Source organism: Lissotriton helveticus, chromosome 2_1, assembly GCF_964261635.1.
Source record: "Lissotriton helveticus chromosome 2_1, aLisHel1.1, whole genome shotgun sequence".
NCBI classification, from domain to species: Eukaryota; Metazoa; Chordata; class Amphibia; order Caudata; family Salamandridae; genus Lissotriton; species Lissotriton helveticus.
This window is the reverse complement of record NC_136059.1, coordinates 1313190715-1313262803: the sequence shown is the minus strand read 5'-3', so window position 1 is coordinate 1313262803 and position 72089 is coordinate 1313190715. Positions and strand designations below refer to the sequence as shown.

The following is a 72089-nucleotide window of genomic DNA, read 5'->3' as shown; positions in this document are numbered from 1 at the left end:
GAGAAATATAACAACATATCTTCATCTGACAATAATAAGTGTGACTCGGGCACGATTCAATCATGGGACTACTTTGAACAGGGAACTCTGATAGAATTTCCATTGTTGACACCTCAGGATATGTTATTCCTACTAAAATCTGCAAAATCTGGCTCTCCTACTGATTTAATCCCTGCCAAATTTGCTAAGGAATTAGCCGCTGAATTGGCAAAACCTCTTAGCTCCATTTTTAATCAGTCTATCAAAGAAGGTAAACTTCCCAAAGCATGGAAGGCTGCTCAAATTATGCCTATTCGAAAAAACACCAAATTACCCTCAGACACTATAACTAACTATCGTCCGATCTCTCTGTTGCCTTTATATAGCAAGTTACTCGAGAAGCAGGTTAACATCCATCTTTCTGCCTATCTGGAGGCCAACAACTGCCTGGACTATTCCCAGTCCGGTTTCCGCCCTAGATATAGTACTGAACTTGCTTTGGTTAAAGTGACGGATAATATTCGAATGCTAGCGGATGCAGGTCAGATAGTAATTCTTGTGCTGCTTGACCTATCCGCTGCATTCAATACTATTTCTCACCAAATATTGTTGGAAAGATTACACGTTATAGGTGTCCAAGACATGGCCTTGAATTGGGTACAAGACTTCCTGACAGATAGGACTCAAACAGTGAACTTAGGCCCTTTTAAATCTAAGACCAGACAGGTTACGAAGGGAGTCCCTCAGGGCTCCTGTCTTAGCCCGTCCTTATTCAATGTGTATGTTGCCCCTTTAGCAGCTCTCCTCAGGAAAATTGGGTTCTGCCCAATTTCCTATGCGGACGACACGCAATTGATGCTCACATACAATAAAAACACCCTTAACAGCCAGAATAATTTCATGGAAGGCATGAAAACAATCACCTCCTGGATGAAGACCAATTTCCTACAACTAAACGCAGGAAAAACGGAAATCATGCTTTTCAGGGAGGCTGTTACTGGGTGGTCTCCTAGTTGGTGGCCAGAAGAATTGGGCATTGCTCCCATTCCAAAGACAGTTGTTAAAAATCTTGGTGTCTTAATAAATAATGACCTTAACCTAGAAGACCACGTAGCAAATACTAAAAAATCTTGTTTTTATGCACTGAGCCTGCTTCGTAAGATCTTTCACTTTCTCCCAACCAGTACTCGCAAAACACCAATCCATGCTTTAGTTCCTAGTCGCCTGGATTATGGTAACGCTCTGCTGATTTCGGCTAGGGAATCTGACTTACAAAGTTTGCAGGTAGTGCAAAATACTGTGGCACGTCTGATGACCAGTGCCCCTAGGCTTTCTCCTTCTCTTCCTTTATTGCACAACTTACATTGGCTTCTGATTCGGAAGAGAATTCATTTTAAAGTGTGTTGCCTTCTGTTTAAAGGCCTCAATCAGTTTGCTCCTAGCTATTTGTCGGAAAACCTGATCAAATATACTCCTTCTAGGACACTTCGTTCTGAGGGCAAAGGCCTACTTGTGGTGCTTCGAATTAAACTAGCTAGACTAGGAGGAAAATCTTTTTCACATATAGCCCCCTTGCTATGGAATCATTTACCCTTGGACCTCCGCCTGAATGACAATTACTTTACATTTAGAAAGAAGCTTAAGACCCATCTCTTTTAACTTCTTCCTCCTCCCTATGTTGTACCGCTTTTGTCCTTAGCGCGGAGATGCCCCATTTGGGGAGATTCAGGCGCTTTATAAATGCGATAAATAAATAAATAAAAGATGTAAACCGTAATCAAAAATTGTTCGCAAATGTTGGCTGTGACATTTCCACATCTTGACACTATTGAGACTTGTATGTTTTAGGTCCCTGAAATTAAAAGGCTGTTGTAGTTTTCGGGTTCAGGTATAGACACAAGTAATGAATACTATTGAAGGTATTCCACTGCTAATAAGCGTTGAGTAGCATAGTGTACATGTGCCAGAGGAAGGGCTCCCGGGATCATGCTGACAAGGGCTCCCCTCAAGCACTGGTACTCCTAGATCTATCTGCCGCCTTTGACACGGTCGACCACGCTATTTTGGTCGACCGTGTCAAACTTGCTGGCATCCATGGTGATGCCGCTAGCTGGCTCACCTCATTTCTAAATGATAGGTCGCAGGCGGTTCGCCAAGGGCTCTTCCTTGCTCCCCCTCGTAAAATCACATGTGGAATTCCTCACGGCTCGGCACTTTCCCCTCACCTTTTTAATATTTACATCTCCCCCCTGATTCAATTCTTGAAAGAAAGAAAGGTGACAGTCTTCAATTATGCGGACGACCTACAGCTGGTTATTAAGATAGATGGTTCCCACAGCTCTGTTGTGGATTTTCAGGCAACAATGTTACATATACAACAGTGGATGGACCATAATCACCTTAAATTAAAGACTGAGCTCGTTCTGACCGGGGACAGCCATAAGTTCTGGGGCCCACAATATTGGCCCACAGAGCTGGGTCCTTCACCTTCCACTTCCCCTTTTACTCGGCCAAAACACTGGGAGTCTCCCTCAATAACGAACTCACACTGAACTCTCAGGTGGGCTCAGTGATCTCCAAGTGCTTTTTCCAGCTGCGTAAGATCAGAAAGATTGACCGCTTCTTTACCCATGATGCCCTGATCCAGATTTTAATTGCCACAGTTCTGTCACATTTGGATTATGCCAACTCGGTATATCTGGGAATGCCACTCTACCTGTTCAAACGGCTGCTGCTGGTTCACAACCAGGCAGCACGGTTGGTCCTTCGACAACCAAGATGGCAACCAGGTACGCCCGTGTTAAGGAAACTACATTGGCTCCCTATTTCTCAGCGCTGTGCCTTCAAAACAGGCTGTCTTGTGTTCAAAACCTTGCATGGTAAAAGTCCCACATTTATCAACAGCCTGATACACAGACACACTCCCATACGAAACCTTCGTTCAGCCCATCTTTCACTGCTCACTATTCCAACCTTTAAGCGAGTACGTCAAGGAGGCTGCAGATTTGCAGTCCTCGCTCCTAAGCTCTGGAACTCCTTCCTCTTGGAAATCCGGTCCAGTACTGACATTATGCAATTTAGAAAACTTCTCAAGACCTGGTTGTTTCTGCGAGTGTACGAATAATTATTCTGGTAGCTAACTAAGCCTGTCAGCGCCATGAAGCCACCCGGTGTAAGTGCGCTCTATGAATACTCATTAACATTAACAAGGGCTGCAGGCTTAGTGCTTTATTTCTTTATTCGTTAAGATATCTTGTAAAGCACCAGTTGGTCACCTTACCGCCCACAGTGCGCTGGTTGGGAGTCTGAACTTTGGACCTGTTGATCACACTGATGGTAGGGAGGGGCGTCAGTAATTTAAGTCCTTAGATCAGTGGTTATGTTTGATCTTGAGCTTTATTGTTTTGGTTCTGGTCCTTCCTTGTAGGAGGGACCTAAGGACATCTTAGGTGTGTCCTGCGGCCTTACATGGTTCCCACCTTTGAAAAAGGGGGGGAGGAGCTACACTCAACCACCTGGGTAGGAATGTGCTGTTCATGAAGGGGAGCAGGAGCAGGTGATGCATCAAGGCATGTCACCATGTGTTTGGTCAATTTATTCCAAAAATTGTGACACACCATTTTAACCATTTTTTAATGGTCTGGCTTGACAGCGCTGCTGTCGCCAATTATGTGAGAATCACGAGGAGAGGGGCTTTGGCTCCGCCCACATGTTGGGAGCCTGGAGTACATGTTTTGATTGGGTAGAAATTGTGTGCTTCCACAAAAAAAGTGCTTGTCCTCAGCTGTGATTATTTTGTTTACCTAGCTGTCTGAGCTTGGCCCTTCAGGGGCACACATTTGGCATTGCAAGACTATAAAAGTTACTTAGATAACAATATTTTGGGGCATTTTCTCTGGCAGCAGCACAAATGGAAGGAGGGCAGTCATTATTGTAGGTGGATTTTTAGATCTGGTTTGAAAGTGCGTTCTTAAGCCTGACCTATTGGCATTGCCAATGCTTGCTAAATTATTCACCTCCCAAGACCACCACCCGAATCTCCCTGGGCCTACCCTCACACACCAAAGTTTGTGGTCTTAAGCTCTCCCCACTTACAAATGCCAGCTGCTACTACCAGTGGGCCCCAGCACATCTAGAATGGCTTGTGCATGGGGAGCGGGGCCAAGCACTTTGATACAGGCTTCTTTACGGACCGGCTCGAACTGGTTTGCTAATAATGGCCCTCTCCATCTGTGGTGCGGCAGAGCTGAAACTGTTTCTATAGCCTGCCCAATGGCAGCCTTTGTGGTTAGGCACGTTGACTCAAGCAGCCGCTTCCGTCACTACTTTTACTCGAGGCTTTCTTTACCACACCAGCTCCTATGGGAGAGGTATGGGTAACGTAGAACATCCTAAACATCCAGAGTGGTAAACAAGTTTGGTGAACTGTTCACTGGACAGTTTTCTTCTCCAGAGTAATAGTGATATTTCCGGAAATGACCAGGTAGTGTAGCATGACCAAACCACACACCAGTGATACCTTACAGTAATATTTTCACAAGCCTTTATCTTTAAGACATTAAGAACTGACAGCGTTTCCTGTTGTATTTGCCAATTTATATAATGGCAAAAATGGCTGTCAGTATTCTTAACAACAACTCAGGCATTTAAGTTATTTATTTATTTCAAATATGGCTGGTCCACAACTTGTGTGTGTAGATTTTTAATTAACTTTGCGATTTAGCAAGCAGTAGGTTGTGATATTTTGTGGGAGGTATATATTTATTATTATTACTTATTTTAGAGTTTCTTAGAGCGCAAACCAGACCCGTGAGGGTATCAGAGCGCTTTACAGGGTTGGCAGGTGGTACAAACAGTCTTAGGACGGGTGTATAAAATTGGGATAGGAACAAGTAGATGCATTATACAAGGAATTAAATAATAGGCAGTAACATATCCTGGGTACAGGTGGGATAAAAACAGGTAGATACATTATATGAGAGAGCAGCTGTCTCAATTCCAGGGTGGGATGCCCAGAAGCGACAGGGAGGTATCATCCGGAAGTGCTATGGATAATGGCAAATAGAAGGAGAAACAAAATCGATCCGGTGATTTCAATGCAAGCGGTAAGCGAGTAATTTGCCCCTAAGGAAAGATTTGGCCTGCTTTATAAAATGTGCCAAAGATGGAAGTCTTCTGATGGTGGGTGGGAGTGGGTTCCATATTCAAGGGACGGCCCCAGAGAAGGCCCGATTGTAAAAAAAAAAAATCCCCGTAGGCGTGCTGGTTGGTGCAAAAGGTCTCGAACGGATCGTGAGTTTCTGGATCCACCGGATATCACAAGTTTCTGGGCGAGAAAAGCTGGGGTCTTTGAGTATAGCCAGCTTAAGTTGGATTCTGGCCTCAAGAGGAAGCCAGTTTAGGCAGGCTTGCAATGGGGCCCAAAGAGTTCTTATGTAGACCTGCGAGAGTAGAGCACCCATATTCTAGTCTGGAGAGGACTAGTGCCTGGGTTGCCATTTTTAGGTTGGTAGTGTCAAGGAAAGGTTTCAGGTGTCTTAGGTAGCTCAGGTGAAGTCTGGCAGTTTGGGCCATGGAATTGATATGGCCATGCATATTCAAATTGCAGACTAGGGTTATTCCCACGGATTTAGCAGAGTCCACACTGGTCGGAGGGCAATTTAACGCTGTGATAGCCTTGATCCATTCCTGAAAGTCTGAATTGGTTTTACGTGGGGAGATGAGAAGATATTCAGGTTTTTTTTGCGTTAAGTTTGAGCTGGTTAGAGATGAGCCAATGCACAGTCAGCTTCAAGGCCTCATTCCGGGAGTGAATGTCCTCAGGGAAGAGATAATAATTTAGATCTGTGTGTCGTCGGCATACATGTGATAGGGGATGTTGGCGGTGCGTAGCACCTCTGGGAGCGGTTCCAGGTAAAGATTGAAGAGGGTAGGGGACAAGGTTGATCCTTGGGGGACTCCAACCGTGATCAAAGACGGAGTGGATACGTTGCCGTTGATAAGGATTCTCTGTGAGTGATTCTGAAGTAAGGACCTAAACCATTTAAGAACGGTGCCATCCAATCCCATCCGGAGTTGGAGGCGGTCCAGGAGGGTTTTGTGGTTGACCGTATCCAACACTGAGGATAGGTCTAGGAGGATTAGGAGACAGGTTTTGCCTTGGGCAAGGGCTTGGAAGGCATCATCCACAATGTGAATGAGGGTGGTTTCCGAGCTGTGTCCAGGTCTGAACCCGGATTCGAAGTCATCAAGTAGATGGAAGTTGATACTGTGTTGGCTCAACTGCTGTTGCACACATTTCTCCAGCACTTTCGCTAGGAGTGGGATATTCGATATCGGTTTATAGTTGTCAGGGGAAGCAGGATCCAGCCTGGGTTTCTTTAAGATGGGGACGACTTGTCCGGCTTTGAGAGTGTCAGATACCAATCTCTGTTGTAGGGATGTACTAATTATTGCAGTCCAAGAAGGGATGATTGCCTGAGAGACAGCGGCTAGGCAGTTAGAAGGGAGAGGATCGTTGTAGTTATTGTTCGGGTTTAAGGAAGATAGAATTTTCGAGACAGAGTGTTCGTCAAAGACTTTACAGTAGGATCAGTGCGCTAGGTTTTTGGGTGAAATGTGGGAGGGGAATGTGGAGAGTAGAGGTAAAGCAGACAGTTTGGGAGTGTGTTGCGGAATGGAGTTCATTTCCTAGTTCAGTGATTTTGTCACAGAAGGAGTAAAAATTCTTCGCAAGAAATTAGAGATTATGGGGTTTCTTTGGAGGTTTTAGCCAGCTTGTTATATTGATGTTTGACCAGGTTGAATAGCTTGCGAGGTCTGTTCTTGGCGTTCTCCAGTTCTGTTCTGAAGAATTCTTTTTTTGCATTGAGGATATTCCTATTGTTGCCGTTTCTGGACTGACGGAGCAGTTTTAGATGGGCTGCTGACGGGTTCTGTTTCCAGTTACCTTCTGACTGCCAATATATACCAATAGAACACCGCATGTGTGAAGAGATTGAGATATATCAATACAAACATGCAAGTGCGGCAATGCTGTACTGTTACACGCACACAGTACGTGAAACCTGAAGTATATACCCTAATTGCCCAAACTTCAAGATGCTGCTGGTTACTATAAGAGCAGGAAAATCGGGATAAAAGAAGCTATGTGCAAGATAGACTTAGTATTTCTTTTACAGGCAGCATTCCTCATGACTAACATCAGAAGTACTAAGAAGGGGAACGGGAGAGGCAAGGTGGGCAACAAATCTTATGACACGGGCCGGATACACTTACTTTTTGACACATGTAAACTACACACTTGATTCAAAGAATCAGGATTAATGCAATTTACGATCATACGGTGGATTTTCAAAATTGGGAAATATCAAGTGTTGTAGAATGATCACATTTGTAAGCCTAGGTTTAGGGGTGGAAAAGGGGCATATATTAAGGAGTGGGGCACTATGTTGCAGCAGATAAAGACCCAAACATAACTGTATATCCGTATAACTATTTCAGTTTGCTTGCTAACCTAAATATGTGTTCATGTGAAAGACTAAGTGCCACTCTAGGATCAGAGGGAACCCACGTTTTTTGTGCCAGGCAAGGAATTTCTCTCCAAGGAAAAAGTATCTGCTAAAGGCAGGCATTAATAGTTAAGCCAATCATTTTGTAAATGTAATTTAATATATAAAAGGTCTAAACTATCAAAGCTGATAACGTTTGAAACTTGTTGTATGTACTGTACAATTGACCTTAATAAGTAAAGTACCCTAACACTACCATAAATGATATAAGACTGCAATCATAAGAGCAGCTCACAGTCTAGGAATCACAACATCTAATTGACTGCCGTGAATCTGACGGTGAATTTAGAATTTTTGATGATACGGGCATTACTGGACTACACCGAAGCTAAAATTTGAAGACTGCTGGAAAATGGCCTACATTTTTTTAACGTAAAAGGAATAGTTCTCTACTGCTATTTTGTGGAATGGGAATAAACAACAGCACCACACGCTTAAAGGGAAACCATCAGCATGATTGTTGCCGGGAAAAAAATAAAAGTTAAAGCTTTCTAAAACAACAATTCGGTAAGCAGGAAAAAACAAGCCAAGCCACGAAAGTTAAAGTGATCGGACGGAAAGTGACCGGACTGAGGCAGAGTGGAAAGAAATATAAAGACCCGTGGCGGAGAAGACAGAAGGCGGCTGCGCACGTAAGCTTCAGACCAGCAAAAGCCTCTCATAGGTAGCACTTTTATTTTTACCCTTAACTAAAAGTCGAGCAAGCAGCGCATACGCTGCTCTAGGCTCGACCTAACAAGGGATAGCAGTAATAAGCATGCTGCAACGAGGCTGTGGAGCAGGGATGGGGGTAAGTGGAGAGCAGAGAGTCATACTTAAGTAAAAGGGCAGAACATGGGGGCCGCTGCAGAATACCTCAAAACCGCCAGACAACTATGTGCCTTCAAATACAAGTCAGAGGTGCAGGTGAGCAAACTGACATACTGGGAGAGCGGGGTGTGATGTAGTGAAGTTCTACCTCAGAATGTTAATGCGATATTGGAATGTGATCATTCAAAGTGGGATGGCAGCAGATGGACGAGGTGAAATAAACAGCCTCCTGGCATCTTGGTCAACCTACCTTATGTGTGGACACCTGCATCTTTACATTTGGCGACGAGGATGGGATACTGGTGTCCCCTTTCACCTCAACATAGAATTCTTCTGTCCGGGTGCTGAATTGTACAGTGTATTGGCGTTCAGCATAGCAGGTTTCATCTGGATTTTTCACTTACGGTCTCAGGAATTTTAGTGACCGTTTAGAGACGTAATTACCCAGATTAAGCGGTAAGGTCAAGCTCATCCTTTCAGCACGCATTGAAGAGGCATGGCAGTTGGTGAAACTCATTTTCTCTTGCACTTTACTGAGGCAGCTAAGGAAGCACAGATAGATGAAATGGTGATGACCTTTGCTAACTATTTTACTACTTAGGACTTCGCCTCCGCCTATCATCAGGTGTCATTGGACAAGTCCTCCCAAGAACAAACAGCTTTTATAACTCCAATGGGGGTTTTTACGTATATAGTTTGGTTTGTGTCAGCGGCTTCAGTTTTTCATAGATTCACAAATGTTTTGAGAGGTATCCAAGGGGTTTGATGTTATAAGAAAAAAATTTTAATTTATGGAATCAACACCACAAGGAACCGAATCGGTCTATGAGCCAATCTCTTCTGACCTAACGGACATGACAGCACTATGTCAGTGGGTGCTACAGTCACGGTTTAGCAAATTAAAAGGTGCAAGAAAAGGGAAACACAAGAGCAGTGAACTAAGAACACAAAATGTGGAACTACTTCAAAAAACTGATCAACAAGATCCAGATCATCTCATCGTGGATAACCATCAAACAGACCAGGTAATCAGTCATATCATTTGGCCGTCCAACTTGTGAATTGGCGGGTCCTTTGATTATCGAGACCACATGCCACACCGTAAATTGTTGATACTGGATCTAGTCCACAGTTAACTGTGAACCACCAACTGATAGCCAATTATTGATGGTAGAGAATAATTGTGAAAACACAGTGCAACTAACCAGAGAGGGCGTGGGCGATGGAATAGAGCATATTCGCATGGGAATCAACCCCCTAGCCATTTCCAACAATGGTGGCCACCTACACCCTGGGGATACCCACCGCAACAATGCGTATCCACCACCACCAGGTCATTTACAAGGTTTTCCAAATACATTTAACACCCGACCTTTTTTAGGGTTTGGTACACGCAGGACAAGGGGCAAACGACAGACCTCACAACAACAAAGGGTCCAGTGGGAAGACCAAACAGGCCCCCAACTCAGGGACTCGGAGTCAGACTGCTAAAAATCTCCAGAAAGCAGGGACATCGGTGAATCCACCCTCATAGTGAATCTCTCCACGAAGGTGTTAAGCCCAATGGAGGAACAAGTATTGAACAAGGGTCTTGGATTCGTTATGACAAACAATGGAGACCCATTTACGCTTCAATGCGAACTGAGTCAATTGTATAGGAAATTGAAGTCCATTACTTCTTCAAGAATAAATCTGAAGATCAAGAGTGCATGCCCGAAGTCAAGACGGGTTTGAAGGTAAAATCCAAATTTCTACCACCTACACATACTGTTCCACCACAGGTTCTAGCTTTTGAAAAAGCGGTAGGAGATGAAGTTTCCAAACTCTGGGACAAACAAGATAAGACTTTTAAGAACACATCAGGACTCGAGCAGAAGGCACTGAAAAGTTTGTCTGATAACCAGTCAATAACAATAAAGCCTGCCGAGAAGGGCGGTTCTATTGTTATTCTAAACACCACAGATTACAGATCAGAATGTTTACGACAATTGAGTGACAGACATGCATATCTGCCTCTGCAGGAGGATCCAACTGAGGGGCTAACGCAACGGATCAGATGTCTGGTAGAAGAAGCATCGGCGGAAGGATGGATTACTCATACTGAGAGGTTATTTTTAACAACAGAATTCCCCGTTATGCCCTATTTCTATATCCTTCCTAAGGTGCATAAGCCACAGAGACCGCCTCCAGGGAGACCAATCATTTCTGGCATAGGGTCGGTCCTGGAACCACTCTCTACCTTTGTGGATTTTTTTCTCGGGCCAATAGTGCAAAAGATGCCCACCTATCTCCAGGACACAAAGGATGTGCTGAGAGAACTCCCTGAGATTGACTATGACCCAGAAAGAGACCTGCAGGTCTGTTTCGATGTGGAGTCCTTATACACTTCCATCCCCCAGGATGAGACACTTGAAGAGGTTACATCCATCCTGGGGGAGAACATCTGTGATACCATAACACCGCCTTTATCATGGCTTTGGCAAACCTGGCCATGAAAGATAATTATTTCCATTTTGAGGACACCATATATCTTCAGACCTCTGGAACGAGCATGGGCAGCGTTTTTGCGCCGAGCCTAGCCAACTTGTACGTGCACCAGTTTGAGCAACAGCATGTGCTCACGCCTACCAACCCATTTTTTGCATCGATAAAATGGTGGAAGCGCTATATCGATGATGTGTTGGTAGTGTGGAGAGGGAGTCTAGAATCGGTCAGTGAGTTCCATCTCTGGTTAAACAACAGGAACCAATTCCTCAAATTTACATTTGAGGCCCATAGAGAGACTGGCTTTTCTGGACCTCTCGATCTTTGTGACACCCACAGGCTCGCAGAGCGAGTTACATAGGAAGCCGATGGCAAGAAATTCGTTGCTCCTATATGACAGCCATCATCCCAAATCCTTACGGGACAATCTACCTTACGGACAGTTCCTCTGAGTACGGAGGAACTGTTCCAGGATGGAGGACTTTAACACCCATGCCAGAAATTTGACTTCACAATTGGTTGAGAGACATTATCCGCGTTCACTTATCAAGCGGTCTTGTAAGCGAGCGAATAATAACCGAGAAGCGCTCCTAGAACCGCCAGTTCCAAGAAGTTCTACTGATAGACTAACGTTTGTGAGCACCTTCAATACAAGAAGCAATAGTCTTCAGAAAATAATCAGGAAACATTGGCGTATCCTTAATCACAGTAACGACAAGATCGCATTGCCCTTATTCGCTTTCAAGAGAGCGAATAGCATTCGAGATCGCCTAGTGCATACTCGCCCCAAAGAAAAACCGAGGAGAATTTTGGGTACTCTGTGGGACTTACCACCTGCTATTGGGCACCACCCTTGTGGTAACTGCTCAGTCTGCCCGCAAACGAAACATTCTACTGAAATCAATATAGGCACAGATAGGCCATGGTCACAAATCCACTTCACCAATTGCAACAGTGATAATCTGATCTATCTGTTAACCTGCCCATGCTCAACCAAATACGTGGGAGTGACTACTCGCAAGGTGCGAACACACATGTTGGAGCATAAGAGTTCTTTCCGTTGCAAGAAATCCATGACGCGATTGACCAGACATTTTTTGGAGACACGTCACGGGGAAGCTGAGTTTGAGTGGATGGTATTAGATAAGCCATTCATACCTTCCCATGTGAGCAATGTCTCAAGATACCTGTTCCTTAGGGAACAAAAATGGATTTATAAACTCTGTACAGATACAGTCGGACTAAACGATGACATACTGCCCTGTAGATGCGAACGTTTTACACTACTAGAGTTAGCCCATGAAAACCGTATCCCTTGGAGTGGTCTCATATCACTATAGCTTTGCAATCTGGAGTGAGCCTGTCTTATAAAATACTTTGGTGGGGTTTTCACAGCACCTAGTTTGGCATACCAGTGGCTGTTTCTGGCCATACGATATGATTTGTCAGTCCAGGAACATTGATAATAATGACGCCTTCCCAAGTGCGGTATATATTTACATGCAAATGCTGCAATGGGTTTGGCCCACTTTAACACTTTAAACACACTATACTATTAATGCATCTAATCACTGCCTTTTTTGGAGTAGAAGGGCGCAAGTGTACACATGCTCCTAGAATGAGATTTCTGTTTTTGTGCAGGTTTGTCATTTACTACAATAGACAGGGACGATGGGAAGTTGGGACTACAAATATGGCCGCTGTGAGGTCATTTTGTAGTCCCAATAAATGGCAGAATGTCCGCTTGTCTCCCCTTTTTTTGTGTAAACTGATAGGGGATATATATTTTTACAATGTTTAGGACTAAACAGAATTAGCACCCCTCTATTAGCACTCCTATATCAATCTGAGGAAGGGTATTCATAACAACAAGGAAGGGACTGATATCGCGAGCCGGAACTACAAAAATGGCCGATATGTCATTCTGTAGTCCAAATAAAAAATAAAGGGTATAATGTCCGTTTCGTTCCCTGTTAACTCATCAGGGTTAGTCATTACACAATTAGCACGTAATAGGAATAGTACCCCTCTGTTAACATTCCTCTATCCACCTGCGTGAGTGGATTTATAATAATGAGGAAGGGACTGACATCACGAGCCGGCGGAACTACAAAAATGGCCGCTGTGATGTCATTTTGTAGTCCCACATAGTGATTTCCCCCACGTTTTGCCGGTTTTGCACTGAAAGCGAGCGTTGCCAGTTCCAAGGGCAGAGAGCTATGAAATATGAAGGAATAGGCTCTCGTTAATAATAGTGACAAATTACATTGCAGGTACTATCCATTAATCCCTAAAAAAAAACGGGGCTGATAAAAACGATAAAGCGAAGAAAAAGTAGCCCCCATTTGAAGAAACAATACTTAAAACGCCCAGTTCCTCCAGGTCGGTGCCTCCTCCAAGCCTCAGGAGTGTTTGGTGGCACCGACGGAGAGGTAGGTCGAAGAGAATAGGTTTCTTAACAAGTAGTAGTAGCTAGTCTCTATTTTGAATTACTAAGAAAGCTTGGTTGGGAGTATGAGTGGACTGATGTTTGCACAGACCTTTGATTAACTATACATAAGAATGACAACACCTTAGGGTTCTTGACATGGATAGACATTATTGTTTGTCTCTGAATGAGTATACTCAATAGTTTTAAGATGGATGATGTGCGTTTTAGATAAAAGATAGGCATCTGTTGGTGCTAGTCGAATGGGTTTTTGCCAGAGACTGAGGAGTGCTCTATCACGGAGTTTATTGGTGGACAAGGATGACTAATATAACAGGGAGTAAGGATAGATATCTTTGGACTCTACCAAAGAGGTGGATATTTGATGTCTCCCCCTGTTTGCATCTACTTGTTCCACAGAGCGGGCCTCGTATACCTGAGCACGGTCCAGGTGAGGTCCGGTCCCCTGTCATTCTGGGTGAGGAAATTTATTGATTAGACATAAGATATTATGGAAGCACAGGTGTTTGGGGCCACCATTTTAATACACTGTATTAACAGGAGAATTATTTTCCCAACAGATTGTTATTGACATCCGCTGACATGGAGGATTAGTACAAAAATGTTGGTACAGGTTGTATTGTCTTTCAACCTTTATTATTTGCAACTTTCTCACAACTTTATTTGGTGCACTATTTAGTACACACATAGCTTAACAGTAGCAACAAGTAAAAACAGTGGCCCTGATGAAAGCCTAGGGACGTTTTGCCCGGTAGGCAGAAACATGTTGGCCCATATCGCGACAGATATTTGGTTCATACTGTCGTTTGCGCTGCTCCCGTTTTTTAATTAGGGGATGTGCCTTGTTTCTTATTAAAATAGTTTGTTTGAGACATATCACCCTATTTTAAATCACCACCATTGGTTAGTTGCACTGTGTTTTCACTATTTTTCTCTACCATCAATAATTGGCTATCAGTTGGTGGTTCACAGTTAACTGTGGACTAGATCCAATATCAACAATTTACTGTGTGGCATGTGGTCTCGATAATCAAAGGACCCGCCAATTCACAAGTTGGACGGCCAAATGATATGACTGATTACCTGGTCTGTTTGATGGTTATCCACGATGAGATGATCTGGATCTTGTTGATCAGTTTTTTTTAAGTAGTTCCACATTTTGTGTTCTTAGTTCACTGCTCTTGTGTTTTCCTTTTCTTGCTCCTTGTAATTTGCTAAACGGTGACTGTAGCACCCACTGACATAGTGCTATCAATGTCAGTTAGGCCAGAAGATATTGGCTCATAGACCGATTCGGTTCCTTGTGTTGTTCATATTGTGTAGCTGGGGATATGAACCAAGATCAGGTCTTAAAACTCTGTATCCCTATGACCCTACTTTCTCGGTTTGTTTTGTTAATTTATGGAATGACATAAGAGCATGATGACAGGTTTGAGAAGGTGTTGGAGAGATTGTAGACAGCAGGTTTAACTTTGCAGTGAGACAAGTGCAGGATTGATGAGAAATAGGTTAATTATTTAGGACATCATACATCAGGTAGTGACATTAAACCGAAAAGGGATTTGATCAAACCTATAATTCAAATGAAAGAACCTTGTTCAAAGGAGTCGACATCTTTTCTAGGGATGGCTGAATTTTAGAGCAAAATTGTGAAACATTTTGCAGATAAGACAGGTCATCTTAGAGGCCGGTCATGTAAGAAAGTGGAATTTGTTTGGGGATGAAGTGTGTAAGGAAGAGTTTGCTCCGGTGAAACAATCTGGCAAATGCTCCTGACTTGCATGCATTTATTCCAGGTGACGATATCTTTATAGCCAAAGATGCGAGCAATAGGGTTTTAGGAGCTCTTCTGGTTCAGCGGATAGGTGGTTCGGAGCAGCTTATTGGTTGTGCATCAAAGTGTCTGAGAGGTGCAGAGTGGAATTACTCCGCTATCCAAATAGAGGCATTGGCCATATTTTCGGCGTTTAATAAATTCAGGAATTATGTATGGTGAACCACTTTGGAGTCCGATCTGTTCACAAACCCTTAAAGGAAATATTTGAGAGGAAAGGGTTGGTTGAACTTAATATCTTCAAGAATAAGAAGGTGGCTCATTTCAGTTCAGGCGTTTGATTTCACTCTAGAATATATTCCTGGGGTAAAGAACTTTACAGCAGATTGCCTCTCGCGTTTAGTCAATCCTGTGAATACTCAGGTACTTCAAATGACATGCATGAATGGTTTGTGAAAGTGTGTGAGGTCACACTTGGTGCCATAAATGAAGAAGAGTTGAGGGCAGAGTTAGAAAAAGATATGTATTTGCTCAAAATAATTGGGTTAATATTCTCAGGTATAGTAGATAAGTTAGAGAAACCATGGTCTATTTTGAAAGGGGAGTTGGCAGTTAGCAGTGGTGTGTTGACAAGGTGTACAAGGTTAGTTCCTCCTGTGAGTTTAAGAAACATTATCCAAATGCCAGATTAAGGACACACTGGCATCTCTAAAACAAGAAAGCGCATTCGCCAGGAATTTTAATGGCCAGGTCTAGATCTTATGGTGGAATCATGCTGTGAGGTTGCATACCACGCTCTACGAGTGATAAGGTACACAAGATTATACAGGCACCAATAATTTGCAGGAAGTTACCCAAATGTCCATGGTAGGAAGTGGCTATCGATATTGTTGGCCCACTTCCTGGTGAACATCACACACCATATTAGATTCTCCTTTTGGATTTGTACTCCAGGTGGGTGGATATGTGTTGTGTACGGGACGATGCTTCTAATAGTGTGATCAAATTCTTAGATGAGGTGTTCCAAAGAGAAAGCTATACATGTTACATGTTGCTGGACAACAGTCCGCGGTTTTGTTCACAGAAGATGGAGCAATATTTGGAGAATTGTGGCATTTGTCATACAAAGAGTACTCCGTCACCCAGAGACTAATGGAGCTATTGAAAGATTGAATAAAACCTTGAAGGAGGGGATACAATTGGTGAGGGTGAACAGTTGGAACTAGAGGAAGTAGGTACAGGACAGAACAGCATACAGGTTGTCAGCTCATGCCACCACTGGTAAAACTCCCTGAGAGTTGTTTAAACGGAGATCTCCTAACACAAAGTTTTGTCCTGGGTGGAGATTTCGTGTTTAAGGGTTGAAATATAATGGTACTGGTCAGTGGAGGGAAAAATAACGTAATCAACAGGAAAGGAAGAAACATTTTGATGCTCATAGGTGCGTTAAGGATGTAACCTTTCGCGTAGGAGAGGAGGTGAAGATTAAAACACCTGTAGGATGTCAGGATTGGTCCAAATTTACTAAGGAAAAACAAATTGTGAACATGCTCAGGAATGCTGTAAAAACAGATGGCAGAATTTGGTATTGCAGTAGTGTGGTACACGCTCAAAATGTAAACATTGCAGTGGAGGAAGTTAGCTTGTCTGTCATGATACTATGGAATTCGGGACGAAAAGAAGGTGCCACGAGAAGTAAGGTCTCACAAACTGCCTAGGTATCTCTCTGACTACATTAGGAGTTAAATGTAGCATTTTGGTTTTTTTTCTTCTAATTGGGTGTTATCTTACTATTTTTATTGTACAAAGGGGCGTATTAAGGGTATTTCATACAAATGTTAAAATATAGAAAGGGAGAAGTGTGATGTTGTTAGGTTCTAACTCGGAGGGTTAGTGATCATTCAAGGCGGGATTGGCATTGGATTGTGGCAGAAGAGGGATAAGGTGAAATAAACAGCCTCCCGGCATCTTGATGAATCTACCTTACGTGTGGACAATTGCATCTTTACAAGGGCTAAAAGGAGAAAACCTGGAGAGGCTGGCAATGCAGCTGGAGACTGCCAGAAAAAGACTGCAATCCCAAACCCAGCAGATATCCGACAAACCAATAGATCCCAAAGGTATCACAGGTCCTGAAAAGCAGCAGTCACCGACTCCAGAGATCTGCTAGCTTTGCTTGTGGGCGGACACAAACAGTATATCTGGCAGAGGAGGGCGTTTGAGTCAACTGGAGGTGAAGTTATGAGCAGGGTCTTAACTGATTTGCACATCACTGGTTCCAAAATAAGGTGGCATGCTGTGCAAAATAACGGATTGGGATGTGGCCCCGAGTAATTACCAGTGGGTGCAATAAATTACAGTATTCCAGGCACGACTTTTTGATGCCCCAAGCGTGAGGGCTATACCTAGACATGGGTCCGTGATCAGTGGAACAGAGCTATAATTGGCTGATGAGCCCTAATAAGGACAACACCGGTCCCAAGTTGCTTGTGTTCCTTTACAGGGAGAAGGTCACCTGTCCTTACAATTCGGACTGTTCCCATTGGAGTAGGAGCAAGACTAATTTGCATACGGCTGGGTCCAAACTGAGGTGCCATGGTGAGTGAAAAAATGATAGCTTGGGATACAGCCCGAGTGATTATCAGTAGCTGAGGTTAATTTAAGCATTCTGTCACTTTGTTTTTGATGCCCTTTTACATGCATAGCAGAGTTATCAAAGACCCCATCCTCTAGGTCAGCCACAGGGATATATTTACTTAGCAAAATATCACTTTGACAGCTTAGTACGGCATTAAGTTTAGTACAACATAAAGTTATCAGTCAGTACTAGTTAAGAATCAACTGTTAATAACTCTCAATTCTACTCTTCGCACCTATGTTAACTTGTCACACCTATTGCTCTTATCTGTCACTCCCAAAAAGGAGCCTATGGCATACCTAGCTACAAAAGGTTTAAAAGGCAGTAGCTTACGGAGTCGAGAAGGCGCAGTGTGCGGCGTGGGGGGGTGACCTGACCTCTGGTCACCCCCCACGCCTCCTCCTGGTTGCCCGTGACTGCCCCACTGCTGCTGCTGCCGAGGGTTCGCCGCTGGTGTTCCCCTGGTACCCGTTACGTTGGTACTGTATTGTTGCTCTGTTTTTTTCCCATACCTGGCTGTTTATTTTGTTTTACTGTTCCTCCGATTGCCGTTCCTTTGCGCCCTAGCCCTCTGTGCCCCCCCACTCCCCGCCACTGCTCCCCTGCGGCCCCACCCCCTCTTTCCTTCTATACCCCGTGCCCTCACCCATTGGCCGCCCCGCTCCCGTCTCCCAGCTGCTCCTCCCTCCCACTTCGCCTCTTATGGAGGGCGCAGCGGACGCGCCAGCAGCGCGCCAACGGCAAGCCCGTCTGAGCCCGGACCGCGCCCAGCGCCAGAACCTCTGGACCCCACGCAACACCAGACTGCACTACGACTCCAGCACCCTCCACGCACTCAACACCGGACGAGACCACCCCTGCTACCAAGCCACCCCGAAGGGCACCCATGGGCCCTTCGCCTGCCGGAACTGCAGATACGCCAGCATCTGGCCCGCCAAACCATCAACCAGAGAACCCAACCACCTCAGATGCATCCTCCTCAACACCCGCTCCGCTCGCAAGCACGCCATCGAACTCTGGGACGTCCTAGAATCTACCGCCCCCGACGTCGCCTTCCGGTCGGAGACCTGGCTGAACGCCACCTCAGCACCAGACATCGCCATAGCCATCCCGCAGGGCTACAAGATCTCCCGCAGAGACCGCACCAACAGAATCGCCATCATCCACAAGGACACCCTCAGAGTCTCAACCAACACCAACAACACCCTCACCACCGCCAAGCACATGCACTTCCAGATCCACACCGACCCCAACACCACCCTCAGAGGGACTCTCGTCTACAGACCACCCAGACCACGACCACAGTTCTGCGACACCATCGCCGACCTAGTCAGCACCCACACCCTCGCCTCCACAGACTACATCCTCCTCGGGGACCTGAACTTCCACCTCGAGAACAACGACACCAACTCCACCGCCCTAATCAACAACCTTGCCAACCTTGGACTTAAACAACTCGCAACTACACCCACCCACGCCGCTGGACACACACTGGATCCCATCTTCTCCACAAGCTCCCACGTCTCCTTCAACCACACCACCGAACCCCACTGGACCGACCACAGATGCGTCCACTTCACCTTCAGGAAACCCACCACACACCACCGCACCCAACAGCTACCACGCCGCTGCTGGGGCAAGGTCACCAAGGACCAACTGACTACCACCCTCACCCTGAGACCAGCCGCCGACCCCACCGACCCAGACACCGCCGCAACCAACCTCAAACAATGGATCAACGACTGCGCCAAGACCCTCGCAAGACCTCCACTACTAACCACACCAACATGAAAGCCGCCTGGTTCACTGAAGACCTCCGGACATCCAAGCGCACCGGTCGGAAGCTGGAGAAGAAATGGCTCCACGACCGAACACCAAACAACCACACAGCCCACAAAAGCGCCACCCGCAGACACCACCAACTCATCAGGACCGCCAAAAGGACCACCTTCAAGGACCGGTTAGACAACAACGCACACAACACCAAAGAACTCTTCAGCATCGTGAAAGAACTCTCCAACCCCAGCTCCAACACCAACGACATCCCACCATCACAAGACCTGTGCGACTCCCTGGCCACCCTCTTCCATCGCAAGATCGCCGACATCCACGACAGCTTCAACTCCGACACCCCCACCACCGATTCCACCACCCCTGCGATCACCACCAGCACATGCCGCCTGGACTCACGTCAGCGACGAAGACACCATCAAAACCATGAACTCCATCCACTCCGGATCCCCATCCGACCCCCGCCCTCACCACGTCTTCAACAAAGCCAGCACAACCATCGCACCCCACCTCCGGAAAACTATCAACAGCTCCTTCGAGACAGCGACCTTCCCGGTTAGCTGGAAGCACGCCAAGATCAACGCCCTTCTAAACCCAAGGCGGACCCCAAGAACTTCCGGCCCATCTCCCTGCACCCGGCAAAAGTGACAGAGAAGATTGTCAACTAACAGCTGACCCGTTACCTCGAAGACAACAACTTCCTGGACCCATCCCAATCTGGCTTCCGTAGCAACCACAGCACCGAGACGGCCCTCATCGCCGCCACCGATGACATCAGGATCCTGATGGACAAAGGAGAAACAGCCGCCCTCATCCTACTGGACCTATCAGCTGCCTTCGACACGGTTTGCCACCGCACCCTATCAGTGCGCCTCCATGACGCCGGAATTCAAGAGAAGGCCCTGGCCTGGACCACATCCTTCCTCTCCGGCAGAACCCAGAGCGTCCGCCTCCCTCCCTTCCGCTCAAGAACCACAGAGATCATCTGCGGCGTCCCACAGGGATCCTCCCTCAGCCCGACGCTGTTCAATATCTACATGGCTCCACTCGCCCACGTCGCACGACAACACAGCCTCAACATCATCTCCTACGCCGACGACACCCAGCTGATCATATCACTCACCGAAGACCCCAACACCGCCAAAGCCAACCTCCACAGAGGAATGAAGGCCGTCGCCGACTGGATGAAGGACAGCAGACTGAAGCTGAATTCAGACAAAACGGAGGTCCTCATCCTCGGACCCACCCCATCAGCCTGGGACAACTCCTGGTGGCCCACATCGCTAGGCACACCCACGGAACCCACCGACCACGCACGCAACCTGGGCTTCATCTTCGACTCCTCCCTCTCCATGACCAAGCAAGTCAATGCCGTCTCCGCGTCCTGCTTCAACACCCTCCGAATGCTCCGCAGGATTTTCAAGTGGATCCCCCCCGACACGAGAAAAACCGTCAGCCAGGCCCTCGTCACCAACAGACTCGACTACGGAAACGCCCTCTACTCAGGAACAACAGCCAAGCTCCTGAGACGACTACAACGAACCCAGAACGCCTCAGCACGACTGATCCTCGACGTCCCCCGGCGCAGCCACATCGCACCCCACCTGAGAGGCCTGTACTGGCTCCCAGTCAACAAGAGGATCACCTTCAAACTCCTCATCCACGCACACAAGGCGCTACACAACACCGGACCATCATACCTCAACAACCGTCTCAGCTTCCACACCCCGACCCGCAACTTCCGCTCTGCCACCCTCGCCCTCGCCACAGTTCCTCGTATCCGGAAAAGCACCGCCGGCGGCAGATCCTTCTCCTACCTCGCTGCCAAGACCTGGAACGATCTCCCTGCCAGCCTACGACAGACCCAGGACCTGCTGACCTTCAGAAGACTTCTCAAGACCTGGCTCGTCGATCAGTAGCAGCCCCCCCCCCCCGCGCCTTGAGACCCTCACGGGTATGTAGTGTGCTTTATAAATGATCGATTGATTGATGCTGTCAAATATGGCTTATGTGGAGTATTGGAGAAACCTGTACATTGCGGACTGTTGTACTTTTTAAACCTTGGATTAATAAAGAATGAACGTTTTTATTTTTATTTTAAACCTCTTTGGTGACCAGTGGAGAAATTTCATAGACTCCAGACTTCGTGCAGTGAAAGTCGAAATCACCCGAATGGTTGGTATGTGCGAAATCCGCTTAACTTGTTCATTTATTCAAATGACTGCGCAGAGACAACAAAACGTCAGCAATTTCATGGGCTAAATAAAGAAACAGTGGCTTTATTTCGCAGGATTAGGTCGGAAGGGACTGGATTTGGGTTCATCAAATAAAGGCGTGGGGAGCAGGAGACACCAAATGTAAGTGCGTGAATAAGACAGCACTCGCAAAGAAGATCACATGGCTATCTAGAAGGGGAAAAAAAAAAAAGTTTGGAAGATAATGATACCACACTCGGCGAATACTGGAGGCTAGTTCTGTTCATGTGTCCTCCCGGACCACCCTCGTTACACCACACACCAACATGGACAGTGAGTGGTAGCTGTATCGATTACCGCTTTACTTTCTGGCCCAAGCCCCATCAGATGGTCCTTGGTAGCAGGAGACTTCGGTTAGATTTATTTCCAAGGCTCGAGGAACTGCCAAAGGATACTTCAAAAGATTTTTGCTGGGGCATTTTGAGATGGCATGAAAGACAGATTTTAAAACGTCTGATTGTGATGTAGACGGTTGGTGTAAAGGGCTTTATTTTAGGTACTGCTTAGTATTGTTACAGATGTTTTATTTTGAAGGCATCCTCTTTCCTGAAGGTTACCAAGTTTACTTCGTGCAAATAAAGGCCTTTAAAGTAATTTTAAAAATTCTACTTCCTGCAAATCATTTTTCCACTCTACAACATAGCAAAAAGGCCCAACAGACAAGTTTTAAAAACTTATTTATTTTCCTTCAAATGATTTCCAGGCAATAAATAAAAACATTGCAGTCTAAAATTATCAGTATGTACAGAATTCAGAAACGCAATTTCACTTTGAAATATGGCGCTATTTACAGAGCTTAATAACCAGAAGTATTGTATTGCACTCTGGATTTTAGCAACAACCCTGCTCATTTCTCCTTGGGAGGTTGGACTCCTCCGTTCTCAAACATGGCAACCTGAGAGTCCGACTAACACTCCTAGCTACATTCAGACGGGAGATGCACATTCAAGTTTAATTTTACAATTCAGGCTCCTTTTCAAGGAGGGGGATGTGAGAAGACAAGAGCCACAAGCTGAACCCCCAGCTGTCCAGTCTTGAGATGAATTACCAAGACAGACACTGGTGCAAACATTTAAAAAAAACACAGAAGGATGACCTTTGGACATATACAACCACATTCTCAGTAATAAATAAAGTGCTCCACTAAAAACAAACTTAAGTGACATTCGGAATGAACAAAGGACACACAAAAGATCAGGATTAAAATAAATATGCCCATTCACAACAGTAGCGTGTATGCCACATCCCTGGGACCCAGCCACATCAGACAAAAGTGGTACCTCTCAAGGCGTCTTTAAGTGCCAACACTTCACTCTGGGGCGACTGGCAGCTAGGAGGTGGGTGCATTTGCTGCTCCGTATTAAATATTTGTGCTATTTTAGATGTTCCATATTCCGTGCCATCCATCAAAACCATATGGACTGCAATATGAAGCAACACACTGCCTTTCGTTTGTGCCGTCAAGAAGCGCTTTTCAAAGAGGTGTGGTTCAGAGAGTGAAACAGGACTAAGATTTTATTGTGAGTGCAACTTTATATGATTATAGCAAGGAAAGGTCTAGTGTACGGCTAATGTACAGTTAAGACTGCAGTTCGTGTGGCTGGTGTGGCTGCAAGCAGGAATTCGGAAAGCACCCGTATGTTAGTCAGCAGTTTTCGCACACACCTGCAAACACAATCTCCATCAATTCTTTACAAAGGTAGCAGAGATCTGCAGCTGTTAGAACGGACCATGTTCCGCTTAAGACGGACAAAGGACCCAGGCGCTCAGCACTAAATGCATGGGGAAGAGTTTGGCTCACTGCGGAACCAACCAACACCCCCTGCCCCCCGTGTCAGACGGGGAGACTTTTAGCGAAGGGGTTGTTTTAATTCACATTCTAGATGTTAATGTATACCAACATCAGAACAAAAAATGTGCACGAGCCACTCTACACCATCCCCCCAAACGTCTGTCTCCTCCTTGTCTTTTACCTTAAGTGGCACTTTTCTTTGGAATGAAATCTACTGACACCCTGTACAAAACGAGCTTAATAAATAGCAGACATTAAACTGGTCCACCGGCTTTCCATGATCTCCCCCTGCCATACTGCATGATGCTCCTTTGCAGATCTAGAGGTTACAAACGGGTGTTAGAGGCACGGCAGTCTCAACAAAACAAGCTCCCGCACAACACCGGTCCACTGGCCGAGCACAGTAAACACCCAACAGAGGACATCTCAAAACACCAGTGGAACGCAAAAGCTAGATAAATAAAAATATTCCTTCATTCGAAGATACGGCGTTGGCGGGCAGCAGCAAGATCAAAGAAACACCTTAAAGAAGTGCCGAACGGCTTGCACCATCATAAAATAGCATTCAATGTATTTGGCAATCCTTACAAATCTTAGCGATTGATCACTTTATCAACTAAACACCTAGGACGCGCTGGTTTGGAGAGCTTACGACTGAGGCGCTTGTAATTCAGTGCTCTGCATCGTCCCAAAGGCTGCTCAGAACTGTGCTAGACTACCATACAGACTTGTGCTGAAGGATGCCGGGTATTAAAACAGAACTAAGGCACAAGTTCTATTGAAAATAAATCAACATTTCTAAATTGCATAAATAAAAAAAATACCTTAAAATAAAATGCCTTCTCAAAATCATTTAGTTATACACCAGGTTAGCTCAAATGTTCCAACCCTACAATTCTCCATTTACACACAATACACAAATGTGCCAACCTATCAAGAGGTAAGGGAGGAGGGATTCAGACCACCCAACGATATCTGCAGCTATGACTTGTATGGAGACCTTCTGGCTGTGGATTAGAATGGCAGGAAGAAGTGACAAGGGCCATGGAAACCTAGGTTTGCTCCACTGCTATGGGCCTGTCGATGGCTACCGTGAGTGCGCACAACTGTGGAGGTTGTATCTAGCAGTGGGTGACCCACTTGCCTGGTTCCTCGGTTCAGAGGGGTTCCAACATTTAGAGCCATAACTGCTTTGGGTTGAGTTATGGCCCAAACACACTGACCTAACCAGTAGTAAATATCCAGTTAAACCAACACTACAATGAGTTTGGAGATCATTCCTGAACATCTACCCTGACCCGACTCAATGTCTTTCTAAAGTGGATCACGGGAGACTTGTACATCATTTCATGCCATATAAACCTGCACCTCCATTAACACAGCTTACACCAACCAACAGCTATTGCCAGTGAAAGCTGCAGACTAGCGTTCACGCTACAAGACCAAAGTCCAGTTGCAGATGATACGCAACAGTACTCAGCAAGCCAATGTGTACAATGCAAGGGTTATGGAGTTAAATACTGAAACCTTTTTCCACATACACAGATAATTGAAAAGACACATTTGTTTCCCTTCTACTCACTAAGCCACCAACACTCCTGATCTCTTGCTACAGCCTCCCATACCACCACCACTCACAAGGTTCATGGTTATCATGCATTACAAATCAAGCCAACGGGAACACCCTTCTGAGCACAGGGTGAGCCAGCCACCGCAAAGACTACAGAGGCAAAACAAAACCCTACTTCCTAAAGGTCTGGGAAAGGACCAGGGATAGCTTAACTAGACTGATTTGTTTGTACATTTTAAACACACTTAAAATATTTCAAGTCATACAATAAAGAATAAATTAACTTTGTGTCGATCGTACACCCCACAAATTGTTTTGCTGTTAAATGGTGTTTTTGCAGGACTACTGCAAATGCTAAGAAGTTGGACCCATTTCAAAGATGAAAGATGTACCATGATCTAAACGATGCATTTGCTGAACAAAAAAAATGCATAAAAATGGTGAACATTTTAAGTGTTACTTTTATCCAGCAAGTACTGCTGTCTAAGGGCAGAGTAGTTGGTCCCAAGTGCAATGATGGAATCCTCAAAGTGCTGTGTTCGAAATACACAAGTACTATATACCTGTCCACAACCAAAACTGGTGACAAAGCATGAGTAGTGGACTTGTGACATGAATCCTGCATTGTGAGCAGATTGGTCTCTAACAAAAATACATATAAACACTTGATTGCAATGTCTCCGACCTACGAAAAGTCATGCATCTCAGGAGAACCGCCAGTTACAAGTCTCTGGCACTACAAGAACTGGGTGACGTGCAGCTGTGCAGGAGTTAATGCAGTCAAGCATGCGTGGGAATGCAGGAGCAGTCACCTAGAAAGATGTGCGTTCTCTTCCTCACCCACCCGTTATTGCTGGCATTGACTTGAGACAATCCACTTTTGAGGCCTATTACAAAAAACCCATGAACCCATGCTCCACCCTACCCTGTTGCTTGTGTACTTCGGTTGAGCGTGTATATTTAATATAACAAGCAGAGTTATCAACGTGGGCGCTCCTGAAACACATACTTTTCCCAACTGTTCAAGTATGATCTCCGACAACGGTCAGGAAAGAAATTCCTAAGACAGATACATAGAATGGACATCTACATCAGTCCAGACAGGTAATGGTCCCGATGGGGTGCTCAACAGAAGAGGCAAGAATAAAAATTAAAAAAAGTTTTTACAGCTGCAAAGACAAAAATCCAGCCAGTCATTATTGCTTGTTTCAGGAGTGGATCTGCTTTGTAGGCTTTAGTTTTTTTTCAAGTTTTTTTTTTTATTGCCTTTTCCTTCGGTTTTGCCCATCCAGAGGTGGCTAACCATGCTTTCATCTGGCAACATAGTCTTTACTACTTCCTGCCCAAGTGCCAAGCATGTCATTGTGGTGTGAACACCATCTTGAAAAAGTTTGCTTGTTAACAGCTGGGAGACGTGGTGATTGGACTGTGTAGATAGCTGAGGCTGGAAGGAGTACCCACAGACACCGGGAAGCTGAAGACGAAGGGTGAGGTTGGCGAGGAGGGCGGCTTGCCACGTTCCAGCATGGTTGCAGAGGGGCTGGCGGCCTCCACAGCGCAGGAAGTAGCTAGGACCTGAGACTCAAATTGTAGCAGCTGGCCCATGAAGCTGAAGTTTGGGGAGATGATGCTCCGACGCTGTTTGACAAACTCAAAGGCCTCCTCCAGCTTGACACGTTTTTTCATCATCAGATAGGCTAAGCATATGGTGGCCGAACGGGAGATGCCAGCCTGGCAGTGAACAAGCACTCGACCCTGGCAGCCCTTCACAGAATCTAGCAGAAAAAAATAGACCAAATATGTATGACATATCAGCATTAACAGGCAACAAGAATGTGACAAATTTAATAAAATTAAAAAAAAAAAAAAAAGAAGAGGGTGGGGGGGGGGGGGGGGGGGGGGGATTAAGGTCTTCACCTTGACCAAATTGCTTTCTAATGAATATTGACTTCCGCAAAACACTCTTTGAACTCTTTCATCGGCATCAGAGTGGATCTTGAGTCCAACACTCCCCGATGACTCATTAAATAGAATGAGTAGTATAGTTATTGTCCGCTTATTCAATGGAGTTCAATCCGATGGATGGCATCAAATATAGACTCCAATGCATTTGAAAGGCCGTTCTAGGGAAACCTTTACTGAACACTTCGTTCTGCTTGGAAGTATTTGAACACAGAAATCAGTGTCCCTTTGTTTTGTCGGCACATACAAGAGGTTACTGGTTTGAAAACACAATCTGGTTGTCATTTAATTTTATCACTTCCTAAAAATTTCAAAAGTTAATGCCAACAAAGTAAATTATTTCAAATAAAGTACAGAACTATGATACAATTTCTTAAAAACAACTTAGCCCTCTGCTTATGGGAATTGGCAGATATTAAAAAATGAAAACTAAAAAAAGGTGCTAAAATCTTCCATCAGTTAATGTGTAAGGTTGGAAGGCCGTGTTTTCGGTAACCTTTCAGTCTGGAACTTTAACAGCACATGCAAAAAGCTTTGCGGTACAAACTCAACCAGGAAAGTAACAGATTCTAACACGATTTTGGTCCGCAGCTTGTTTTCCAGTACTGGCATATGCTGCAAGCTAAGCACGCAATCACACTAGGTCTTTATTAGAGCTATGAACTTCACATGCAGAGGTTATGGGACCATGGTCTAGCGAGGTGTGGGTTCAGCCTCGAATGGGTCTTATCTTCTGGTTACGAATCCTCCTGGTGGACATCAACCAGCTTAGAGTCCATGATATTCACTAACTGTCTTTATGCATCAGCACACCTCCATCACAGTCTCAATACACCACCAACACATTCCCCCCTTTCCTCCAACCAACCATCAATGCAGGTAGCTACAACTTTGTAGGAACATAAACTTACCAATATACTCTATGGCTTCCATGAACCAAGAGCTGATGTCAGTCTTGTGGTTGTCCTCCACTGGAATGCTTTTGTACTGAAAGTGCCCTTCAAAGTGATTTGGACAGTCTGAAGAGACATTCAACAAGGCTGTAATCCCCAAGGCGTCGAGCATATCCCTTCGAGCAGCATGATGGGCACTGCCAAGGTACAGAAAAGGAAGGATTTCAACCGGACCGCCCTATAACCAAAGAAAGTAGACATGATCAGCAGGACAACAAAAGAGAAAAGCATCATCACTGCAATTTTACCTAAACTGTTTAATCGAAACGTTGAAGATCAAGGTTTCCCAAAGTCAGTCCTAGGGGACTGGATCCATGACGAATTTCAGCATGTCCCCATTTAGATAAATGTAGCGGTCTTAAAAATCCGGCATGGGTCCGGCCCTCCAGCACAGACTTTGGAGAACCCTGTTCAAGATGAATAGCAATTGCCATTCAGTAGAAACCAATTTACCCAGTTTGTGTTGACCCCATTCAATACCTCCTTCCTTTTCCTAATCATTATCCTCCCTTGCAACTTTCTCGCCTCAACTTTTTCACTTTAAAGCTATATTCCCCAACCGACTCACTAAGGGGTTCACACTTTCTCTTCCTATAAAGGAGTTAAGTAATTTGATGAGTTTCTCAACCAAATTTTATTGCTATTACTTTGACATTCCAATAAATGGGTTCTCTATTAGAATTACCAGAAAGTTTCTATTGCTTAAATGATCTATAACCTTCATCCCAACTCTGCTTATGGTCTTTTAGAAACACTATACACAATGTGCATCGATATTTACTGCACAGCCTGGTGACTAAGGCGGTACCCACTTAGAGTGCCTTACTTTCTATGAGCTTTAGATGTCACACCACATCAAAATGAAGTCATGGTGAAGTTTAAGTTCCGCCAGTACAATTCATTCTAGCCGTGGCCTCCTGCAGTGTCCTACTGCTTTGAACATTTTTGCAAGGACTGATTTAGGCTTCCAGTTCAGCCATGGTAGCAATAGCCTTTCACAGTTTGTTGATCCTGGACAGGCTGAAGCTGTTGCCATCACACTGCATCTGCCTGTTGTGAGAAGCAGGAATGAGGCAATATTTTTTTGGTCTTGGTTTTGACAAGAGCAGCTGTCCAACAGACCTATTGCTTACAATATATCAGACTGGGCATTGGGGCCGGCCCATTCAACCACAGACTTTCAGACAGCCTCTTTCTGCCATTGGCTTGATACTATGTTAGTCATGTCTTGGCACAGACCCAAAGAGCATTCACTTTTGACCAAAAGCTATTGGCTGTTCGGGCGTATGCACCCACAGCCATTCAAGTGCTTAAAGTGAATTGTGTGAAGGGACTGCTTTACAACTATCGCACTCCATTTCAAATACAGACAAACACAAAACTGTCAAAAATAGCCTCCAATACAGTCTGGCTTACAGGTCTTGCCCTGCTTTTACACGCTTATACTGCATGAACTGGCACATTACAAACAGAGCTACTGGCTTTGCCAATGTTTGTTGTAACATGCTACTGGCAACTGTATAGCACACAGCTTGAGGGCCACATATTTGCTCCAGTGAAGTAGTTTTTGAATACATTTGAAATTGATAGTCTGTACAGAGCATCAAGGGCCACATAACGATTGCAGCGCGGGAGGCTACAGAGACAGGGTGCATGAGGAAGTGAGCATAAGGCTGGACTACATTTGAGCACAACATCTATAGATTACATCATTACAGTGAAGGTATGAAGTGCACCTAGTGGAAAAGTGATCAGCTGTAAGACTTGACTGGATGACAGACGTGTGGAATGAAGTCCCCTTGTGTCAAGCCAGTGCACGGAGGCCTATGAAACCCAGGAGCAATTGAAGAATCCCTGCAGTCAGTGGGCCCTGTTCTTTGGACGTCAGGAAAAGATGCTCTTTCAAGCTCCATGAACTACCAGGCACATGCACAGTAAGTAAACTTTGTAATTACCTTGTATAGTACTTTATTCCCTTTTAAGTCTAATAGTACACACACAAAACTATCACAATATACTTTGGGATACAGCCACAGCCTGGACAGCTCTACCTGATCATGAAGAGGTGTGCCACAGGAACTGCAGCCAATCTCCACAGGCTCGGGGATGTCTGGAGAAGGAATGCCGCTGGGGGTTTTCGTTTTTGCACAGAACTCTGGATATTCAGAATGGAACCTCTCGTACCCACCTGAAATACAAGCAAGATCGAAAGTGAATTAATTGGGTTCAGTCTTCAATCTTGTTCATCAGTTGTCAGAGTTCAGCAATTAGGGGAGCATCCTTGGCACCCACACTTCCATTGCAATTCACGTACAATAACTCCATTCAAAGCGCATTAAACGAGGTGCACAAGAAGCTCTCCTGCAGCTGATGCTGCAGTAAGGCGGACACTGGACATTATAGAGAGCAGGTGGCCCTCACTAAAGTCAGACATCTTACTGTTAGTAGGATTTGGAGACCAATGTATATGCAACAAATGACAGAACAGATATCTATGAGGACATTTTCTGCCTTACAACCATACAACAGGAAGCACCCAGTAGAGTAGACTCGTAACCAGGAGCTTACTGGCACAGACCCTAGCTGCGAGGGTCAACCAGCCTCACTCTGTGGTTTGTGAGACAAACTGCATGAAGCATTGACAAACTTCCTCGCCACCTCCCTGAACAGCAGCATGCCATCCGACATCGCCACAACATGGCCATAAAGACCTATTCTGCAGCTCCCCCATCATGCTGCAAGTCACGAGGCCTCCCAACACAGCTCTAGCAGATGACTTCCACTAGCCTTAAGGCCACAAATGCTGAAGAGACGTGAAGCTGTAAAGGGGTGTTGCGTGGTTTCTTAGCGGCAGGATCGAAGCTGCAGAGCCCCTGCATGCAATCATGCACCCTATGACTGACGTGCGATCGAAGCTGCAGAGCCCCTGCATGCAATCATGCACCCTATGACTGACGTGCTGTATATGCAACTATGAAGCGCGCACTACTAATTTCCGCGCCTAACATCTCAGCAAACAGGTAAAACGAGGCCTGATGTGGGAGACTGTGGGACTTCGAAAGATAATCATGCACCTATGGGAATAGAACGGTCAGTGTGAATGAACCCTCTTGCTTAAGACACTTAAACTAACCAACAGAGCAGAATCGCTGCTTGCTCAAGCCGAATTGTGGGCTCTTACCGGTGCCGGATTCATGCCTGACCTTTTCACAGCTACTAGATCTCTGTAGTGGATGCGAGAACTGTAGAGCCAGGCTAGGACCCCATACTTGTAGACTGTAGGACCCTGTGGGTGAACAGCCTTTACAGTTTGCCGTTTTTCATTATGTAATATTAATTAAGTACTTCTCTTTTTTATAAAGTGCTGGGCAAGACAGTGAATAAAAGCCTGTTTGACTGTTCATTCTTTGTCTCTACACCACCTCTCTGTGGCCTTGGACTACTCGCACTCTACCCTGAGAGAAGTGATGGAGGGGGTATTTGGCCCAGTTTGCAAAGCCAAGGACAGACCCCATGATACCAGAGGTAAGCAACCCTAATCACCACGGCTGTAGCTCTTGCCTACTCTACTCAATCCCCCAACCCCAACCGGGATCCAAAAAACACTAAGAGAACTGGTTGTGTTGGTAGGTCAAGCAGCCTCGGAGCATATGTTTTTCAAATGGATCATATATTGTGCCAGCCTGTCAATGGTCAGGAACTCCTGTCCGTACCATAAAGCCTGCTGCTTCCCATTCCACCAGTACAGATTAGAAATGTTCTTTCTACTTGAAATATTCTTTCCCCTCATGATCCTCTCCTCCACTAATCCAACTCCAGTTGTACACCATATATTTCAGAATACAACCAATGCCCTTGGTTGACCTGTCCTAATCTCCAGACTACCGTGTTCAAGAGCTTCATGAGGGTCTCCTGCTGGAGTTGGTGGTTTCTGTGCCAGTGAGCAGAGTTCAGATGTTCTATCTCAGCTGTTCAGAAGCCAAGACCTCACAGTGAGCCTCAGTAGCTACTGGGAAGTGCTTAGAATCTAGAGTAGCTTCAATAACTACAAAAGTATTCCTGTAAACCGCTGTTAGTCATCCTAGATGGCTAACACGAATTATCAACATAATCTTTGGTGACAGGAATTGGTGCCATTCCTTGATATCAAAACTCAAGGAGGGGCTATCAAAATCCCAGAGGCCCGGAGTGTTTGGCAGAGTAATAAGGAGCTCAGAGTGGCCTGGCCACCGAATGCTGAACGTCTACCACTGATTTCCCCCCTAGCCAGCATGAGTTGCAGAGCAAGACGTGTTCTGATAGATGGTATGAAAGGTGCAGAGCAGGAGGAAACTCGAATGAAAGCATAATAAAAGGGCTGATCAGTTACATCAGTCAAGTACCAATGTTCCTCACATTTCCCGAACCTCAGCTTTCCCAGTCTGAGAAGCAGACAAACTAGACTAAGGAAAAAAAGCTAATCTGCAAGGAGGTGTTATTTAGCAGCACATGCTACATGTGCGTGTGGCGTGCTGGTTAACAGAATTTTACTTTGATCCGTCAGTGACACTTTGAGGCACCGAAACCAATGGCCCAAATAATAAAGACTGTCACCAAATGTAGAAGAAGAGGGTTTTCAAATCCTAAAGTTTTCCAAGACATTTAGGCCATCCGTTTCTCACAGCACCCCATTCGGAGTCCCTTCACAGGAACCTATGCCTCCCACAGCTCCCATTCATTTTCATTCCCGCCAAATTATACGGTTTAAAATATGCCCCCAATTTGAAAGTCACCCGCCAATGAGCTCCCTAACAGTTTAACTACAGTGCCAAGCTACCTCTTTCCAAGAAATCCTCGTCCAAAATAGTCTCCATGATGCTCATTCAATGGCAAACTGGGCAAGGAACATTACTTTCAGTAGCAGCAATGGGCTTTCTAGCTAGCACCAGGGAGCATCTCACTTATGTTCATGGCTCCAGACCAGCCGTCTCTTTTGGCCAGAAACCCCAAGTTGGTTCGTAAGAGGGGAGCTGGTAAAGGTTTTCAAGTTCAAACACCTCTTTTTGCTCCGCTCTGGTAGGCAAAAAATGCTAATCATCATCTTGCAAGTGTAAATCTTAATTAGGACACTAGATTGTGGACAGCTATATTAAGACAACAGAATTCCCCAAGCCAATAATGGCTGGTACAGGCTTTCTGCTCCAACATTCCAATGTCTTTCGGTTTCTCCATTTTTAATTCAGAACATTCTACCCTAAGTGAGTGGACAGTCTCTTAGCTCTTTTGCTCAGGTTGAAGATTTTAACTAGCGGTATGACCATACAGTTTACTGCAGGAGTAAAAAGTAATCAAAAAAAGAAGTACAAATGTATGAAAATCGTAATATGAATGAGTTATGATACAATGAAAATAATCAGAGTAGGAGAGACAGTATGAAGAATGTACCTTATTAACATAGCGTTTTTGATATATATGTATATGAAGGGGAGAAGAAAAACAAAAGAAAAGTCCAGCACTATTACAGAAATAATCAAATTTAACTCCAATAATTACACAGTGAATAAACAAATAATGCTAAGGTAACAGTACATTTCTTAATATCTACAGCATAAGGAACCTAAGACTAAGACTCGTGGTGGTTGAAAAACAGAAGTACTATCCTAGATCTGAGTTGAACGGGGAGATAAATTAGTAAGTGGAGACCAGAAGGCCTCTTCTCGGAGAAGTTGGTGAGAGGGCGTGACAAAAGCTCTGTCCAATCTGTGGTGATGACAGAAGGTTCCACCAGGCAGAAAAGGGGACCTTGGAGGAATCTTTCCAATAGGAAGTAATCACCTGAACTGTCCAAGTTTACGGGCACCAAACCAAACTGGGGAAGTACTTCCTAAAAATATAGAGTTGATCTTAAACGGAAAACTAATTAAACATATAGAAGAAATTGTTTCACATTTTTTTTACCAAAAAGAGGTTATATGTGGACATTAAAAAAAGGGAGTGTAAATATGTACCAGGAGTAGTTGAACAGGTCCAACAGGCACATGAGGAATCCTGGGTGTATTTAGATAGAGGATGGGGTTAGGTACAGCCGGGTGTAAAAGTAATATAGAGTCCAAGTAGTGCTTGCATTACAGGACGTATGATGTGAACGTGCCCAGATGAAGTTTCAGGTGTGTATAGAGAAAGTTTGTTGTAAATTCGTTGACCATAACAGTTCAGCCTTACTCTTAGATCGATTGGGAAGAGAATAATGTAGATATTTGTAGATGCGAGATGCCTGATGGCTGATGGAAAAGGAAGTGCGCAGTGGCTATAATCACGAGTCCAGTGGAGGGGGAAGAGGGTCAGGAAAGAAGGGAGTACTGCTGAGTCAGGATCAATAACAAAGAATCATTTACAAAGAGAGGAGGTGGGCAGTCCATATTTAGATTGAAGCTCATTGGAGGAGAGTGGGAGTGTTCCACGGAATAAGTGCTTGACTTGAATTATCCCCTTGGCACAATCCTTACAGAAAATTATACAATTAGCAAGTTTAATGGACCTGTTATGGTCCCAAATTCTAAGAGAAAGGATTAGCCCATCACATGGTGATTCCACAGAGTTGCACACCAAGACCAAGCTGACTCTTCTAGATCAGTTTAGATAAAATCAAGCCTTTTACACTGGCTTGAAGTTTATCATTCATCTTTAATGCAAAATATGTACCCAATCCCAGCATCGCGCTCTGCAAGCCATCTATAATAAACTTCTTTAATTCAGACACATGAATCTGCCTTAAATAGACTTTCTTGCTGACGTGTGTCTCCTGTCTAAATAGCTGGCCTTTGCATCTGGAACCCTAGGATTTACCACCAGACTGAACTAGATGCCATTAAAGGCCATTATTTACTTGGTTTCAATTTGTATAGAAATGTAACCGTGAAATAGTAAAAACAAAAACATTTAAGCTAAACATAGAAAATCATCTTCAATAGGGGGTTGTACACAACAAGCCAAACTATGAAATTACCACTCCATCTGATGAACAGCTAAAAGCCCAGACCTTGAAACCCAACGAATCAGGGAGGTTCTCCTTGAAGATTAGGTAAAGATCAATTTCCAAGCGTTAAGAATGCATTTCGGTGTCACGCCAGGTACCTGGAGACCATGGCACAGACTAAATATAGGAGATGTTTGACCATTTCTGCAGAGCCTTTTGGAATGCCAGGGTTCAACAATCTTGATATTCTCTCAGAGAATGGTGTGGGATAGACAGTCCGATACATTCAGCTGAGGAAATCCATGATGACCATTGTTTAATTAGTGTTCACTGTAGAAACGAGAAAAGACTTACTCCAGCTAAGTTTGATTCCGTACTAATAATATTCTACCTACCCGTACAGCTGTTACGTTACATTTCAATGCTGAGAAAAGCATGAGAGACAACGAATACTCCAAGGGCATCACATGAGATCACAAAAGCTTTCCCTACTTTATATAGCATAAGCACAATCAGGGCTTAGTATTCAGTGTGTTTGACACAGCATGTTCTCGGCCGCAGCTCACTGGTGTAATATCAAACATGAGCACGTAGGCCTTTATACCTGAATTTACATGTGGAATTTTTCAGCTTGCCTGCTGATCCACCTTCTAGGTCTTAGCAATATCATACATGTCTTAATTCCTAAAGTATGCTTCTCATCGCTCTTCAGGACACCCGGGGCAGGTTTTATGCAGAAACAGTGATAGCCATGGATTAAGCAACTAACCACTGCAATTTAAAGTTGTACTGAAACATTAAACAATTGAGCACCATTTACAAAGGTCAGGGGAAACGAAGGGATGCAGTCATACAGACTACACCCATTTTACCTTGTAGAACCAGTAGACAGACATTCTCCCAGCTTTGTGCGTGTGTTTTTATGCATCAGCTGCTCCCATTAATCTATCATGTCCCAATAATGCAGATGGTAAATCTCGCACGTTAAAAGGATTAGCACGATGGATTACTGTCAAGCAGCATCTAAACCTCTCCTGGGGGTGGAGCAACATGAAGAAAAAAAAAATTCATGCAGAGCACCTGTCATGGACTAATGTCACAGGTCACCTCTCCATAAACACTTTACTCTGCGAGAATGATGAAATAAGAGGTGGACTTCACTTGTCTATTGAGCCACTCACCTCTGTGTTATAAAGTACTTTGTCAACATAAGAGATCGATATATATATATATATATATATATATATATATATATATATATATATATATATATATATAGCATTGCTCCCTTTGCTAAGGCAGCAGGAATATGCGTGGGAGTCAGGAACTGTGCAACTCGACTCATCGGCCCATCAGTCTATAGAACAGCGCAACTAGTGATGGGAATCATCCTGCGCCTGTGTCCTTCCTGGGGGAACCCTACGGCTTTCCTGAAGTCAAATTTCCCCCAGACATCCTGGCTATTGCTTCCCCAGAGGAGTTGCTATCAACGCTAGCTCTGGATGTGTTAAACGGATAATTTATTCTGCCTACTACAGCCCATTTGGCCCAAGAAGAAGACTCCCAAGATCTACAATTCTTGCCGAGACTCTAAAGTCTCAGCAGCCATATTGAAGTCTGAGGCTATTTAACCCATGCCCCATCAGGTTCTCAAAGCTTCACGTTGAGAAGCGGAGGGAGAGCTGTTTTTATTGATCTCACCACCACCCGGGAAGCTAAAGAAGCTTCTAGAGTACTCATCAAAAGATAAGTACTGTGGGAGCTTGCTTAATTTGGTGTGACGCACTACAGGAATAGAGACTCCTTAACCACATATTTGGCGGCCTATATCAGACTCTGAACTATGAAGCGGACTCTGCTTCTAAGTGAGGCTACCCTGAAGCACCCCTCTTCTCAATAACTAATTTGTTTCATTGTAGTATCAGTACAGTAAACCAACACATTTATAATAAAAAGCCTGCATGCGCGATTCTGAGATTTGTTTCCAATTACCGTCATTTGCTAATTATAAAACCAGAAAAATTAGTGTATTAGAGTACATTATGCTATGATCCGAATTCGCACAAGAGCTCACCTAGAGTTCTCTAGTCAAAAATAGTTGCCATTTCAATCAGGAGGTAGGACGTCAACTCTTTCTTGGCTAGATACTAGGGCACTAGACAATCCGTGAAAGGGTTGATGCACGAAACAATTGCTGGGGCAAATGAAAGATTTTGTTTTAGTTCTCTGTGGAAGTGACCGAACAAGCAACAAATCGGACACAACAAGAAAGCGTAGCACAGGCGCTCTCTGGTAAATCTAGCTTCACCTGCTGGAAGGGACCCGAGATGTTTCTATAAAGGGGATTATTTTAATCATGTGCTCTCTCCACAGAGGGCGAGCATGCTAAAATCAATTCAGATTCTGGAAAAAGGCCGTCAAGTAAACTAACCAACCAGCTAGAAGGGGCTCTCTGAGAAATGAAAGGATCTCATAAAAAACAAGTTAGTAATCCTAACCTCACCTTCTTTCCGCAGTGACACATGCAACCTGTGTTTTTCTCGTTATTATTTTAGTTAGGTATTGGTCCAGATTCACCCTTCCCTTGGGCTCACCCTCTTGCCACAGTGAGTTTATGGAGCTTACAGCAATTGTGGGCATGAGGACCCATGCTGTCTCAGTAACACTGACCGTCCAACAGAAGTGATCAGCACGCAGCACGCAGGCTGACCGTTGATCGTGCTGCGGCCAGACATATACTTGACCCATGTACAAGCAACTTTTTAGGCACCACGTTTTGTTCTCGCATTCAACTTTTTAATTGTCTACTACACATTCTGTGTATCATGGTCAACAAACAACCCTGATGGGGCGTGCGGTGTGAAGCACCAGAAAATCTTTATTGGAATATTGTCTGACATAAATATGGTCTCCTAAATATTATCTAGAAAAAATATTTGGGAATTAATAAGACAATCTAACCCAGTGGAACTATATAGTTTTCATGTTCAATATTGATTTTAATATTGGAGATAGTGCATCAGTGCCATTGGGTGCATTACGTCTAAAAGGCGCACAACAGATTTACATACACAACTGCTGTATTAGGGGAATATTACCAAGATTACTAGCAGTGATTTACCGACGCACACCCACATATCATCCCCCTTCCCCCAAGAAATACAAACTGGCCAAAAAGTGGAAGGTTGTGTGGGTAAGGCCAAACATTCATCATCTAGGGCTGCAAGCTGACTAAGACAGCAGACTAGAGACTTGTGAGTCAAGGCCAGGCCAGCCCAGAGCGCCCTTCTGTTCTGGAGTGGGTTCTTGGTGCGGCTGTGCAGTCTGCATGGAACACTGGCAGAAAAAGAAGTGACGTGGGAAGCAACTGAACTGCTGCACATTTGTAATCCCATCAGACAACAACAGCGTGACTGGCAAGCACAACCCTTGTCCTATCTGAGATTCAAAGACAGAACTGCAAACACCACCAGCATTAACTCTGCACGCCAGGCTACGAATGACCAACCCAGCCTTAAAAACACTTTAGAATTTACACTTTTTTCCTGACAAAATATGGAAATCTAGGAATTTTAAAATCATAGCCGCTGTTTTGTACTCGGATAATGAAAGTAGATTCTATTTTTGCAATATAGAGATTTAATTACAAACAGGCAAGAATCGTATACAATTAGCGCCTGTATGCAGATGTTTCCTGTTGCCAGACAGGCTCTTTCACATGACAGGGAGAGTGCAAGAGCTAACACCTCAGTGGTAGACAACGCAGACTGCCAATACTTCATTCTAAATTTGGACGTCGGCTGGCTTCCGGTACAATTTTTCTGCAAGGGCTGGTTGAGATTATCAGTAGGGGGGAGGGCGGCGAGAGAAATAGAATACCTACGCTCAATCAGTGGCATTGCTTCATAATGTAGCGAAAATTAAAAAAATAAATTAAAAAAAAACACGCTTGTATTTGATGGGGCACTGCAGTGCACGCTGGCGGTTTTGCTCTGCCGTTTGAAGGGCTCCAGTGTCAGTAGGTGGTGATGGGTGGATGGAGGACTCCAACAGAAGGTTTTCAAGGCTCATCCTTCAGGCTTGCTTTGTTAATATGTCCAGTCAAAACAGACAGGTGTCGAGCAGACCGGCTGCCGAGCGCCGCACACCCCCTTTCAGCGACAGGCCCAGCACCGACAGCAGCTGCCGCGCCGCTGAGCGCGCGCCGGAAATGCCATTTCCGCCGGCCCACTAATTAAGGCACGGAAGCCCCACGGACTCGGGTGCGTGCTGCTAAAAATGGCTGCGCCACATGTGTACTGCCGGCCCGGGGGCCTTGGGGCTGCACGTACACGGCAGGGACATGCCCAGTGGCCGCCCTGTCATTACTGGGCTCACTGCGGGCACTGTACCTGGACACAGGCTTGTGCTCACAGGTGCATTATAACAAGGGGGGGACATGAAGGTGATTTAACCAAATCCAAAGGGGCATTCAGATCAATGGGAAGGGGGAGAAGAGGTGAAAGGGCTGGAAAGATGGGACGCAGCCTAAAGAGTCTTAATGCGGCAATCAACAAACGCTTAGCCTAGATACCTTCATTATTTTTTGACTTTATGCCCCGGTGATATGGGCCAATGAGTGAGATAACAACACAAAAAGAAAAGTAGGTATCTGTATAGGTAGCGTTAACGTTTCTGAGGTTCTCACCTATTCCAGGTGAAGTGTGGCTCAATGGTTAGAGCGGCAGACCCTGATGCAGAGGTCTAGCCCGGGACCAGGGTTCAATTCCCCGCCTCGGCGGGTCTTGAGCTCAAAAATTCCGGACCTGATAATTCTCGCCTTGGTGCCTATTCCAATCATGGAGTCCCACTCTGCAACTCTGGGCAATGGCTTGCTTAATCTCCACAACGGCCCCCACAACGCTAAGGATGCCTGGCCTCCACCTTGGGGGTGCCCAGGAGTGGACACCCCCAAGCGCCTTGAGCGTACAAGCGCCTTTAGACCCTTGCGGGTGAGTAGTGCGCTATACAAGTATCAATTTACATTTACATTCCGATACCAACACCCAGCTTAACAGCACACATTTACGTATTGACATTGTAAGGATGAAACACTGCATGGCCATGTGGGTGTCTATGACAGTGGGGAAGTCAAACAAACCCCGCCGAAGATGCTTCAGTCCACAGCCACCAGGCATGAGAAGGTTGTCGCTTTCAGCATATTTTGACTGGTGGGCTGGTTTCACAAATCTCAAAGAAAATCTCCATACTGTTTGTGTCGGTCGACGCCCAATTTATTGTCCACTGTTACCATCCAAATATCTTTTATTGTTGGCAACAGTAAACTACAATTCAAACCTTCAGGACGCTTGCATTGAACACTCACCAGGAAACTCGCATTTTGCAAAACTGATAAACGTTTTGTATAACCTGCCGTAATTACATTTTCTCTCAAGACTAAACTCTGATCTGCAGTGTAAAGAGTAATCTTAAAGTAATTTTAAAGAAATCTGAAACACTGTAGTAGAACCCAACCACCACAGTATAGCAAAGGAGCTCCGGGGCAAAAGAATTAATGGTTGCTTTGCAGCACATCCCAACTCAATATTCCATCATGGGATATTTTTTTAATTCAGAGATACAAGCAAAACATCAATTAAAGTGGCCGCTTCTCAGCTGCACTCTTTAGAGCACCAACGACAGCTGCAATAAAAAAAAAAGCATTTTCAATGCAATTGGTCTTGCTTTTGCGAGAGCTTAACCTATTGGCATTGTAAATGACAATGCCTTTTATTTATCTGTTTTGATAATTAACACATAAATAAAAAGGCATTGTCCTGAACAATGTCAATAGCTCCAACTCGTGTAAAGGTGAGACCTATTGCATTTCAAAGAAGCAGCCGCCATTGTCAGGGCTGCTTGGAAAGTAAAAGCGCACATGGCGTGCTGAATGTTGCAGAAAAGCATGTCATGCCTGCAGTAGGAGAAACTAAAAAAAATAATATATATATATATATATATATATATATATATATATATATATATATATAGTGCTTTCAGACTATATAAGACGTTCGTGTAACAACCGAAGTAAAAGGGCCAGTCCTTCTGGGAGGTTAAAAATGAAGACAAGGCGGTACTAAGGTGGGACTAACAAGCCTATTAACTAATCATAAGCCAGCATTTAGGAAGGACAACGACAAGCCAATGACAAATATGGGCAAAAAGTGGGCTGGGCTTAAAGTCCATACTCCAAAACAGCAAGCCTCGCAGAGCAGCGCATGCGCTGCCCAGACTCGACCTAAAAAAATGGGTAAGCAAGAAGGTTGGAAGGTACCACTGCTTTCATAAAAGCTACATGCAGGTGAAATAAAGCTAGGACCTAGCCAAATTATAAATAAGGCAATTTTTTTGTAAACATCCCATTTGGGGAAAAAAAAGCGAACGCATGCACCAAAATCTGCTGCCAACATGTTAGCAACAAGAAAGATGGTAACTAGAAACGCGATTCTTTAAAGCCCACAACACCAAAGTTTAGCAGTGGTCTAAAAACAGGTAACCTCAACTGCAACACGAATATATTTTAAACCCCGGTAAGGGTGTGCGTGAAGAACTGGTTCTATGCTCAGCCCTGCTACACAAAGGGTGTGATGACACAGAAAAACATCCATAAAACGCAAATTCTGAAAAACGTACGCATGTTCTGGATTAACAGATTCACACCAGTCACGGAGAGAAGTACTCCATCCGGGTAATAGTTGGAAGAGGCCAGGAAGGATGTGTCCCGTGTAGCATTAATAAGGATGTGTCCCGTGTAGGCCCGACCTATAATGGAAGAATGTAAACATGCTTCGTTTAACTTCCTCCTGGACTCCAGAGATGCTTTCTTGTGACTGTGCCCCAAGCAAATATTGTCTGGGAATAATCTCACACCATATTATTTCTGTGGCACCAAGTTCTCTGAACAGTCAGTCTTTAAAGTACTCTTGGAGAGTTAACCTAGGGGTCAAACGAGTAGCTATGGAGCTCTGGGTAGCTAATCAGAAACTTTAAGTAGCTCTCGGAAGTTAAGCACAGAATAGTACAGCACTCTAACGGTACGAGCACACTAAGGAAGTGTTAGGAGTCCTTAGAGGGATAGCCAGCCAGAAAAGTGTCCCTGCCCTAAACCAACACAAAAACACAGTCTAAGGACACAGGGCCGGCAACATGACCATGTGTCTTAATTCTCAGTCTAGCAAGGTCACAAGGAGACTAGTTAGGTTTCAGGCCTTACTCTATCAGCCACGCTGCATGTGTAGACAGTGGGTTTGAAGAGTGCCAGAAGTAGTCAGCGTAGTAACCAAAACGTGCGCTATCAGGAGCCAGAGTTAAAGGGGTGTAATTTGGGTGCATGAATACATCAGGACCTGAGCAGACAAAGGCCTGGACCCAGAGTTGAGACAGTTAGGAGCTTCATTTCTTGAAAAAGTATAGGTAAAAGATTAAAGTGTACATGCATATGTGAGAATGTGTGTGAATTTGTGCGTGCCTGGGTGTCTGTCATTGTGTCCCTTCTTGATAGACCATGGAAGCTATGGCTGGTGCCAGCTATCACCAGAAGTATGGGACATTCCTTTCTCATAAAGGGTGACATATTGACGTCGTCCTGGGCAGGTTTTGGGCATTCTTGGTCTAGTTGTGGAATGCTGGCAACCATCTCAGATATACAATGTTCTTGGCGGACCCAATTTTTGTGCCATCCCTGGCATAATGGTTGCCACCGAAGGCATAATAATGGCCATGACTGAGCTAATGTGGGCGTTGAGGTATCCAGCCTTGGCCCATTGGTGTCTGGCATGATAGTGGGCATTACTGTCATATTGTAGGCTTGTTATGCATGGACTACCACAGCATCTTGAGACCCTCACGGGTGAGTCGCAGCTCTATACAAAACCCTGATTGACAAAAAACTATGATTGAGGTGTAGAACGACAGTGGTCATTTATACCATGTTATTGTAATACATGGGCATCTGGAATAGAAGCTCTCCATGTGAGGCATTTGACTAGTTGATAAAAACACAAGTTTTTCTTTGGGAAATTGAGTTAACCCCATAATGAGAAGTGCCATTGAGAAATAAAAAAATAAAATTGAGTTTTGAAAACAAAGCGGGCATTTGAATGATAATTTAAACCGAGTTGAAGAGATGCATTGCTGTGTTTATGCCCTTCATGCTAGAGGACACATTGTGTCAGTTACTTTATTGGTTAATTTGAGGCATTTCATATAGATAGTTTTTCCTGAAATGTCTGGTAGCTAACAAACCAGAAGCGTTAGGACAGTCAAAACTGATAATCCTGCACGGGTGCTCACATTTGTTAAAAGCCCAGGATGGCTTCCCTTCGTCACAAGTAACTTTATATAGAAACGGTTGGAGACCACCGCACTAGCCCCTTTACCCCTCACTATGTGCTTCAAATGTTTTCTGGTATTAGGAGACAATATTTCACTATACTAACTCCAACTGCAGGAACTGAATGGGTAATCTCATGTATATTTCGGGATTTGTTTTTTTTAATAAAGTTTATTTTTGGTATATAAAAACTGTTATAGTAAAGTCAGGTTTCTTGATTAAACAATCACAGTAACTAATCAGTCTTTTACAGCATTATCTACAGTGCTCAAGTTAATAGCAAATTCTAGCCCAATGTTTTACTTTGTAGTCCCATAGTAGTGTGCTCAATTCAAAGTGATGTTGAAAAACGTCAGGTGTGCAATTCTCTCAATGTAATTACATCATGATAAATACAGCCTTTGATTAACAACCACTCCTGACCACACATCCATCACAGTCAATAATGGTAAACGAATCACGTTGGTCTGCATCAAGTTTTGAATCTGAATCTTTATTTCAATACTGTTAGCAAGTGGTGGGCTGCGGGACTGGTTACTGTAGTGATAAGACTTTCACTAGGGATATTTCCCCATATTTGGAGACATGATTTGGAGATTGATTTAGGACTGGCTACCCCATGGGGACATAAGACACCATTGCCATTGTAATAGTAGTGGTGTGGTATTCATACCACACACCCATATGGGTTACACAATACAGACATGCCCACGCACAACATCAAGACCAGGTCTCGAACCACGGAGTACAATCGGATGTAAACGTAAAAACACCTATATGGCTCTGCAATCTCTTGAACAGGGTGACAGTGGCAGCGATTGATTTTGGACTCTAATTGATAAACGAAGTCACATATCAACTGTACCCGTCGTATACAGTTTTCTCTATAAGATGGAACGGCATTGGGTCTAAAAGCCCATATCAGGGTTTTGAATGAGGACATCCCTTGGAAATCCATGACGTGTAAGAGGTCTCCCCCTCTTTAGTTTAGGAGTCTTTTTAGAACTAGATTAGTATGTCAGATAAAATGTCATTCTGGGTTACCCTGGCGGCATCTCCCGGTACTGTGTCTGCAAAGCCCCGTATGCTGCTTACTTGGGTTTACATTTTCCAAACCTCTTTCCCAGAGGTTACAGAGATACCCGTTTGGAAACAGGACCATGTGCTTACGCAAGAGACAATTTTTTGGGGGGGTTAATGGAATCCCCTTTGAATATCCTAATTACACACTGGGTTTGAATGTACATCAAGAGCTAAATAGATAAACAAGCCCGTTTAGATGTCTATTTGCAGCTTTTTGTGTTAAGGGCATGCAAGTCATTATAACAGAGTATATATATTACGAGGCTTTTTACTCTGCGTCTTTTTCCTGTCTTATAAATAGATATTACTTAGTGAGTTACTATGAGAGCAGCATTCTCATTGTTGTTTCAATGTAGTCCACGCATCATACCATAACTGAAGACGATGCATTGAAGAAGCACTGTGAGCTACAATTTCCATGATTCCGATGATGAAACCAGGGTCTGGACACCACCATGCATCTTGTAAACGATTTCTCTAATACCGGCCGGTTTGTGAGGGAGTTTTTTCATTGCTCCAGGTACACGATTAGATGCAGAAGCGACTGCTACAGGTATGTTACACCCCAGATGTTCACTTTAGGACATCTTTTTAAGAGAAACCCAGCAAGACTAGGGTACTTCATTAAGAACATTTGCTCACTTAGCATGAAAGAGCCATGGGTTTAAATGTTGTCTGGAAGCATTCTTGGGCATCAGTACACAGTATTACGTCTGCTGGCTTGGATTTCATTTTGACTTATGTTTTGGTCGTATTCTTTTGGGTGCCTTTTAAATTGTATTTGCCCTACACTCACTGACAATGAGGACACTGACATACTTCACATAACAGACGCCACATGTCAGATGCCCTATTTGGACGGTCAATTTTTAACATACCCACACTTTGGCTGGCATTCTTTTCCTTCTTTCAACACAGCCCTGCTTTCAGTCTGCACGAGATTATGCGAGTTGAGACCAAATACCCGACGTTTGGGGGTATTCTGACAGAGACTACTAACATTTGGGTTACCTGTCTCACATTAGGGGATTTTAGGTGGCACGATCATAGGATGATAACCTGTGGATAGGTATGCAATCAAGCTCGCCTGAAATGACAATTGACAACACAGCAATGCTCACTATTCGTCTCCGGATTGTTTTTTCCTACAGGTGCCAGTTACGTGGTTAAGCCACATTGAATGTGGGACACCAGCTGTACTTTTTGATTTTTTACACACACTAATCATGTCTGCTTATTTCACTAACACACTTCTACCTGCAGTGATAGGATTAAATATGAGGTCCTGATGAAGGACACCTGTGTGTGGGGGGAGGGGGTGCTCCATGTTATTTTATCAAAACAAGGGAGGAAGGAGAAATGATCAATAGATCAGCGGACACCGTTTACCACTCAGAGGAGTGGAAGGTCCAGTCACAGCGTGTGCCCGTATCAATGGTTACAACAAGGAAGGGTTGCTGAACTGTTCCTAAGCGTGACTAAAGGAAAGAACTAACTGGTGTGACCAGAGGTGTAAGTGTAACACCCAAGGGCATCCATTTTGTTGGATGGATTGGCCTCACACACCCCGAAGGATGTCATGCTTCATCATCGGCGGTTGCTCCTCGTCGGGGAGGCGGTGCAATCCCCGACGGGCTCACCTCAAAGAGGGGCTCTTTGGCGGAGATCTTTTTTCCAACAGCCTTATGGTGAGGTGTGGGTGTGTGGGCAGGGGGGTATGTGGTAGTGGAACAGGGATAATTAAAATGTAGCTAAGGGTACCGGAATCAATTTTATTCTGGGGGTCCCTCGCTGCAAATAAAAACAGGGGGCTAGCTTACTAGGAGTCAACGAGCATAGTCAGGTGAACCTAGATGGGGCTAGTGGTGAAGACGGTCGACATGTTTCTCGCAGTGGGCAATAGTTACCCGCGATTCATCAGGACCTATAAAAGGTGATTTACAACATGCTGGTGTCATGTGTGAGTTTGTGTTTGTTTTACCTCTGTGGGGGTTGTCCTATGCCTATTTACCAAGAACTACCAGCCACCAGAGGGGTCGGCGGGAAAAGGCATCAAGGATGAGTCCATAAGTCAAAAACTCTAATCACTTGTGCCTTTGCTGCATGACCTACCCTTCTCCGCCGAACTCGAGTAGATACTCGAGCTCGGCGGAGAAGGGTAGGTCATGCAGCAAAGGCACAAGTGATTTTTCCCGCCGACCCCTCTGACTATGCTCGTTGACTCCTAGTAAGCTAGCCCCCTGTTTTTATTTGCAGCGAGGGACCCCCAGAATAAAATTGATTCCGGTACCCTTAGCTACATTTTAATTATCCCTGTTCCACTACCACATACCCCCCTGCCCACACACCCACACCTCACCATAAGGCTGTTGGAAAAAAGATCTCCGCCAAAGAGCCCCTCTTTGAGGTGAGCCCGTCGGGGATTGCACCGCCTCCCCGACGAGGAGCAACCGCCGATGATGAAGCATGACATCCTTCGGGGTGTGTGAGGCCAATCCATCCAACAAAATGGATGCCCTTGGGTGTTACACTTACACCTCTGGTCACACCAGTTAGTTCTTTCCTTTAGTCACGCTTAGGAACAGTGCTCCATGTTATGACAGGAAAGATTTTAGAATTATAGGTATCAACCAGTGGCAGTAGGCTAGCACCCCCCTGTGTATGTCTGAAACAAGACAGAGCCTTGAAAGTCACACTTAGGTGCCACTCTTGTTCAATGTCCACAGATAATAAAGGACTGCTATAACTGACTTTTCCTCCAAAGTGATTCAATTGATTTGCCTACTCCTGTTAAATGCTGAGGTGCCACGATCTTGCTATTTTTACAGCATCAAGTTGCACATACAGAGGCCTGGTGTTTAATATTCACTGTGGTTCCGCAGGTTTTTGATCAGACAACAGATCTGCAGAGGTCTCTCAAAAGCCACCACCTTAAGAGGAACTACAGGGCAGCCTGCAAGCACGAGGTTAAAATATATATTTGTTTTCTTAAAAAATTAGCAGAAGCCTGCTAGTGTGCTGGAATCCTAGGAAGAACTGCATCAGAGTCACTTTTCGGGTCAGCAACCATATAAATGTTCAGTTGTAAATTGGTTGGTATATGGATAATGCCGCACAAGAATCCAAGCACTGAGTTCCTACCATAATACTTCTCAGATAAGGCTACTGAGTATCTTAGAAATATCATTAAGGGCGCGTGCGAAGTGCTGTGGTCCCTGTAGCTAAGGCACAATTAGCGTGTAGTACCACACAACCATGTACTGACATTATGTCCTTGAGAAAGCCTCCGAGTAAGTCAGTTTATGATCTAGTTGCTTTAAGCATTGTTAGCCAATGTTTGATACAGAAATTCAGCCTTTTAAATGTAAGATGTTTTTATACATACGTTTTTAAGACCCCAATAATCACTCCAAGCTTTCACTGTGCCTCTTCTGGAGGATCTTAATATTAGTTTAATATGAATGGCAATATTGTACCAGACTTGTAGGTGATAACAGATATCCCTTTTCTTTAGGCGGTTTCTAGTATTGGACTCCGAGTCTAACGTTTATAAGTTCATGTAACTTGGCAGAAAGTCCTTCCATTGTCAAACCACTCCAGATTGTTTGTTACCAATTAAGTGCAGTGATAGGATGGCAAGGAAACTGAAATTTAGAGTGAGAAACTCAGACACATAGGATAGTTGAATCTATATGATGGGAGTAGGTTTGATGAAGAGTTGTTTTCGCCTACTCCTTGTGTTATAGTCAAAAATTATATGCAAAAATGCAAATTTGTTCCATGAATGAGTGATGCAAACTCAGCTCTGGCTGATTTAAACAGACGTGCCATCTCACTCTTTAGAAATGGAATCCACTATATGCCCGAAGACACCACTCCTTGAAGTAAGGGGTACAGTATGTAAAGTCATACAAACATTTGGTCACTATGATAGCTATTCTGCTGGAAGATAGGTAAAGGGTACAAGATGTATATTATTGAAAACCGGGGGCCCAGCTGGTGTAAATATCAATAGGGGGTCAGTCAGCACTTGGATCAGCCTTTGTTCGAACAGATTTAATCGGGCTCACAGGCTTGCGAACGATGTGCGCCATATTAGTGACAAAGTGTCAGTTTCCAAGTGCACTATAGAATAATAATGTATCCTGTTTCTTGGCCCGAGTATTGGGTCTAGCATTACTTCCAACATCCAACCATGGCTCATTATTATATTTTAAAATCTTGAGTTGCAGTGAGTGATCTGATGTCCACTTACTTACATAAAATATTGCCACACTTGAAATGCCCGAATCGTGTATTTGAAGTTTTTTTGGTTGGGGGGGGGAGGAGTGTGTTTTTGGGCAAAATATGCAAGTACAATTAGAAGGTATGATGCTAATACATAACTGTCACTATTCAGAAACGACAAGAAGCCTCTATGCTTCAACATGGCAAACAATCTCAAACATAAAGACAACTATTAAAATATAACTCTTGATTTGATATAGCAGTTATAAGGATAAGGATAGAGAACAAACACCCCAACAGTACAACAGTAATCGGAAGCCACCACAACCACACAGCACATTTTAGGAACACCCAAAAACTGGGGAGTGCCTTTTTTGCCTCTCCACCAACCCAAAATGATTGCAAAGAGTATAACAGATACGTGGTTGAGGGTCAGTGAATGCACACATTTGAAGCAGCCCTTTCTGTATATTCCGACTTGTGGGTGCCTTTTAAAAGCTTGTGTGGCACAGCTTCTTTGCCCTTATCTTTAAGTGTCACGATTCTTAAATATGCATCAAGATGGGTTTCGCACACCTCACTCCACTGAGTCCATTATTCTGTTCGTAATCGATGACATGCAAAAGGAGTGTGATGAGGGCCTGACTTCTGCTTTGGTCTTGTTAGACCTCTCAGCAGGCTTTGACATAGTTGATAATTTGTTGGCGGACCATGTGGAGGCTGCTGGGCTTCTAAGTTAAGCTTTTGGTTGGCTGAAGTCTTTTTAGGAGAACCATAACCAGGCAGGTTGCCTGGGGCCATTGGGCTCAATTGGACTGTGGTGTTCCACCAGATTACTCTTTATCACTACATCGGTTTAATATAAATATCAGACCCCTTATCAGGGCCCTAGGTAACATGAATTGCAAGATATAGAGTCATGTGGATATGTTCAGTTACTGTTTAGATTAGACAATTCTCTTGTCTCTGGGAAACTTTTAATATACTGTGCCTTTCCTCTGGGATTGGATGAGCAGAAATCTTCTAAAAAAACTCAAGTGCAGAAAAAAAAGATCATTCTGAATAATAGAATTGATATCTGGAATCACTCTTTCAAGCCTTCTGAAATGAGGAGTCCACCACAAAACTTATGCTGCAAAAAGTCTGGGCATAATTGACGAGCTACCTTTAAAATTTCAGACTGGATCCGAGATGGTCTTGTTTCCTGAATCTCAGGAGAATCAAGGTTCTCTGGGTTTCTTTCCAATGAGGCCCTAATCCTGACAGTTATGGCTTTATAATCTCCTGTCTTGATTATGCCAATTCTTTATACATCGGTTTTCCTAAAAACTCAATTACGCAAATTACAGCCTGTTCAAAACCAAGCAGCTAGACTAATCTTCATACAACCCAGGACCTGCTGCACTGCTCCATTATTGAAAGATTGTCATTGACTTTCGTTGGAACAAAGGATAATTTTCAAAATATGCTGCATTACCTTAAAGGCACTATCTAATGAGGGATCTCAATTCGTAAAAACTAGAATTGAGAATAATATACTTATTCGAAAAATGTACTCCTCTTCCAACCTACTGTCCGTCCCTAAATCCAACAAGAAAATGATGGATGGTGTTCAGTTTTCTGGGCAAGCCTCTAAGATTTTGAATGTGTTCCCCTCTACAATAAGTTTAGGCAAGAACATAAGACTTGGCTGTTTAGGCAAGCTTATCAGTTAATATAACCTGCATACTAGCACTCTTTTGGTCACATGACTTCTGCTGTTCCCCTAGCGCCAAGACACCTATGTGTACATGTGCTCTACAAGTTACATTTAACATAACTCAACGGCATTCTACACTGCTGTGAGAGAACAAACACTGGTGAGTGACCTCTGATTTCTTTGAAGGTCCACTCTACACTAGTTTCCAAAGGTATGTATGTCTTTTTTTATGGATTATGGCCAGCCCACAACAACCACAGGAGTTTGTTTAGTGGTCAGCTCCGCTTTAATTATCCGCCAGGACTGGTTGTGCTTCCTACTGAGTTGCAGTCCCTGTATATCAATGCGAAGGTTGTGCAGGTGCCACCTAAAGAAATAACATTCAGACTTTGTTTTCTTGTAAAAATATATTTCTACATTGTTATATACAACAATTGTCTATGTATGAAACTGATGATGGTACCCCCCCCCCCCCCCCCCCATCTCATATTGTATCCTTGGTACTGTGTTTATATGACGATATTGGACTGTTGGTCATTTTTTTTAAACATTTTAATAAAGAATTACGATACAGAGTGGCTAAATAGACAGACCCCCCCCCCCCCCCCCAGCCCCTCCAAAAAATACCACAATTATACAGTACCATTAAGCCCAGGACCTAATTGGGACACAGACTAGCATTCCTGCTTCAGACGACTAAGAAGCGGCCCCAGAGAGCCGAACGATAAAAGCACAACTAACGAGAGGCTGAAATTCTACTTGAATATTCTGCCCGCGTTGCTTTTGCACCCACGATAACAATCTTCATAAAATCGGAATGGAAATCTTTTATGTATGGAAAACGGCTGTTTAAATAGTAATTAATTAACTTGGCACGGTGTTCCTTTTGAAATGGAGATACCAACGTGAGTAAACAAGCGCTGAGATACAGCGTAGCACTTCCTAGCATTTTCGTGGAGCTCAGTCGGGTATTCTGCAGTTGCGTACAGAAAATGCTCGCCTATACATCCCAACATGAAAATGCTCGCCTATACATCTCAACATGGAGAAGAACATGGGGACTGAAACACCATCACAACGGACACGACCATCTGTCGGGACAACCCGAACCGTTTGCTGCAAATGGCGGCATGTGCGCTGCAAAACAAGGGGGGACTGCAGCGCACAGCCCACCCCTCCAACGCCATCGACAGATGAAGCATGGCGTCCTTTTCTGACCCAGGTGCACGCGAGAAAAGGGCGCGCGTGCAAAACGAAAGCAGACGCCTTTCACGATGTTGATAAACACCATTGATTTTTGCCAAGCATGAAAACCCATGAATGGAGCGAGAGGGAGCCAGTGAGCAGCCAGTCAGGCGCTGGGAGCAGGGCGAACACTGCATTCAGTAAAACCGTTGCAAGACGAGGCAGCATTGCAAATCAGGGCGTGGGGGAGGTGGGGATGGCAAATATCCCATAACGGAGCATGTATCCACCAGGATTTAGTCCCCAAGGGAAAAAATAAAGGTGGTTTTATTCTGTGTACAGTAAAAATCACCCCCCAAAAATGTTTGCCATCATTGAATAGTGTGAAATTTGACAAACACACTGCATAGCAAGGGAGAAGGTATTGTATAGTTGCATAAATGGCGATTCATGCACTTGACGTGGAGCCACGGCCGGCCTTAAGCATAGGCGAGTCGGTCCCCGGGGAGGGCATTCCGAGGGGCGCATGGAGCTGTGTGCATTACGCAAAACACACAAGATGATGGACGGAATGTTGCACAATGGCAAAACATTCACCCCAGTCACAGATCGGAGTTTAATCCATCGTTATTTTGCTCACCAAGCCACCCCAGTTCAGACATGGCCATATGCAAATCAGTCTTGACCCTGTGCCTCATGAACTGGGGTGGCTTGGTGAGCAAAATAACGATGGATTAAACCCAGATCTGTGACTGGGGGTGAATGTTTTGCCATTGTGCAACATTCCGTCCATCATCTTGTGTGTTTTGCTGTGTGCATTAAGTTCATGACCAAAGCAGCGCCCGTGTCGCCTTGCTCCAGTGTGGCTAAGTCCTTGTGTGGTCGTTTCTGTCCGATTTCCTAGCGCGTGTTTTTTTTTCATAACCATACCGTGGGCAGTGTTTTTCACTTCCCCGCCTCACCCCTGCTGACACCAATAAAACAATCATCGCGGTGAGGCAGCTAAGCAATCGGTGATTTAGGGGTGCTGGGGGAGGCCTGGAGACGTTTGTGTTCAATGCTCAGGCAGGGACAGACCAGCGAACCTATCGCCTTTGTTTATACCGTACTTTGATGCCCCTCGGGATATGTTCGCACTAAACAAGACTGCAAAACATGTCTGCAGAGCTCATTTCTTCTCTTGTGGCAAATTCGTACTTTAAAGCTAAGGTTATCAATCATACCTTGCAGGTGCAGCATAAAGCCAACTGACAGCCGAGTATGTGTGTCACTTTATGAAATCCAGAAATAAACATGCATTGCTCGACCACATTTTAGGAGTTGTAGTCTCTGCTTTCACTAAACCAACATAAGTAATACCTTATTACCTGCAAAAGAAAATCTCAGGCTTGGAAACAGTAAGGTGGAATACTTGGTACATACGTTATGTGTACATCTAAATATAGATGCCCGTCACCACGCTCCCCCTCTCTTGCAATATTGCTTTTTTTATACGAACACCAACTAGCGCATGGGCTATTTATAGACAAAACATTAAGGCGCTCTGTCAATCATTCAGGATATGCAAAAGAGAAAAAATACATGGGGCGCGAGAGCAAACTCAATACGTACAAATCCCTATTAAACAACTCAGTGGTATATATAGTACGTGGCCAAATAATTGAATCCGATATACCCAAGAAACAGCGAGAGGCTTATACAAACTGCTTAATGCGGAGACTGCTCTTTGTTAGTGATGGATAGATAGTGCGCGAGCTTGTGTCACGTACTCGACTGGTTTGGCACCAGACGTCTAAAACAGCATCATGAAATGGAATCTAAAGGTAAAGAAAAATCATCAATCCGTGGGTCCTCGATTTTTTATTCTACAGAGAAGGGGAATTGGATGCAGGTGTACCCGCGCGTCCGCAGACTGGTGATCGCTTTCTATATATTAACACTATTTTACCTGCTTCTCAAAACATCACCGTGACCGAAAACAGCCAACCAAAGCCTTCGGCTGCTACTGTTACAAAATCACAAACGGTTTGATTGTTAACTCCTTTGTCTGCCGTTCTAATAAGGAATCTTGCTTATACGACCGAAAAAAAAAAAAAAAAAAAAAAAAGAAGAAAAAAAAAAAAGGTACAAGGACCAAACCATTGACAAAAACAAAGCATGCAACGTTAAAATGCAATGAAAGAATGAACCGAAAGGAATATGGCCACTGGCGCCCTGAGTGGGAGCGTGCCCATTAATAACAGTGGTTGCAGACGGGGAAGGGGAGGGGTGCGCGCGCGTGAATGGTAGGCTCTGCATCCGAGTATTTCTCAATGACCATCCTCTCTCCAGGAAAGGGAGCCCGTCGCCTTGACTGCAGACCCAGCACATCTCGCAGCTCGATCCCGCTTTGTTGGTTCTCCTGAAAACACTGCATACCGCAGGCAGCTGGAAGATAGACCTGCCTGGCTCCAATTTTAGTGAGCGTTTACTCTGGCGTGGGCCTATGTTCCAACCCACGCAGCACCCAATGCATAACGTAAGCGAAATCAGAAACTATAACAACAAGCACCACGCATGGGGAGGAAGGAGTGTTCAGGCACTGTCATCAGTATCCAAAACAAGCTCGCTCATTGTAGCAGTAAGTCACACACACTATCAGGGGACGCACTTCCTTCCCCGCTTAATATACTTATTTTTGCAACACATAATTCGGACTCACGCATTTTCGGGCAGTTATTCTATATGTTGGCCGTTTCAATCTAAAAGATGATGGTTTACTCAGTAACCGATAAACATACGTTACATAGCGAGCAATTAACGGAGCTTATTCTGCAAATATTCTACTAGGCATGCACATTTTTGCATAAGTGCACAAACAATTCATACAATGTGTACCCATTCTGTACGACTGCACATAAGATACTGAATGCATCGTAATTTATCCTCAGGACTCCAACCAGACAGAAAGCTCTCAAACCTGCGGAAACGCGCCATTAAGGGAGCTCAGAGGACGTGGCACTACAAGAACGGCGCTATATAAAATGCTGATAACCTGCAGATCGTCTAAAATGGCCCAGTTCAACACATTTTATAATAAAAATAGATGCCGTATGCTATTATTGTTACAAATCCCCATATAGCCAAGTACTATTCCCCTAAGTATTTGATACCCAAGTACTATTCCCCCAAGTCCGAGTATTTAAAAAAAGGTGTGAATGATGCACATACGAGATCACATTATCATTTCGAGGAGTTACATGAAAGACGGGAGATGGATTCCTTCAACGACGGATTTTACAATCAGTATGTGCTCGAACTGAATTACACTGACTTAGAAAAAAAACAACACACACGCACGCAACAGGAGTCTGTTCCACAACTAAGCATTGCAGAAACCTAGCTCCAGGCAGTCTAGTGTCTTCAGAAGCAGTAAGAGACCAACACCTCTTGGAGCATCGGTGGATCACCAATCACCACAACCATGAATCAGTCCTTTGAATGGCTGGGTGCCGAGTACGTGCACTACTTTACGTTAAACGGTGGAGTGCCGACACTTTTCAGCGAGGAGGGTAATACACTTAATGCAAGAATATTGACACGTGTATGCAGCGATCAGCTACAGTGGGTAGTGAGAAGTTGAACCTGCACTCCTACATCCCCACGCACAGTACTCTAAATGGGAAAGTACTGTTCGGGAGAGTACTAGTTCCTTACTTTGTGCGATAGAGTACCTGCACTTTTCAACCCTGCTGCAATACATTAAAAGAGTAACGATAGTTCACAGGTACTCTAAATGAAGCACCACCACTTCTAAATTTCCATTTAAAGCACTGTCCACCCTAGACACAATACATCGGGCTCCCACAGAGAGTGGAGCGGCATCAGGCAGGCTCACCTCGCAGCAGGCGGACGTCGGTGCCCTCGCCGTGCTCCCCACGCAGGGCACGCAGCACCAGGCTGACGGTGCTGTCCTCGCGCAGGGCCTCGGCGCGCGCGCTGCGCTCGTCGTAGAGCACCACGGCCGAGTAGAGGCCCGCGCGGAGGCGCGCGCGCACCCCGGGCTCTCCGGCCGCGAGCGGCTCGGCGGGCAGGATCTGCTGCAGGCTCGGCCGGCCCCGCGCCCTCCGCCGCACGATGCTGTTGCAGCGTACGTTCAGAGCGCCGCGGATGCAGCCGGCGCTGTGCGCCAGGAAGGGGCGGCAGTCGAGCAGCAGCAGTGCCGGGCAAGAGCGAAGGTCTTCTCGCTGCAGTAGACGCCCAAGCGCCGAGCACTCCATTTCGCGCAACTCTTCCAGTGCCACCATGTTTATCTTCAGCAACCTCAACACAGCGCTGCTAGCCGCTCCATGATCAGGCGGGTTTTGTGTTTAGAGGGCTGACGTTTCCCTATAGCAGGCGAGCAAGCTCCAGTCACGTGGATACCGGCGTCACTGCGCAGGCGCACTGTGCCCGCCCCCTTCAGACACCTGCCCGCTGCTTAAAAACTGCGCATGCGCACACTATTTCCTGCCTTTTAATCCTCTTCTGTCACTTCGGGCCTTGCTTGTGGCGCGAGCACGCGGCGGGGGTTCGGCTTCATGTGTTCGCCTCTTGGTTGACAGTTGTTGGTAACAAGTGGGCGTAGCAGGGAGAGCGGAAACAACAGAGGAAGCGGGAAGATATTGGCGAAATGAACAGCTGCTGCTTGTCACCCAGTGTGCGCCGAGGCTGTGCTTAGATTGTATTGTGCGTGTATGCTCAACGCTGCCCAGCCAACAATTTATGAAAATTGGAATTCTTGATCACAATAATGCATATCTTTTTTTTTTATTTAGCTGGGAAAGTGTGTTAAAAGAGGAAGCCGATGTGTTGAAACAAAGATATTTATTTCAAGTAATAAAGACCAAAAGGCCACACGCAGGTCAGACGTGCTGCTCCTGACAGAAGTGCATACAAATAATAAACCGACATATTTATTTTGGGTTTTGACGAAAAATGAAGCTGATATTAGTATATTTCCACATTTATTTAACTGGTAAACCTACTAGGTTTCAATGTTGTAAACCCCCAGTGAAAATAAATCAATTCACTTATAAGAAATATGCGTATTTCAGTTTCAACCTTGTGCATATCTATTGCTGTTAAAGCCTGTTTAAGAAAATTCCTTTCTCTTTTAGCCCCCTTTACCTATCAACCCACACAGCTATTGGCCTGGCAGTCATGACAGACAGTATTTACAATTACTCAAAAAGCAACCCAATTTCCATTTTTATCCCCATCTAAAAATAAATACAGACAAGAAAAAAAAGTTTTCTATCTGTATTTATATGTAAAAACCAGTAAAAACGGAAAACAAGAAGCCTTAATCATAATTAGGGCTCCCGTTTTCCGTTTTTACGGATTTTTACATATAAATAAAGACGGAAAACAAGTTTTCCTTTATCTGTATTTATATATAAAAAACGGGAAAATACTAGTATATTTTGCTGTGCTGCCGTCTGGTATCTCTCCTTCCTTAGAGGGTTAAGAGGTGACAGCTACCCAGCTTCCCGTGTGCACACAGAGCTGCCAGCCGCACCCAAGTACTTCACAGGTCTTTGAAAGACCATTTATTTGTTAATGAGGCTGCTTTGTAATTTCACCCCTTTTAGAGCCCCTGCCAGAGTCAGATTAGGAAGGACTCATAGCTGCCAAGGTTTCAGATTGCTTATTAAATAAGAGTGACATTTCAACTACCATGAGTGATAATTTCACAAGCAAAATAAAGCAACGCATAATAGGGAGACAGGATATAAGTATCAGAACTTACATCCATTTAAGCGACTAGAAAAAGAAGATTTTAAAACTGCAGCAGAGCACCAGAAATTGAAGGGCCCTTCCCTTGTAACCTTACCGTACTGTTAAGGTCGGCGGGACGGCCCGGTTCCTCTAGAAATACGGCTGACCAGCACAGTGCACTAAAATTGCAAGCAGCGTTCGCCAACTAGCAAGGCTCCTCATTACACCTCCCTCTCAGTTAAACTACAGTAATATCCGCTTGTGAGTCATTCCTCAAGCAGAGGCAGACGGCTTTACTGCACAATTGCTTGAGTATAGGGGCGAGTATAGGAGCAAGAAAGGCAGCTCAGAATGAAGCCATTTTTATAGCAGTTGAGTGCAACTAGATAGCAGGCAGGCACAGGACGTGAGAAAGCTGTCCGTGCTGAACTAACTATAAAGGTGTGCACTGAGTGGTGTACTAGCCTGCTCTGGGCTCCATCAAGGCGTTGCGGTCCTGGGGGTACAGGCACCAATCATCACTGGATCACAATGTAAGATTTATTTTACATTTGTTGCAGCTTCCTGATAGTGCGCGGTCATTCAATAGGTTAACTTAAGCTTACAGAAGCTGGTACTTACTTGGGCCGGGGCCGGAAGCAGAGTCCCAACTTGGAGTGTGGCGAGGACGGCTCCATTAATTACTAAAGCAGCCTCTCTCGGCAAGGCAGTGGCTGCAGGCTCATGAATTCAGCCGCGAGCCACCGCAGGCTACCATAATTCGGGGGTTTGTCAAGGCGTATCAGTGATAGGATCCATCTAGGCTTGCGCCAGTCCAGTGAGTAGACCCAGGCGCAGCACGTCCGTCCAGTGACACACAGACCCAGGGCTAATGAACGCGCGCTGGGTCTGCATTTGCTCAGTGCTGCACTGACGGCCATTATTGGCAGAGAGCTGCCGTCCAGGATCCAACGCCGGGTAATATGCGCAGGCAGGAGCGCACTTAGAGTTTATCCGCAGATGCTAAGAGGGACGCGGTGGACAGAACAACTCCAGTCAAAGCTCCCGCCGCTTCTGACCGACCTCACTTTCTTCCTGTTCCAGGACATGAGGTCACAACATCCCCCCGCCCTGGGTAGGTATTGGGCAGTGAAGTGACGAGTCACTAATGTGACAGCACACCATGCCATTTTATTTTTTAAACGCTTTCATAATATCTTAAAATGTTTGTTGCATTCCAACAGGCAGGCTGCATGAAGCAAAATTAAATGTTTCATTAAACAACACAGAGTGTATGTGCATTAAATAATTACAAATTATTCTAAAGCGTGTCACGCTTGACGTGCACTGTGTGCGTCAACCTGCAGTGCCAGGAGTGTACTAACAAAAACCTAATTATCACACTGAACACAGCTCTGCACGTATGTATCATGGGAATTCAAGCCAATAGGCTTAAATCTTTTAAACAGGAAAAAAGAGTGGGGGTTAAGTGCAACCCAACAGCAATATTCCTTTCTCCCCAAGCAGGAATCTAATGACCCAACATGACCTGTGTCCTGCCTGCCTTCGACAGAGATCACAGATTGGGGCTTATTTACAAGCTCCTCGCGTTGCATTGTCAATTCAATTCAATCTTTATTATGTTTTGGAACTCCTTGGAGGTCCACATAAGAAAAAGTACAACACAAAAGTATCATTGAGAATGAAAGTAGACAAATCATAGCCATTGCTAGAACACAAAGTGACACATTAATAGGCATGCCGATATTCAAAACATTTCTAAAAAACATTAAAAAAAGTTATATATATGAAAGCAAAATCTCTCATTAGGGGGATTATGTAAGGCATTCAAAAAAGAGTTCACATCTACAATACCCATTTGCAGACATATTTGTCTAAACCATTTGCTGCGATAAGAACGCAGCGCTGGGCATATAAAAAGTACATGTGTACGATCTTGAATAGATTGATGACAGAAATTGCAAATTGCAGATACACCATACCATTTAAACAAAAGGTTATTCAGGGGTAACAGATCTTGTCTCAATAAAAACCAAAATCTCCGAATACCATGAGGTAGGTTCCAAGTAACATAGGGTTGTATGGATTTTCTTGCGAATGTATTAGTAAGGAAATTGACACCCTTTTTAGCAAAGATTGAAGTAAAGTCTAGCCTAAAGCTAAGATCCCAAGTAGCTTCTTTCAGGACAGACTTTAGCTGGGATGCAGGAAGAGAAAAGAGAGTACTCTCTTCCAACTGTAAAAGGGATACAGCTTTTCTAAAGTTGTTAACAATTAGAGAGTGTTCCCCTAGACTTCCCAGAAGTTCAGACTTTAAGAGGAACCTCATAGTCCCCTCTTCTCCTCTGGCTATGCTTGCGACCCAACGTACCACAGCTGCCAGGCCCTGCACCCAGCTGCTGCGCAAGCCAAACTCAAGTCTGCAGGCTGCCACGGAGCAGGCAGAACTAACGGTGGATATGCCTCTTAGCAATTTACCCTCCACCTTATTTAGAAAATCCCAGTACTTAATATCAATTAGTTCTAAACCATATAAAAGGGTGGAAGGGACTTTTGCCTTAAAGACTTCCAATAAGTGTGAAAAATGCCTTCTTCCCAATGCCGAATACAGTACGTTGCATTGTCAATTTAAATAAATGTGGAAAAATACTAGCTGTAGCGTCATCTTTTGCTTGTGGCAAAAATATATGTGAATAAATACAGAAAACATGCCCGAAAAATAAATATGGATAAATACAGACGGAAATGGCAAAAAAATAAATACCATAAAACCGGGAGCCCTAATCATAATGTGGACTTAATCTTATTGGAAACTGGAGTCAGGTTAACCAACTGCTATAATGTGATACTAACATCTAAATAAACAAACCTTGAAAATGCTAAAGATTGTTTATGTACAACATTGTGTTAGGAATGGGAAGCGTTACCATTCTGGAGTGGATGGGGACACCCTTGGGAAGTTGTGTAGAATTTATCCCAAATTTCTAGTGCCTTAATACGGAAAACTGTAAATTCCAACTAACGCATTTAAGCACGAAAACACAGAGTTTTATAGTAAAATACTGATAATGGAAAATGAACATTTATTGGAAAAGCCAATAGGTCTTGCTTGTTAATGGCATTCGCTGACCTTATGATGTTGACAGTGCCTTTTTGCTCATACTGTTGTCATCAGGAAAAAGTTGATTTGTGTGTGGAAAGCATTGATAAAATGCGCAACAATTACTGCGTTTGCATGCATCATCATGCTTTAGAAGCCGAGCATGAAGACGTGTGCTTATTTCATGAAGTCAACAAGTGCATGCTTCCCAATGCAGCAGCCAGTTTGTTTTTGTTTTAATTTACATTTTTAAGATGGCAGAAGCCCATTTTGGAGCAGTAAATAAAATATAAAAGGTGCATAAGAGCGTATATATTTTTTTGGGGGGAAAGAGCTACTTAAGAGGTAATTGCAGCTGCTGGGCCCTCAGAAATAAAGAGTAAAGATTTGAAAAAAAGATAAAAACATGAAATGGGGAACAAAGATGGAGAGGCGGGGCTTGCAAAGAAAAGTAAATGCCACTGAAGGACATGAGGAGCAGGGTGGAGCAACGGACGAGTTGGGTTGGGACAGGGGTACCATTTAACCCCTTCGATGCTGATGACGGAGCGGTTCCGTCATCCGCGTCGGTTGGGCTGTGCTGATGACGGAACCGCTCCGTCATCGGCACAGCCCTCGAGGGGAGCGCTGGCGCCCCCCCCGGGGCATTGATCGTTGTATTTCAAGCAGGGGTGGCAGCGGAAGACTTTCCGCTGCCACCCCCGGCCTCCCCCACGCTTCCTGCTGACGTCAGTGCGCACAGCGTGCGCCGAATCATCAGGAAGCGATGGACGCGCTGGAAGCCATTTCTTTCCAGCGCGTCCAGTGAACAGGTAAGGTTTCTGCTCTCCGGTGGGGCGGGGGGGCTGTTTCTCGGTGCCTTGAGGCTTTGGGGGGAGGAAACAGTGTTTCCTCGCCCCCGATGCCCCAATGCAGGGCATTCCTGGTGCAGGATCGCGCACAGCGTCGCGATCCTGCACCAGAAATGCCCCCACTAGACACCAGGGATGTTTTTTTTATGGCACAGGAAGCGACCCCTTGGGCAAGGGTCGCTTCCTTGGGGGCAATATGTATTTCAGACTTTTCTGCCACCCCAGGGGGCATATCGGGTGCATTTTTCCCGAATCTGGACCCAGGGGGGGGGTAGAAAAGCCCACTAGACACCAGGGATTGTTTCTTTTTTGTAAAGGAAGCGACCCCTTGGGCAAGGGTCGCTTCCAAGGGGCAAAACAATTATTTTAGACTCTTCTGCCCCACCTGGGGGCAGATCGGCTGTTTCTTAGGCCGAATCTGGACCTGGGGGGGGGGGTAGAAAAGCCCACTAGACACCAGGGATTGTTCTTTTTTTTATAAAGGAAGCGACCCCGTGGGCAAGGGTTGCTTCCAGGGGGCTAAATAATTATTTTAGACTTCTCTGCCGCCCCGGGGGCAGATCGGCCGTTTTGGGCCGAATCTGGACCCGGGGGGGGGGTGGGGGTGGGGGTGGGGGGTTAGAAAAGCCCACTAGACACCAGGGATTGTTTTTTTTTATAAAGGAAGCGACCCCTTGGGCAAGGGTCGCTTCCAGGGGGCAATATAAATATTTTAGACTGTTCTGCCCCCCCCCGGGGGCAGATCGGCTGTTTTTTTACTGATTCTGGACCCAGGGGGGGGGGGGGTAGAAAAGCCCACTAGACACCAGGGATTTTTTTTTCTTTGTATAGGAAGTGACCCCTTGGCCAAGGGTCGCTTCCTTGGGCCCATATTTTTTCGAAAAATATATTCTGCCCCCTCTGGGGGCAGATTAGTGTCTTAATTTGGCCGTTCTGCCCTCTGGAGGGAGCAAAAAAAACACTAGACACCAGGGAATTTTTTTTTAAATGGAAGCGACCCCTTGGGCAAGGGTTGCTTCCAGGGGGCCCAAATTTAAAAAGATTTATATTCTGCCCCCCATGGGGACAGACACCTCATTTGTGACATACCCTGTGACATAGCCTGTTGTAATGTGTATTTTTTTCTCTTCTAAAGTGTATTGTTATATTTTCTCTTTAGACTGTTGCAGTGTGCGGTTCCGTTACTGGTGGTTCTGCTGTAAATGTTTTTTTTGCAAAGTGTGTAATAATAACAGTATGTTTGGTTTCTGTTTTTTGTGATTGTAAAACATGTTTTGTAGTTGTGCTTGATGTGTACTTTGCTTTCTGTAGAGGTAAGTTTTTTTTTCTTCTTTCTAGTGGGATATCGTTGCCTATTTGCTGTGTCTTTGCAGAGTAGGTGCTGGTAAGTGTAGCTGTCTCTTGTAAGTGAATTGTATATTTTTTTAGTATATAGATCTTTGTGATTAAGGCTTACATTTTTTTACTTACTTTGCACAGTGTTGTTTGTTGAGTTGTTTGTGCAGACTCCTTTCTTAGTAAGGATAATGGCTAGCCGCCGGATTACTGCTCAGCAAGTTGTTGGAATGCTTTTTGATTCTTCCTCTGACCATGGTCCAGAGACTGACTCTGATTCTGAGGCAGAGGTGGGAGGTGAAGATTCAGGTAGTGAGTTTTCTCTACACATGGCTTCTTCTGATGATGAAGATACTCTGAGTGCTGATGAAGCTACTTTTGGTGTGGATGAAGTGCCTGTGGTTGCGGAGGACATTGCTGTGCCGATAGTGCAGCAAGAGGCATCTGGGCTGCAACCTGGGGCTGCTAGACTTCCAGTTGGTGTAGTGAGACAAGAGGTAGCTGGGTGGTAGCCTGAGGCTGCAAGACTTGTCATTGAAAGTTCTGACCTCTGGGTTGCCCCAGGCATGGTGCAGCCGGCATTGCCTGAATTTACTGGTGTTCCAGGGTGTAGGGTGAACACTGAAAACTTTTTGCCAATTGACTTTTTCAAGTTGTTTATGGATGATGTGTTTTTGGCAGAGATTGTAGAGCAGACTAATTTGTATGCAGAACAGTTTTTGAGGGAGAACAGTGCCAGCCTTAAGCCCCACGCTAGAGCTACCCGGTGGACTCCCACAAATTTGGAGGAGATGAAAAAGTTTTTGGGTTTAACTTTTTTGATGGGCTTGCTTAGGAAACCATCAATGGCTTCATATTGGTCTACTAGTCCCTTGATGGCAACAGCTATATTTCCGGCAGTCATGAGTCGTGATAGGTATTGGCTTCTGCTTCGGATTATGCATTTTGTTGACAATGGTTTAGCTTTGTCACGAGATCACCCTGATTGTGACCGTCTTTTCAAGATTCGGCCTGTCATTGATCATCTTGTTGATCGATTTCCTGAGATCTTTGCTCCTGGGAAAGAAATTGCAGTGGATGAGTCTTTGGTGTTGTTCAAGGGCCGCTTGGTATTTAGGCAATACATTCCTAGTAAGAGGGCACGCTATGGAATTAAGCTTTATATGCTGTGTGACAGTCGGACTGGATATGTCTCTAATATCAGGGTGTACACCGGTAAGGAATCCAGGATTAACCCCCCTGGTTGTCCGTCCACTTTTGGAGTGACTGAGAAAATTGTGTGGGAACTTGGTAGACGATTTTTTTAACAAAGGCCAGCATTTATATGTAGATAACTTCTACACTGGTGTGCGGTTGTTCACGGAATTGGCCAAAGTGGAAACTGTTGCTTATTGCACAATCCGCTCTAACCATAAAGGTTTCCCAAAAGAACTTGTTTGTCAAAAGCTTGCTCGGGGACAGTGCAGTGCATTGCGTTGTGAGGAGCTTCTAGCTGTGAAGTTTTCAAACAGGAGAGATGTCTACATGTTGACTTCCATACATGATGAAAGCACTGAACCGGTGACTGTTTGGGGTCAGGTTGCAGAAGCGCGCAAACCTGTGTGCATTTTAGACTATAATAGGCACATGGGTGGTGTTGACAGAGTAGATCAGAGGTTGGAACCGTATGCTGCTCTTCGTAAGTCTTACATTTGGTACAAGAAGTTGGCTATCCATCTTTTCCACTTGGCAACCTTTAAAGCTTTTGTTGTGTTCCAGAAATCTTGTCCTCAGTCAAAGATGACGTTTGTAAAGTTTCAGGAGTCTGTAATAGGCAGCCTTGTTTTAGTGGAACAGGCAAGTGTTCCTAGAGTTGGAGTGGTGGAGGATGTTGCCAGATTGAAAGATCGCCACTTTCCTGATCAAATTCCTCCTACAACCTCAAAAGACTTTCCCAGTCGGAGATGTAGAGTCTGTTGGCGAAGAGGTTTGCGGAAGGAGGTTCGTATGTACTGCCCTGACTGTCCTTCTAACCCTGGGCTGTGTGTACCTGCTTGTTTTAGAATGTACTACACGTAAAATAATTTTTGGGAGCATACTTGAGTGGTAAAGTGAACTGGCTGGTCTCTATTCTTTAAAACTTATTGTTCAGTTTCAAAGTTGGCATTTGTGTAATGTGTTTAGTTTTAGTTGTTGTGTTAGTAGATTTGTATCAATTTGCATTTTGTTTTTAATTTATATTGAAAAAAACTAAAGTATGATGTTGGTTTGCGTGTAGTGTCGATTGTCTGACGGTGTGCATGGTTTGGTGCTTGTCTGGCGGTGTCTGTGGACTGGTGCTTGGCTGGCGGTGTGCGTGGTCTGGTGCTTGGTTGGCTGTGTGCGTGGTCTTGCGCTTGCCTGGTGGTGTGTTGGGATTGGTGCTTGGTTGGTGGTGTGCCTGGGCTGGTGCTTCGCTGGCGGTGTGTGGAGTGGCGCTTGCTTGGTGGTGTGTGTGGACTGATGCTTGGCTGGTGGTGTGCGTGGTCAGGTGTTTGGCTGGCGGTGTGCGTGGTCTTGCGCTTGCCTGGTGGTGTGTTTGGATTGGTGCTAGGCTGGTGGTGTGCCTGGACTGGTGCTTGGCTGGCGGTGTCTGTGGGCTGGTGATTGGCTGGCTGTGTGTGTGGACTGGTGCTTGTCTGGCGGTGTGCGTGGTCTGGTGTTTGGTTGGCGGTGTGCGTGGTCTTGCGCTTGCCTGGTGGTGTGTTTGGATTGGTGCTTGGCTGGTGGTGTGCCTGGACAGGTGCTTGGCTGGCGGTGTGTGTGGTCTGGTGCTTGACTGGCGGTGTGCGTGGTCTGGTGCTGACTGGCGGTGTGTGTGGACTAGTGCTCAGCTGGCGGTGTGTGGGAAGTGACTTAATGCTGGTTACTACACACAGTGCTAGCTGAGCGCCACTCTATGCAATCCATGAGTTTGTGTAGTTGCTGTGTCAGGAATGTGGACGTGTGAAAGTGATGGGCCCTTGATTGGCGTTGTCTGCTGGTGGAAGTGTAGTAATGTGATGGGTCCGGTCTGGCGGTGTGAATGTTTTGTATGTGTCACATGTATGAAAGGTGTATGAATGACCTGTAAAGAGGTTGGTGCCTTGTCGTGGCTTTACAGCTCACGAGCTGTGAGTCAATGGTTCAGTTCCTCGTCCTTTCCATTATTAACAGTGTATTTCATTTTTTGTGAAATCACTGCTAATACAATGGTATATACTGAACCATCACTCACCCTCGTGCCAAATCCAACCAGTATGTATGTGTGGTTTAGGACTTGATGTCTGTGTAGTTATTTTTTTTTTTTTTTAAAGCAGGACGCACCTTGTCACTTTTTTGTAAATGTTGTGATGTGTTGCTTTTGTGCCTGGTGGTGTGAATGGTCTTCTGTGTGTCAGGTATGAAAGGTGTGTGAATGGCTTGTAAAGCGGTTGGTGCCTTGAAGTGGCTTTACAGCTCACGAGCTGCGAGTCATTGGTTCGTTTTTTTTGTCCATGTAATTGACAGTGCATTTCATTTTTGTGAAATCTCTTGTTAATAAAATTATATATACTGAACCATCACTCGCCCTCGTGCCAAATCCAACCAGTATCTGTGTGTGTTTGAGGAATAGATGGCTGTGCAGGGATCTTGTTTTTTTTAGCCTCTCTGTCAAGGTGTACATTCCGCCTACGAATAACCTACCAATTGTAGATATTGTTGAAAACCCATGGGTCTACATGGTGATGTCTCTCTGGTGAAATCTAACAATTAATTTTATCCACAATATCCTGCAAAACTCACTATGTCCGTCATATTTTCCTTGCAATATTGCACCCAAATTTTCACGCTGCACAACTAAACAACTAATTTTGTCAAAACTAATTGTTTTAGCTAGGGGGGTCACATGGGTTTTTTACTCCTTCCTCGGTTGCCATCTAGGGAAACCTAGCAAACCCACACATTTCTGGAAATTAGACACCCGGGGGCTGGCTTGCGTGGATCCTCCAACGTTCCTTTTCCCAGAATCCTTAGCAAACTTTAAATGTAGCTGAAAATAATTTGATTTTTAAAAAAAATTTTGGGTGTAAAAGTGTGGCATCACTGGGCTCACACAAATTTCCACCCACCCAGCGTTCCCCCAGGTCTCCCGATAAAAATGGTACCTCACTTGAGTGGGTGATTCAAGGACCCGCAACAGGCAAGGGCCCAAAACCTAATGAGGCAACATCAAAATTACCTATCACAAAGCAATCTGGTTTTGCAAGGGGGTTCCCATGAGTTTTTGGTCCGGGGCTCGGCGGCCATGTAGGGAAACCTACCGAAACCATACATTTCGGGAAACTAGACAACCGGGGGACTCCTGCGAGGTATGGCTTGTGTGGGTCCATCATCATTCTCCTACCCAGAATCCACTGCAAAACTAAAATTTTGCAAAAAAAGCTTTCCCAAGTTGGCCGCCAAGCCCCGGGCCAAAATCTCAGGTACCCCCCCCCCCCCCGAAAATAAGGTCGTTTTGCTATAGGTTATTTTTAAGTCTCCACCGTGCGATTTGGGCCTTTTCCTGTTGCAGCCACTATGCCTACCCACGCAAGTGAGGTACCATTTTTATCGGGAGACCTGGGGGAACGCTGGGTGGGAGGAAATTTGTGTGAGCCCAGTGATGCCACGCTTTCCCACACAGAAATGTGTGAAAAAACTGATTTTTTCAGCTAAAATTGAGGTTTGCAAGGGATTCTGGGTAAAGGAACGTTGGAGGATCCACGCAAGCCATACCTCCTTGGAAGCCCCTGGGTGTCTACTTTGCAGAAATGTGTGGGTTTGGTAGGTTTCCCTAGATGGCCGTCTAGCACGAGGCCAAAAACCCAGGTCACCCCCCTTGCAAAAGCTGGTGGTTTTGACATAGGCAACTTCAAACCATTTCTATCCGGAGACCTGGGGGAATGCTGGGTGGGAAGAAATTTGAGGATCCACACAGACTCCAGAACTTTCCACCACAGAAATGTGAGGAAAATGCGTTTTTTTCCCAATTTTTTAGGTTTGCAAGGGATTCTGGGTAACAGAACCTGGTGGGAAGCAGTAGAGTCACCCCATCCTGAATTCCCCTGGGTGTCTAGTTTTCAAAAATATATAGGTTTTGCTAGGTTTCCCTAGGTGCCTGCAGAGCTAGGGTTAAAAAACTACAGGTAGGCACTTTGCCAAAAAATGGCCAGTTTTCACTGCGAAATTGAGTTGCGACCACGTTGCGTTTTGCGCCGTTTCCTGTTGCAGACACTAGGCAGACCCAGGCAAGTGAGGTACCAATTTTCTCATAAGACTTTGGGGAACGCGAGGTGGGTGAACATTTGCTGATCAACGCAGATTCCAGAACTTTCCACCACAGAAATGTGAGGAAAATGCGTTTTTTTCCCAATATTTCAGGTTGGCAAGGGATTCTGGGTAACAGAAACTGGTGGGAGGCAGTGGAGTCACCCCATCCTGAATGCCCCTGGGTGTCCAGTTTTCAAAAATGTATAGGTTTGCTAGGTTTCCCTAGGTGCCTGCAGAGCTAGGGTTAAAAAACTACAGGGACGGAAGGAAATTTGTGGATCCACGCAGATTTCTTAACTTTCCACCACAGAAATGTGGGGAAAATGTGTTTTTGTAGTACATTTTTTTAGGTTTGCAAGGAATTCTGGGTAACAGAACCTGGTGGGAAGCAGTCAAGTCACCCCATAATGGATTCCCCAGGGTGTCTACTTTTCAAAAATGTATAGGTTTGCTAGTTTTCCCTAGGTGCCGGCAGAGCTAAGGTGCAAAAACTACAGGTAGGCACTTTTCCAAAAAAGGGTCAATTTTTAACTGCAAAATTGAGGTATGACCACGTTGCATTTTGCCCCGTTTCCTGTCGCAGGCACAAGGCCGACCAACACAAGTGAGGTACCGTTTTTATCGGATGACTTTGGGTAATTCAGATTTGTAAATCAACTGTTATTACCTATTGAGTTTCATGCATTTCTCCCTTCAAAATGAAAGACATTGTGTAAAAAAACAATAATTTTGAAAAATGACCAATAATTCTCATGCTAGTATGAGTATTCCCAATTTTGAAAATGTGGAAATATATACTGTTTCTAAACTCTATAATTTGTACCCAATTCAGAAATACATAGGTGTCTTTCATACCGATTTTTCCATGTATACATTTTCCCAGAGTAATTGCTCTGTACCCGGTACATAATAAAAAACCATTGCAAGTTGCTGCTCAGTTTTTGGCTCTGGGTTCGTCGGGTTCTTGGCGAAACTACAAGTCCTGTATATCCTCACAACCAGGAAGGTCTAACGGATGTAACGGTATATTGCTTTTAAAGAGCTGACAAAATTACAAGAAGTTACAGGTGAAAACGTTGAGACAAAAGGCTGTTTTTTTCAACTAATTTCTATAAAGAAACCTTCATGGATTTAGACAAATGTCCCCTTTCTGAATTCAGAATTTTGTCTACTGTTCTAAAATGTATAGCTTTCCAGGATCCGTTATTGCTTTCAAACTTATTTTTTCCATTAACTAGAAGGAGGTTGGAAGCACTAAAAATAGCAAAAATAGGCTATGTCCCAGAAAAATGCCAAAACTGTGTGAAAAATGTTGGTTCTCTGACAAAAGACTGTCATTTCCTAAAAGCTGAGAAAATGCTGATTTCATCCCCAGAAACCCTTTTTTGATAACTATTGCAGGGAAAAAACCCAGAGGCTTTCATTTGCAACCCGTTTTCCCAATTTTTCCGAAAAAACAAAACTTTTACTGTATTTAGCTTAATTTCTGGGACCCCTCCAAGGGAATCCGCAAACCCTGGGTATCTTTAAAGTCGCCATGATGTTGGAAGAAAAGGACGCAAATTTGGTGTGGATACCTTATGTGGTCAAAAGGTTACAGGGGCCTAAGCGCACACTGACCCAAATCGCCAAAAAATGGCTTAGCACAGGAGGGGAAAAGGCCTAGCAGCGAAGGGGTTAACAAAGTAAAAACAAAAACATAAAATTCCAAGTGGGATGGTGTGGGAAGCAACATACAGGCTCCAAGCAATGGGAATATGATTGGGGAAGCAGCATATGGGGGCGAGAGCAAGAAAACCCATGGAAACCCATGGAGCACTGGGAGTTCCCTGATGTTGAGCTGTGGAAGAATACACGTCATCCAATCAAATGGATTATAAAGGTTTGTTCTGAGGGTGAGAGACCCACAAGAAGAGGTTAGAAAGGCACTGAATAAGAATCAAGCAAATGAGTTTGACATGAAAGCCAACCATTGTTAAGCAGTGGACTGATAAAAGCAGACTGTAAGTATTGCTATTGTCCACTGTAGGTCTTCAGCAATAGACTAACCTATAGGGAAGGCCTAAAAATAGTACTATTTTTCTAGTGAAAGTATCAGCACAGAGAATGCTTTGCTGGGACAAGTATATGCTACCTGAGATCCTAAAGCAGCGAGAAGGCATTAATAGAACCAGCTCATGCTTCTGGGCCTTCCCTTCCAGAGAAGGCACTATCCACGGAAGTTGTCTCTTTTGGTTTACATTAGAACTGAAAAGGCATTATTGGAGAAAGGGTACAATGCTTCAGTCCTCTTCATTGCTGAATGAAACTCACTGCTGTCCCACATCACAGAGAACACACTTTTCGTACTTCTAGGGCTTGCTTTTTTTTTTTAAACAACCTTTATAGGCAATTTCATCATATACAAGCATACATTGTCTTTAGTCATGACATTAAAGAACACGTTACTTACCTTCGGTAACAATATATCTGTAAGAGACATATATTAGCTATAGATTCCTTACCTTAGAATTACCACCAGGCGTCAGACTGGATAAGGAGAATTTTTTTTGTAGCAGTACCCCTGGGCATCGGTAGGTGGCGTTGGTCGAATCTGCGTTCATCGTTGACTTTGTGATCGCTGGGATGACGTTGCGGTTTTTACTTAGACACAGCCTTCCCGTGCTTATGTCAGTTCTTTACACGACATTCCACATCAGAAGCGCAATGCCATGCAAGACACTGACCACTGGTGCACAAAACTGGGCCGTGAAAGGGAATCCCTGACCCTAGAAGTCAGTTCGCAGAACGGGGAGGATGGGTGGGGCAGTAAATAATCTATAACTAATATATGTCTCTTATAGATATATCGTTACCGAAGGTAAGTAACTTGTTCATCTGAAAGAGACTATTAGTTATACATTCCTTACCTTAGAATAGATACCCCAGCAATACCAACCCCGGAGGTGGGTCTGCGTACTAAGTTCACACCAGAAAGTCCTGGAGAACTGAATGGCCAAAGAGGCCGTCTCTCTGGACTTGGCTGTCCAGGCAGTAGTGTTTTGTGAACATGTGCAGGGATGCCCACGTGGCTGCCTGGCAGATGTCACTGAGAGGGACTCCACGTCCCAAAGCAATAGTGGCTGCCGCCGCCCTGGTGGAATGGACGAGCAGTCCTACCGGAGGTTCCTTCTTTGCCAAGGATTAACACATTTTGATGTAAAGAACGACTTATAGGGAGATGGTCAGTTTTTGCACGGCCTGACCTTTCTTGGCACCCACATAGCCAAGAAAGAGCTGGTCATCCACCCGGGATTGTTTTGTGCGATCCGTATAGAAATATAGCGCACGTTTTGGATCCAGACGGTGGAGCCTCTCCTCCTCCTTTGAAGGGTGCAGGGGCAGGAAGAATGTAGGCAAAGTTATGGTCTGTCCAATGTGCAAAGAGGTAACCACTTTGGGGAGAAAAGAAGGTCGTGTTCGAAGGACAACCGTATCCGGATGAACAGCAAGGAAAGGAGGCTTAGAAGATAGAGCCTGAAGTTCACTCATATGGTAAGTCAAGACCAGATTCAATTCCCACTGGGGCAATACGTAAGGAATAGGAGGAAAGAGGTGAGTAATGCCCTTAAGAAAGCTATTTACAATAGGGGACTTCTAAAGAGGAGGCTGATCAAGCCGATGAAAGGCTGAAAGAGCCAATAGATGGCCCTTAAGGGTGCCCAGAGCAGAGCCCTGCTGGACCAAAGAGAGGTGGAACAAAATAACCTCAGAAAGAGGAGCAGAAAGGGGATCCACAGCCTTTGCCGCGTACCATGCCACAAATTTGTTCCATCTACAGGCGCATACCGTTTTAGTGGTGGGACACCTGGTGCCAAAATAACATTACAGACTTCGGGAGGAAGGTCAAAAGCTGTCAACTGGCACCGCTCAATCTCCACGCAAGGAGGTGGAGACTGGACAGGTTCAGGTGGAGGACCGTCCCCTGTTGCTGCGAAAGAAGATCCTCCTGAAGAGGCAGTCTGATTGGAGGATCGATGGCCATGTGCCATAGCTCAGGATACCAGACTCTTCGTGCCCAATCTGGAGCTACAAGAATAACTTGGGCTCGGTCACGCTGGATCTTCTGCAGCACTCTGGGCAGAAGTGGTATAGGCGGAAAAGCGCATAGAAGACCATAACTTCACTCGCAGCGAAAAGTGTCGCAGAGTGAGTGCCACCATGGAAATTCCAAAGCACAGATCT

The 72089-nt window shown here is 44.8% G+C and overlaps 1 protein-coding gene across 1 annotated transcript; it reads right to left on the bottom strand.

Moving 5' to 3' along the window:
• Nucleotides 1-22411: 22411 nt before the first annotated feature.
• Nucleotides 22412-55953, bottom strand: DUSP4 (dual specificity phosphatase 4). Its single transcript, XM_078676232.1, has 4 exons — nt 55429-55953; nt 30080-30216; nt 27987-28206; nt 22412-26888 (listed from the first exon to the last, which is right to left on the bottom strand). Exons 1-4 carry the CDS (start codon nt 55835-55837, stop codon nt 26512-26514), a joined length of 1143 nt encoding a protein of 380 aa, XP_078532358.1. The 5' UTR covers nt 55838-55953; the 3' UTR covers nt 22412-26511.
• Between the last annotated feature and the right edge of the window lie 16136 nt (nt 55954-72089).

Bases quoted from the DNA above. Each gene is read 5' to 3' on its own strand.
- DUSP4 (XM_078676232.1), bottom strand. From the start codon at position 55,837: ATGGTGGCACTGGAAGAGTTGCGCGAAATGGAGTGCTCGGCGCTTGGG. The intron at 30,217-55,428 runs GTGAGCCTGCCT...CTTGTATTTCAG, and splicing joins CGACGTCCGCCTGCTGCGAG to GTGGGTACGAGAGGTTCCAT. The intron at 28,207-30,079 runs GTAGAGCTGTCC...CTTTGGTTATAG, and splicing joins GCACACCTCTTCATGATCAG to GGCGGTCCGGTTGAAATCCT.